This window comes from Vicugna pacos, chromosome 10 (assembly GCF_048564905.1).
Source record: "Vicugna pacos chromosome 10, VicPac4, whole genome shotgun sequence".
Taxonomy (NCBI): Eukaryota; Metazoa; Chordata; class Mammalia; order Artiodactyla; family Camelidae; genus Vicugna; species Vicugna pacos.
Genome location: NC_132996.1, coordinates 64,820,206 through 64,892,294, shown reverse-complemented (window position 1 = coordinate 64,892,294; position 72,089 = coordinate 64,820,206). Strand labels below are relative to the sequence as shown.

General features: G+C 39.2%; 2 protein-coding genes, 1 long non-coding RNA gene and 1 other non-coding gene across 4 annotated transcripts in view; 1 reads left to right on the top strand and 3 right to left on the bottom strand.

Moving 5' to 3' along the window:
• Window positions 1-8,172, bottom strand: part of MS4A3 (membrane spanning 4-domains A3) — a 12,457-nt gene extending 4,285 nt beyond the window's left edge. The window contains exons 1-4 of the mRNA XM_072970729.1: window positions 8,103-8,172; window positions 7,287-7,449; window positions 5,802-5,936; window positions 2,857-2,913 (exon numbers count right to left, since the gene is read on the bottom strand). Of these exons, the coding sequence (XP_072826830.1) occupies window positions 2,857-2,913; window positions 5,802-5,936; window positions 7,287-7,433 (339 nt within the window). The 5' untranslated portion in view covers window positions 7,434-7,449; window positions 8,103-8,172. The remainder of the gene's footprint in view (window positions 1-2,856; window positions 2,914-5,801; window positions 5,937-7,286; window positions 7,450-8,102) is intronic.
• Window positions 821-927, bottom strand: LOC116285542 (U6 spliceosomal RNA). The gene has a single exon (XR_004195252.1). It is a non-coding gene; the product is annotated as a U6 spliceosomal RNA (small nuclear RNA).
• Window positions 8,173-15,853: 7,681 nt separating the features above from the next.
• Window positions 15,854-22,183, bottom strand: OOSP2 (oocyte secreted protein 2). The gene is made up of 4 exons (XM_006214940.3): window positions 22,108-22,183; window positions 19,174-19,352; window positions 17,608-17,711; window positions 15,854-16,061 (listed from the first exon to the last, which is right to left on the bottom strand). Exons 1-4 carry the CDS (start codon window positions 22,181-22,183, stop codon window positions 15,854-15,856), a joined length of 567 nt encoding a protein of 188 aa, XP_006215002.2.
• A 22,677-nt stretch (window positions 22,184-44,860) lies between these two features.
• Window positions 44,861-47,529, top strand: LOC140698787 (uncharacterized). The gene is made up of 4 exons (XR_012076744.1): window positions 44,861-45,099; window positions 45,607-45,661; window positions 45,747-45,844; window positions 47,426-47,529. It is a non-coding gene; the product is annotated as an uncharacterized lncRNA (long non-coding RNA).
• The last annotated feature ends 24,560 nt before the right edge of the window (window positions 47,530-72,089 follow it).

The following is a 72,089-nucleotide window of genomic DNA, read 5'->3' as shown; positions in this document are numbered from 1 at the left end:
TAAGTGCCATGGGATAATAGAGTGAAATAAAGCAGGTCCTGGAAATCCAGAGCGAGGAGTAGAGCTTAGTGAGATTAAATAGGAATGACACCTGGGGAGAGGCATTAAAGAGTAGAGGGAGTCAGCCAGGAGGATGTCTGGAGGAACACCCTTGCAGACAGTTCAAAGGCCTGAGGTCAGAGTGTTCCAGGTGTGTCCCAGGGAAGCAAGGGGGTGACTTGCTGGGGAGGAGTGATCAAAGCACACAATATTAGAAAATGATGATGGAGACTGATCGGAGAGCCAGGCCATGTAGGGCCCTGCAGGTCATGGGAAGGACTTTGGTTCTTACCATGAAGAAAACATAGCACCACTAGAGGATTTACAGCCAAATGGTGACACCATTAGACTTCTATTTTAAAGGAACACGAATATCTCAAGTGAGTCTAGTTTAGAGAGGGCCTAGGATGGACGCAAGGAGCCCAACTAAGAGAGAGGGTGGAGAGGAGATGGTGCAATCAGTAGAAAGATAAGGAAAGGTCAAACTCAGATGTAGCTTGAACATAGGGCCAACAGGATTTGCTGACAAACTGGATTCAAGATTGTCAAAGTGTGAAGTAAAACTCATATTTTTATTGAAGTACAGTCAGTTACAATGTGTCAATTTCTGGTGTACAGCGCAATGTCCCAAATGAATATATATATATATATTATATATTCATTTTCATAGTCTTTTTCATTAAAGGTTATTATGAGATACTGAATACAGTTCCCTGTCCTCTACAGAACAAATGTGTCTTTTATCTATTTTTATATATAATGGTTAACATTTGCAAATCTCAAAAATATGGAACACTCCACGAATTTGCGTGCCATCCTTGTGCGGGGGCCATGCTAATCTTCTCTGTATTGTTCCAGTTTTAGTATATGTGCTGCCGAAGTGAGCATTAAAATTCATATTTTATGGCAAGACAAGAAAACTTGAAACAAACAAAAAGTCTTCTCTGCCCTTTGGGCTCTTCTCTCCTCCAGCTATGCACTGTGTATCTGCTGTGTGCATCTACCAAACCTCCCCATCGGCAGGAATTCCTGCTCAACCATGGAGAGCACCATCCTCCTAGCACCGACAAGATGATTCCTTAAAGACAACCTTTCTTCTTGAACTGATAAGGGATCCCAGGAAACTTAGGTCTGGGTTATATAAACTGTAAATAATACACCATTTGATGTACAGCCCTCTGTCTCAAAAAAAAAAAAAAGCATATAATGGTGCCTTGATTGCTAATGGGTGGAACAGTTCTCAGAGTTTTCTGAGATGCTCTTCCTGGATTATAATTTTCAAATTTGGCTCAAATAAAATTTTCCATTTCTGTTTTAGATCCACTGATTAATTCTTTGTCAACAAAAGAAAGAAGAATCTAAGCTAACTCTAAGGTCTGCAGTCTGGGAATCTGGAAGGATGGGATTCCCTTCAGTTGATGTGAAGAAGACAGTGGATGGAGATGGTTTGAGGAGGAAGGCTAGGGGTTGAGTTTTGAGCCTTTTAGAACTCTGAGCAATCAGGTATGCAAGTCTGTTGCTACAGGAGAGATGCAGGCTGGAAGTGTTTATTTCAGGGTTGTGGGCATGTCGGTGCCATTTGAAGCCATGAGAATGGTGGACATCACCAAAGCAGTGAGAAAAGCAGGTGACAAAGAACTAAGCTCTGGGACACTCCAACATTAAAGTGTTGGGGGGAAGAACTAAGTAGGGGAGTTTTAGAAGGAGGAGCAAAACAAGACAGAAGGAGAAGCAACCAAACAAGGTGTCCTGGAAGCCAAGTGAAGAACGTATTGGAAGGAGGAGTGACCATGTTATTGATGGGTCAAGTTAGATGAACAGTGAGAACTGAGCTCTGTGTTACCAGTGTGGACGTCTTCAGTGATCTTAAAGAGAGCAGTTATGGAGGTGTGATGGAGAAGAAAACCAAGCCTTAGCAGAGTGGGTTTAGTTGAAACTGGGTAGATAGGAATTGGAGACAGAATGTAGATCATTCCTAAAGGAAGTTTAGTGATAGAAGGAAAAACAAATTGTGCCTGTAGCTCACAGGAGAGAATAAGGTCAAGGTAGTTTCTCTCTTGCACCAAGAGCAGTAACTGGATGCTCATAGGCCGATTAAATAGATTAAGTTGAAAGAGAATCGGAGTGAAGCACTTGCATGGGAAATAAGGAATGGAATCAGTATTCAAGAAGGGGTGCTGGCTTTGAAGAAAATCACAGAAGGGTCACCTGTGGTAAGAGGTTAGAATGAAAAAAATATATATATCAGTACAGATCTGGTCCATGAAGTAGGTAGAGTGGCAGTCTGAAGTATCTCTCCTGATGGCTTGAGTTTCTCAGAATAGCAAGCAAGGCAGTCAACAGAGAGAAAAGATGAGGAAAAAAAGGGATTGATATTTGAGGATAGAATATAAAGGCGATGGGCTAGGAAAGTAGTGTAAATGGGTAGATGATCTCGTGGGAACACGTAATAGAGAATTGGTATGTGTTTAATGAACACTAAACGATTAGACTGTTTGGCTTTCAGTTGTGAAACTGATGGTGGGAGAGTGTCTGCTCAAAATAATCAGAATTGGTTACATTTAAGAACACACACACATACAGGAGTCTTTTTCTGTTTCAGATTCATCAAATATTCATAGTAATCATATTCACAATCTGTATGATTTTCTGAGAGTCCACCATCTGAACTTCTTAAGAAAAGAAACTCAATTTTCTTGGGCGTTAAATAAGACTCAGGGTCTTAGCTGGAGCCACCCGCCTCGACTCGCCTACTAGCAATGCATGACTTATTTCTCCTCTTATGATCGTAGAAAAAGAGGAAGAGCTGGCACTTACCCATTCTTTTGTGGGCTTTTTCCCGGCTATGACAGATAAGACTCCTGAAACAATAAACTGTTTGAAAATAGGAAGTGAAAGAGATAAAGGAATATTAAGTTTCAGCCACCTTCTTTTGGCCCTTCCTGGGTTAGCAGATATCTAGCAATAGTTGTACAAAACTTCCTTTTCAAGTTCACGTTCTAAACCACAAAATTATACTTAACGTTGCTCCATCATTTTATTTGAATAAAATTTTAAAGTAGTTTAAACTTTGAGTAAATTTATAAGAAACTCAATTTTGTTTTTTGTCTTGTCTTTCACAGGCTTATGTGGGTGTGTGTATTTTCACAGCATATAGCAAAAATACAATGTATCTTTATGTCTATATTTATATTAAATGTAAATAATATTTATTTACATACACATATATATTTAATATCATTCTCATATTCTTACCCAAGCTTTAGGCATGGGCCTAATTTATTGGACTAGGATGTTTTAAAAGATCTTTTATACATCTCAGTGTCTATATCCACTAATTCTTTAATCATTATTTTGATGTGCTATTGTTTCCAGGACTCTAATTTTGATAAATTGAATTCTCTGCAGTGTTCATGGTTTTCTTAAAACTTTATTCTGTTTTTTACCTTCTAAATCGCACGACCATTTACCAAGTCACTCCTGTAATTTGAGGGGAAAATTGCCAAAATCATGAATTAAATCACAATTCAATTATTGAATTCTGGCTGAACGTGAAGGGGACAAGTTTGAATTCTAATTCAAATAACAAAGAGGTTATCACAGGAAACCCAAGTCACTTAATAGCTTTGTGGTCAAGATCCTATCCTCAGCTCTTAACTCATTTTGTAACCTTAGACAAATTATCAACCCCCTCTTTGCCTCAGTTTCTTTTTCTGTAAAATAGAGATGTGCATATCCCTGTGTTACTATTACTTTCCTTGTAGTCTTGGGAATAAAATGAAAACATACACAGAGAGGGCTTAGATGTGTGCCCAGCGCACAGCAAGCACCCAAATGATTAACAATAGCTAAGGTTTTTATACACATTATTCCATTTAATTTTACACTAACCCAAAGAGAAGGTCCCCCATCATTTCCTCCACTCTAGTGCGGAAACTGAAACCGAAGGACGAGAGTTCAAATATCTTTTCCAAAGTCATACAGTTAAGGAGGATTAGTAAGAGGAAGATTGGGCCGAGAGAGGGACTCACACAGTCAATACACAGCAGGCACGTTCCCAGAGGGAAGCGGAGGGAGAGGAGGGTACAGCCGCAGGTAAGGCCAGCCAGGAAGGGCTTTGGGCCACGTAGTGGACCTTAGGCTTTGTTCTGTAGGTGATACAGAGCCAGAGAAAAGGTTCCAGAAACAGGAATCCAATGGTCAGATTTGAATCTTGCTGTTAAGGACGCTAAAAAAGGGAAACTCTGGTTCCCTGACCATGGCACTTTTTTCAACATTCTGACCTCACTTTTGGAGACAAGAAAACTCTTTCCTGCTTAAATAATCAAAACATTTCATTATTTTATTTTCTGCAATACGGAAATTTTCCATGTAGGTCGAGACTCATTATGCGGAGTAAATGTGCACCCTAGATTTTCTCGAAAAATTCAAATTCTAACTACTCCATCAAAATGATATTAACTGCCTAAAAATTTCAGAAATGTTAAGTCCAAGTTATGGGTTTGGACTGTATCCAGAAACAGAACACAATCTTTGGTCAGAATATGAGATCTGACTTGGGCCAGGAAATTTTGACCAAATTATGAGCAATTTCTTTTTAAAGGCGATCTGAAATTCAGTGATTTGAAAAATAAGAGTAATAAAATTAAAATGAATGAATAAATTAGAGCCCAGGACTTGTTATCAATGTCTTTCTTCTTAATTTCCCAATTATGTGTTCTATTCACTTTTTTCACCTAAACTTTCCCATCTTAGAGTTCATGGAAGCATCTTTGTTCACATGTGCAGTCCAAGACTGAACATGCATAAATTCTCAAAGGTCTAGCACCAGAATAAGCCAAAACAAAAAGTGACTGAATAATAAACAGTTCCTATTAGCCACTTTTTAAAAAATGAAGCATCAGGTGGGTGATGATCAAAAGACAAAGCTGAATAAATAATTTTTATTGAAGTATACTTGATTTACAACATTGTGTTAGTTTCTGGTGACCAATATAGTGATTCAGTCTTATACATAAATAAATATTCTTATGTATCTTCTTTAATTCCTTAAATATATATTCTATATTTATATATATTCTAAATATATAGTCTATATATATTTAATTTTATAAATATATATTCTTTTTCATTATAGGTTATTATAAGATATTGAATATAGTTCCCTGTACTATATAGTAGGAATTTGTTGTTTATCTGTATTATATATAATAATTTGTATCTGCTAGTCCTAAACTTCTAATTAACCCCCCAACCCCTCTTCCCTTTGGTAACTAACTTTAAGTTTGTTTTTTCTATGTTTGTGAGTCTGTTTCTGTTTTGCAAACAAGTTCATTTGTATCGTAAATAATTTTTTTAAAACACCTACACCCAAAGCCTATTTTACTGATTACATTTTGATCCAAAGAGGGGAAATTACTCTTCTGATTTTCAGACCATAATTAACAGGCAAATCTCATTGCCCAAACTGGGATTCTCTCCTGTACCACAAGGCAATTCACCAATCTTCATCTTCCATTTCAAGTATCCATAAATTTAATACACGGATATTAAGTTAATGTTTGGGATTAAATCTGCACTCAGCAAATATGATTTCTTTTCAGCAGAAGGAAAGGCGCTTTATTTTTATAACTTGTTTGTGTCAAGAATTACAAATCCAGCCCACAGCATGCAACCTTCACATAACCTGCCAACAATACTTAAAGACATTTCTAGCAGAGGTGACTAAGAAATGATCTATGGTCAGGCTATTGAATACTCACAGCTATACCGCCCCATAGTGGATAGCCCGTGGAGACGATCAAGAAAAAGTGCCTGGAGACAAGGGGTAAGTTTTGTAAGATGCTCATAAAAACACCCAGAGCCAGAATTATTGCTCCATTCAAGATCTGGATAGTCTGTAAAAAGAAAGAAAAGCATAAATAGTCGTATACTAGTGTACACTGAGAAGAAACCACTTTAATTTTCCTCAGAAAGGAGATATCCGTGCTTGAAATGTTTAAAAAAATCAAGCGGGTAGGAAGGGATAAATTTGGAAGTTTGAAATTTGTAAATATTAACTACTATATATAAAACTAGATTAAAAAACAAATTTCTTGTGTATAGCACAAGGAACTATAGTCAGTATTTTGTAATGACCTTTAGTGAAAAAAATATGAAAATGAATATGTGTGTGTGTGTGTGTGTGTGACTGGGACGTTATGCTGTACACCAGAAATGGAAACGCTGTAACTGACTATACTTCAATAAATAAATAAATAAATAAAATAATTTCTAAAAATAAAGTTTATAGAACCAAAAAAAAAAAAAGAAATCAAGCCTAAATTAACTAGACAAGAGCCTAGTCTGAGAGGTTTTTGTCCCATGTGATTTCCCACCAATTCCAGTGGCAATACCCCATCCCCCTTCCACTTCTGTTCATTCTCACAAAGTCCCTTCACAGAGTGTCAGCAGAGGGAAGGAGAGGCAGCTGATAAGGCAGATTGGGTGGAACTATCTTCTCAGCATGCTCTAGGGCCATGATGAAGGCAGGCAGACTGTACACAGCATCCTACTCAGCCTTTCCCTCAACCTATTTTTTAAATTTAAAATATGGAATAAGAGTTCAAGGGGCCCAGCCTCCTGATGTGGACAGCTGGATTGGAGTCCATTCTCCAACACTGATAGGATGTTTCCTACCATGAGATTATGCCTCTGCATTTCCATGCCTCGGGTCTAAAACATGCCCCAGGAAAAGCATCATTGCTTAAATATGCTTAGAGGAACATCGCTGTCAGCAATGAGTGACTCAGAAGTTCCCCCTTATGGGCAAAAGCAAGGTTTTCCACGTGACAGTTATTTTCTTCCTTCTTAAACCAATTTTTTTTCTTGTATTTGTCATGCTGGATCATGTTTTATTTTATTTTATTTTTTCCCATTTTTAAAATTAAAGTATAGTTGATTTACATTGTTGTATTAGTTTCTGGTGTTCAGGACAGCGATTCGGGTATACATATAAATATATACATATTCTTTTTTATATTCTTTTTCACTACAGGTTACCACAAGCCATTGAATGTAGTTTTCTGTGCTCTGTGGTAGGACCTTGTTGTTTATCTATTCCGTACAGAGTAGTTTATATCTGCTCATCCCAAACTCCCAAGTATCCCTCCCTTGCCTATTTCCCCCTCCCTGGTAACCATAAGTTTGTTTTCTATGTCTGTGAGTCTCTTTCTGTTAAACCAATTATTTAACCAAGGCTGACTTACCCCAAGGGCTTGTAGTTCCTCTTGGTAATTTTGTGACTTATGAGTTCTGTAGACAGAATTATTCACCACCTCCGGTTCCCCCTGGCTTCCTGGGGCACCTGCTGAGGCAGTCCCCAGCTCTGCATTATCCACTTCTTGGGAGGCCATTTGGGGTGAGTGATGGCTGTCACAGAAAAGAAATCCAAAACTTTGATGTTTTCCCTGCTAGCTGATAATACTTTTTAGGTGCAACAGAAGGGTTCAGTTTTGTCCATCCCTCAAAATGACTCTCTACAAATGAAACAGGGGTGAAGAATAATAGAGTTTTTACGTTGTTTAATTCCAATTTGTCTTGGAGTAATAGACATCATCAAGTCATTATAGGAGGCCTGGGTACATCACTTAACTTTGAAACAGTTACAAGCAATTCCTTTCTCATTTTTCCATGCATGGATATGGATTAGGTAGTCCCTGACTCTCTTCAATCCTGGACATCCACACATACGGTTTCACTGAGCAGTGATCTCTTACGTGAGGAAGATAGCTTTCGCCACATTCTAGTAATAATTATAGATATTATTAACTGAATACTTACTGCTGTGTGCCAAGCACTGTCTAGGTTCTGTGACTGTATTAACATATTTAATCCCTCCAACAGTTTATGTTGCAGTGTTATTATTCCCATTTTAAAGATGGGAAAGTGGAGGCACAGACAGGTTGAGCAACTTTCCCAAACTTATACAGCTCATAAATGAGCTCAGATTCTACTTGAGACATCTACTTTAAGGTCCATCACTTCTTAAGCCATTATATTATAGAACACTATAGGGAAAAGACCTTTCTGGAGAGCAGTACAGAACAACGCAGAGGGTCTAAGCGCCCTGGAGGAGCCACGTGCAAATCCAAATCCAAATCCAAATCCACTTGCTAGTTTTATGACCCAGTCGTAGGAATCTCCGTGTTCACATCTGTAAAATGGAAATAATTTTAATTTCATATTAACATCGCAAAGTCTTAAAAATTAGCCACTGGGAAACTGGCATACATTTTAGGTAGAATATCTAATATGCTAAAATGTAGGCAATGTGGGGAGCGTTGCTCCTTCAGAATCAGATGGTTACTTGGTTCTATTTCCAGCTTCCTTCCTCACCCTTCCCGGTCTCATAGCTCATGCCCTGTTTTATTTCCTTTAGTCCTCCCAAGTGTCCAGCTCTCAAAAGTCTTGAACCCTTCTCAGCACTATTCCTTTCTTCCTGAGATACATTCCCCCTCAAGCTCCATCTAAATACTTTCTGCTCTGCGGCTAGACTGGGTCTCAACCCCCCCGTCATACTTTCATTTCATCGTCATACTCACATGTTCAGTCCTGGCCAAGTCTGGATGAAGCATCCCTTTAGTCACTCTCAGAATTTCCTCTGCTTCCCTCCTCAAACACTCATCAGTCTGACTGGCTACCTGTCTGCATCTCTCTGTCTTTTCATCATTGTAACTCCAGTGCCAACCTCGGTGTCTGTCATATGCGGGCACTCGGCTAATACCCGTCTAATAAATAAACAAACTTTTGGTCCAGCCTGATGTAGCCATGCTTTATGGAGAATAATAGAAAAAAAAATATTTGCAAGGATTGGAACCTCTCATGCACAGAAACTCCAGAGCAGTTTTGGAGGGAGGAAATCTTTTCTAAACATTATTTAATTTGACTTTTTAAAATAACATTAAGTATCAGGGAGAATTTTCAGCTTTCTGGTAAAATAAACTGTCTTCTAGAATTTGGTCAATTTATTTTTTTAAATGGGAGAAGTGTAGATTTCCTAAGAATCCCTCAGCCAAGTTCACCCCTCTAGCTTTCAGTGTGTGCCAAGCATTGTTCTAAGCGTTGACCAATCGACCTCTCACAATAGCCAAGTGAAAGGTACTACTGTTATGGTCCTTTCCATTCTACATATAAAGAAGCTGAGCATCAGAGGAGTAAGCACCTTGCCCAAGGCCACATGGCCAGAAATTTGAGGAGCTAGGGGATGAGAACCTAGTCTGGCTCCAGAGTATCATTACTGTCCCTCTGAGCTTATGCAGAAACTCACTCACCAAATCCCGTATCTCAAGTATGTCCAGACCATCCTTCATTACCAGAGCTGGCAGCCACATTTGGGTGCAGCCATTTAATATATCTAAGGAGTGTGTGTCCACATTTTCCCAAAAAAAATAACTACATAATTATGTCTAACATGTTTCGCCATAGCATCAGAGTAACAACCACATTCTAAGAGGAAGCCATCTTTATAGTGAAATGTTCCAGATCTCTATTCAGCAACCAAATAGAAAACTTCACAGATGTCCTCAGTGGCCCACTGCGTGGCAACTCTAACAGACAACAAGGCAAGGGGGCTTTCGGCAGAGAGAGAATCTACGGGGTTTACCTTGGAGGCTTCAAGCCGTAGTAGAATTCTTTCTTCTCAAGTCCATCTCATCGCTAGTAGGAGATACTCAGTAACACTTGCTTTTCCGGAAAACAGCAGCCTCTTTTAACACAGGCTTAATGTAGCTTTGCCTTACACAACACTTGAGAGGAGTCAGTGCAAGTGTTTCGTTGGCGGACTGCAGAGCGTGCTGACGACGTGGGGGTCTGCGGCATCTAGGATTTCACTGTGCTTCCTGAAGGTTTGGTGTTGGTTAGGAAATTGGTGTCAGGAGTAACTGTCTTCTGGCTTTGAGATATTGCTTAATACACTGTTAGAACAAGAATAGAAGCAGAAAATATGGGTAGATGGGTGGGAAAGGACTGAGGAATGGAGGTAGACCAGTTATGTGCAGAGTTAAGATGAGACAATCAGATTGTAAAAGTGGCATCTGGAGGAGGGAGGGTGGTGCATTCTCACATTCAATTTGCACAGGCTGAGAATGGTTCATTAACTTGCTATAAAAATGATGCAAATTGTAGTTTAAATGTGTTATTATGTACCAGACACCGTTTTGAATCTTCTACATGTATTAACTCCTTTCGTCCTCACTATAACCCAAGACCTAGGTGCAACCATTAACCCCATTTTATAGGAGAGAAAACTATGACATAGAAATGTGAACCAACTTTCCTAATATCACATGGCAACCAGCCAAACTGTGTGCAGAACTCAGGTTCTGGGTAGAGTGATGTCGGAGTTGCAGCTGTTCCCCTAGTGTGACATTAGTTACACTTCCTCTCACTTTCAGAAGCGTCCCAGTTTAGAAGATTAATTATACAATCATCCTAAATAAACGAGTAGTCCTGAAATAGGTGATGGAAAGAGCAGAGCAAGGAGACAGGGAGTAAGGAAAGAGGGAACATGAGAAGAATCGAATCATGATGCTGAGGAAGGTCACAGGGCAGGACCTAGAGGGGAAGGAGCGTGGCCTCTGGTCCGCAGGTGGGGAAAGTCTTGTGAGAAAGAGAAGAATGTACACAGCCAACTAGGTGAGGTCCTAGTTCTAGAAACTGGAGCCCAATTGGGGACTTGGTCACAAGAAAGAGAAAGAGGGCCAGATGCCATCACCGAAGAACAGCTTGGGGAGGGGAGACTGAACCTTGGGCTTCCGAATATAAAGTGAGCAGCCAGGAAAACATAATGTATGGATGCCCTGTGACCAGAGCTGGCACCTGTGCCTGGAATAGAGGCTCCGAAGGAACTACCTGGGAGTGAAGGAAGGGACCGATACAGAGATGACTAAATGGAAATCTTGAGGAAATATCAAAAAGGATGGTAGTAAAAGATATGATTCTCCCACTTTGTGTTAGCCAGCGCCGCTGCAAAAAGAATAGTGAAGAAGAAGAAAGGAAAGGAAACAAAGTGCCTTAAGGGAGGGGAAGGAAGAAATATGAGGAAAAAAGTAGTTCCTTTCAATGTACAAAGCTGTACAAAGAAAGAGCTCTAAAAGGAAGTTACTTAAACGTAAGACTTCAGCTATCTCATTTGTAAATTTTGGATCTTAGTACATCCACCTTAAAAAAAAGAAGCAATAAAGATTAAGGACAGAATGCACGTAGAGGTATTAACAAACTAAGATCTTCACATGTGCTCAAAATAAATGAATGAAAATGAGAAGCCTCTTCAATTCTTCAGAGAGAGAATGATGACGAGAAACTGCTTTCAAAAGAAGGTTTGGAGAGGTTTCTTCCACTTGGGTGCAACAGCCCTGAATTACGAGAGAAAATGGTTTCAAGGAGGTTGGCTAGGTTTTGGTGCGAACATATCATAGTAAATAATCAAGTTAGAAATTCAAGTTGCTAATTTCCAAAAGGAGAAAAAAACAAATCTCTGAGTGAAGTCAACATTCTTGCTGTTCATCCACAAAGGAACCATTAGACTATCTGAAAAGTGATGCATTTCTCAAAATTTACTTGTCTTAATCCAGCTACTCAACATCATTGCTTACATCCCTACACACACTCACCCTGATGTGTACACACACTTACTAAAATTATACTCTTCTTGAAGCAATATCTTTATATATCTTAATAAGTGTATAAACTGTCATTAAGAAAAACCATCAATTGTCTATCCATCTAAGGTCTCTGACTTTGGAATATGTTAAATGTGTTTGATCCATTGCCTACTAGTTTATAACTTTGCAAGTTTTTAAGTCTCTGCCTTGAAACCATGCCTGGCCAGAAATGACATTATTTAGTGTAATTGTAAGACAATAAAATGTTATGATAGACAAGGACTGTTGTTTCTAGAGGTCTGAAACAGTGAGTCATCAAATAAAATGAAACCAAAGATCAGAATTTAGCCATGACTCTTTCCTGTTTTGACTTCGCACTGTTTCTAGTTGAAGGGGGAATATACATTTGGTAGAGATCTAGTCTTAGAATCTGAAGGAAGGCATTGCAGTTTCAGAGTTCCTCAGGAAATCAGGAGAATTTATCATGATGTTTATTGGAAAAAGGAGAAAAATTCTAGATAAGAAAATGTTAGTCTAGAGGTCTCAGCTTTCAACTACCCAGTAGAATTTTCTGGGGAGTTGATAAGGCATTGCATCAGTATCACTGGAGTAGAACATCCCACATGGACATATTTTTAAACGGTCCCAAAGTGATTCTAATGTGAAACCAGAGGGGAACCACTGGGTAAATCTGAAAGATCTTTAAAATCAGGTGGTTAAAGGATGAGATGAGAGAGAAAAAAATTAGTTTCTCCAAGAAAGATTGTCCCTTCTACCAAGTGGCCCACATACTTTAATTTGGGGGAGAAAATAGAATCTTGGCTTGGAGTTAAGCAGATTTCATTCATTGGCAGCCATCTTTGTAGGACGTCATGCTAAGTATGCCCTCTGTGAGGCAAGATGGGCATTAAGTGAAGAATTACAGTTCATTCTCATTCTCTCTCTCTCTCTCACTCATCTGTTGCCTTTTGCCTGCATTCTTCTCCCCACGAAAGGCAAACATTCTAATATACTTAATGCATATTCTCTTATTCGTGCTCTTGTGAAATGAGTATTTCTGTTTTACACAGATACATTTTAATATATGTAAGTGCAATTGTGTTTCTCCTTCTTCTGCTCAGCTCTGATACTAATGCCCAATCATGTTATTCTGTGTGTCTATCTGCCGTCTCTGCCTGCTGCACTATCTGTCTTAATGCATAGAGATGACTTCTCACCTAGCCAGCAATCCAGAGATGAACACCCACAGGGGTCCCAACTCTCACCACCCTAAGGATTTAAAAATTCATCTCATTCCCATTTTCCCAAAATCTGTGTGATAATTTCCTTGAGCTATACAATCAAAACTGTGATGGCTAGGCCATAGGAAGGGTGCAGGATTAACTCTGTTGATGACCGTGAGATTGTACACTCTAGGGTGCCTGCAGCACCTGTAAGCACACGTACAGTGGATGCAGTTTCCAACATCCCCACTTCCGGTCATCTGCAGCTCTATCCAGCCCTCTGTTTCACCATCCTAGACAGCACTTGTTGCCTCTTGTCTTACTAAGGATAGCCATTCCGACAGGTGTAGGAGATACCTCATTGTAGTTTTGATTTGCATTTCCCTGATAATTAGTGATGTTGAGCACATTTTATGAACCTGAGGTCTTCTTTTGATAGACGTCTATTCAGGGTTTTTGCTTTTTTAAAAATTTGGTTATTTGATTTTTTTTTGCTAGTGAGGTGCAGGAGTTCCTTAGATCTTTTGGATACTAACCACTTATCCAATGTATGGTTTGCAAACAGATTCTCCCATTCTGCAGGCTGCCTTTTCATTTTGGGGCATCCTTTGCTGTGCAGAAACTTTTCAGTGTGATATAGCTTCAATTTTACTGTTGTTGCTTGTGCATATGGTCTTATAAGCAAAAAATCATCACCAAGACCAATGTCATGGAGGCTTTCCCCATGTTTTCTTCTAGAAATTTATAGTTCCAGGTCTTCTGTTTAAGTCTTTAATCCATTTGGGTTTGATTTTTGTATAGTATAAGAATTCGATTTTTTTTTTGCATGTGGCAATCCAGTTTTCCCAACACCATTTATTGAAGAGATTATTCTTTCCCCATTGTATATTTTGACATCTTTATTGAATATTAATTAACCGTATACGTGTGGGTTTATACCTGGACTCACTTCTCTTCCATTGTTCTGTGTATACATTTTTATTCCAGTATCACATAATGTGTTGATTGCTAGGGCTTTGTAATAAAATTTAAAATCAGGAAGTGTGATGCCTCCAGCTTTGTTTTTCTTTCTCAAGATTAGCTTAGGCAATTTATTCTTTTCTGGTTCCATACAAAGTTTTGGATTGTTTAGGATTGTTTTTCCCTCTCTTTTGTGAAAAATACCATTGGAATTTTGATAAGTATTTCATTCACTCAATAGATCACTTCGAGAGGTATGGACATTTTGACAGAATTAATTCCAATACATAAATGTGAGATATTGTTTCATTCATTTGTGTCTTCAATTTCTTTCATCAACGTCTTATACTTTTCAGTGTACAGAACTTTTTTTCCTCCTTGGTTAAATTTATTCAGGTATTTTATTTATTTTGCTGCTATTGTAAATGCAATATTAATTTCTTTTTCAGATAGTTCCTTTTTAGTGAATAGAAATACAACTAGTTTTGTGTGTTGATTTTGTATCCTGCAACTCTACTGAATCTGTTTATTAGTTCTAACAGGTTTTTGGTGGAATCTTTAGTGTTTTATGTATGTTACATCATGTCATCTGCAAACAGATGATTTCACTTCTTCCTTTCTCATTTGGATGTCTTTTATTTGTTTTTCTCGCCTAATTGCTCTGGCTAGGACTCCCAGTATTGAGTTGAATAGAAGTGATTAGATCTGACAAAAATCAACATCCTTTCATGATTAAAAAAACTCTCAACAATTAGGTATAGAAGGAATGCACCTTAACACAAATGACAAGCCCACAGTGAACATCATACCCAATGGTGGAAAGTTCAAAGCTTTTTCTCTAAGGTTAGGAACAGGCCACCAATTCTGAGACCAGTTCTGCAATTCAGACAAATTGTTTTATCAATTTTTTTCCTGATCTGTAAAACTGGAACAATAGTAATACATTAGTCTTTGGGTTATCAGGATTAAATAAGTTGTTGCAACATGCTTAATAACATTGCCTGACACACATTAAGCCTTACAAAAGGATCACATCTTAACCGTACAAGCATATATATGCCAAAGGTAAATGCCCGTTATGACAATTTAAATTTTTGTTTGACACATAAACAACTGTAAGCAGCATTTTATTGGCAATGGAAAAATAGCAGCACTTTAAATTTTAAAAAAAATTAATGAAAAATATCTTGGCAAAATCTATTTCCAGAAGGATCTAGCATCGAAAATGTACATTCAATAAGCAATGGAATAACAAATGGCAGAGTTCAATTCTCATAAGTGACATAAGAACTCTGCCCAAATCTGAGCGGTCTCCGGTGTATTGCACGGGTAAACTCCCTCCTTGGAGAAAAGATGACGGTGAAATAGCTGGTGATAAATGATCACCTAATGGATTACTCTAAAGTGGCAGGATGATTCCATGCTGACCACCTCAGCCAATTATTTCAGGTGCAGAAGAATCATAGCAGAGATAAAGGAAAACCTGACCTCAAATTTCAGTTAAGGGAGTGGTTACTTAGATTCTAGACTATAAATACAATCTCCTTCTTTAATAATTAATTAAATATGAAGTACATTCAGTTACTTTTAGGACTCAGCTTTACTGATTAATTAGGAACGTCTACACAAATTAAAGTATCTTTACATAAAAGGACTTTGTCTTTCCTGGGAGTTAGAATGTTACATTTTAGTCTCTGGCATAGTTTACATGCCTCTCTCTATTTTTCATTCTTACTAAAAAATATTTAGAACATATTTATTGGAGATTTATATCAATTAGATCAGATTATTGTCACTGAAGACCTACTGGTGAATCCACTCTATAGAACTAAAAAAATTTTAATGGTAATAGAATTATCTGATAATTAACCTTGTATTAATAAGACATAACCCTAGTGAATAAAAGTACCTAAAAATAAACCTTCACTGAATCAGAGTCTTCAATGATTTAGGGATTTTAGGGACCAGATACCTAAGGAAAGATTTATATCAATTATTTTTGTACAGAAACATTGTTTTTCCAACAAAATTCATGACACCAGTTCCAAGTTTCAATTTCTCCTTAAGTATGCAATCAGTTTGACTAGAATTTAATAATCCTAACTCCTCTGGTGTTGTCTCAAAGTCAGCAATAAAAGGACTGGGATCCAATTTGATTTCATTATCTGTAGAAACGGGTGTGAGCCACACTGATTTCCTAAAGAGAAGAGAAACAAAATGCAGGTAGGGTTGGCACACTCAGCACCAGGTATTTCCGAATCTAAATTTGAGGTCAAGTTTTTTTTTTTTTTTAACTGTTAAACACCATCGCCATTATCAATATGGTGATTTAAGGGTGTGGCATAGTGCCTGTAGCACTGTGATGATTTGTAATGCTTATGCTACTAGAGTGCCCGGTAAAACAGACTTAGTCGAATGGATCCTAAGAATGGTAAAAGTTGTCTAAAACCTAATCAAACGTAGTGTAACGGCGGCAAAGGAGTGGTGGGTGTGCGTGTGTGTGTTGTATACAGCAGTTAAAATTCATGCACCAAAAACTTAATTATATCCCTTTGTTGGCCTAGTCTTTATTTTTTTTCTAAGAAAGGTAAGTTGCAAACAACATAATAATTACTATTAAAATAGAAATGCTTTAGTCATCACTATTAATCTGGTAGCCTATGGAGATGCAACAGCTCCAGGGAATTAGGTAAGAATGGTTTATTAATACCCAAGGCATTGGCTAATATATAGGAATGAAAGTATGTGTGCATGCGTGTGTGTGTACACAGAACCATGTTGGTTTCTACTTAGGGGTCAGCTATTTCCCAGAGTATCACAAATCCCTCAGCCTTGGTTTTGTTTTATGAAATTAAGTTAAAGGGAAGGTCAACAGTCTTCAACAATGTGGTTGCAGTTAATACCACTGAACCATACACTTCAAAATGGTAAATTTTATCTTATGTATATTTTACCACAATAAAAAGTACCAATTCTCCTCCACCCCTCCCCAAAGGCTCTGATGTTAAAAGATATTGTACATTTGCTCTGAACCCTAAATTCTTTTTTCATGTCAACTATTTCCATACGTTAAACAGGGATAAAACGTTTCCTTGGGGTTTTCAGGTGGTTTCTAAAATTTGTCGCTCAGAATGATAATGCTCAATGTAAAGATTTCAGTGACAAGGTAAAAGTGTATCAGGATATGCTACTCCACCTGGTCTCAAAGTTCACGTGCAGTCCTCTTGGGATTCAACCTCTCAGTTCCACAAAACTGCAAGCAAAGTGCATTTAGTGATAGGCTGATAAGCCTTTTCTTTCGTGTATCCATATGAGTTAGTATTAAAATGAAAGACTGGTTTTCTCTTGACTTTCTAGTCATTTCCTCTCCTAACATGGAACTGAACCATAAAATGTATCAGAAAAAGAATATGGTGAAAGAAAAATCACTGAAAGGTGATGTCACGTTTGATTTTCCCACTAAGGTGACTGAGTACGCGCTTTATGGTCCAGTTACTGCAAAACAACCTACTTATACTGGATGGTATATGTTGTGATTCTAAAACGAATATTACATTTAAAAATTAAAAATAAAAAATGAAAGCGTACTCAAAATATTTTTACATGCTAATTTGGCGTTTGTTTGGACTTATGCTTATGGGTGAGTCACGTCATAGTCGCTAAAATCTGTGCTTCTGCAGAGACATCTGGTAAGTAAAGGTGACAGTAACATACTCAAAAGGAGGCTGTTATATTGGACTCACCTAGAGGCAGAACACTCCAAAGGGATTTTCTGACAGTCATAATGTGTATTCCTGGGGTTAAAGTACATCTCTGTTTGAAAAAGGAGAGTATCTTCTGAAACCACCTAGGAGAACACAAAGGTTAAGAGGAGAGTTATTTCCAACAGCAGAGGAGGCATGCACACATTTGAACAGGGAGCAGAAAGAATTCACGATCTCAAAAATGGCTGCTGTCAGAAAGAGCGAAAAACACCATATGATATCACTCATATGTGGAATCTAAAAAAAGAAAAAGAAAAAAAGGACACTAATGAACTCATCTACAAAACAGAAACAAGACTCCCAGACGTGGTAAACAATCTTATGGTTACTGGGGGAAAGGGGGTGGGAAGGGATAAATTTGGGATTTTGAGATTTGCAGATGTTAGCCACTATTATATAAAAATGGATTTTAAAAAATTTCTCCTGTATAGCACAGGGAACTATATTCAATATCTTATAATAACTTTTAATGAAAAAGAATATGAAAAGGAATACATGTACGTATATGCATGACTGGGACATTGTGCTGTACACCAGAAATGGACGTGTTGTAACTGACTTTACTTCAATTAAAAAAAAAAACACTAAGATGACTACTGCCACTTTTAGGTACATATAAAGATGTGACAACCACTGGGACAGAAGTGGAGTGTTATCTGTAAGACTGGATTTGAAATGCCTGGGGTAAAAATCTTAATAGACCATAAGAGGAAACTTAAACTGTTACTTAGAGCCATCTGTATGATTTGTTAACAAACAGGTTCTCAATGGTTCTTTTGAGAAAGATGATTTGGAGGTTAAATACCAAAGTGGTTTAAAGCAAAGGCTTTGGAGGGTAATCATCCTGGTTTGGTATGTGAACCACCACCAGCACGGTGGGCATCCTTGGGTAAACTGATCAAACACATTTTGAAGCTCTAGTGCCCTCATTTCTACAATAAAGACAACCTCTAATTCACAGGTGACCATTTTAATTAGATAAGGCTTCAAATATTTTTGTAGTATGAATATAAATTGTTTAAATTGGGGAATCTATGAAAAGACAAAACCCCAAGTAACAACACAGTTTATGATTTGTGCCGAGCAAAATAATGAGCAGAGATTTCATTCCAATGGAAATCTGTTCCCCATATTGACACACGTCCTCACAGAACATGGATAAATTCAAATGATCTAATGTTGAATACGAAATACCTTCCCAGAACTGGCGACCTCCCACATTTGGAGCCTTGAATGGAATTTACAACCATCTGCTTGCTAAGCTTTAGTGAAATACAATATTAGCCTGAAGACAACTTAAAATCAGTTCACTAACCAGTCTGGAAATCTGTGCTTTAAGGTCTTGTGCACACAAAGGTCCCAATACTCAGTGAATAAGTAAGGAAGTGCATTGCCACCTACCCCTAAATTTCTATAGCTAGAAGCAAAATTTGTTCTAAAGCAAACAAACAAAACAGGACAATAATTTTAGCATCAGGCATAAAGTTCTGAAAAATATCTAAAAGTTATTATTATTATTTTTTAACAAATAATCACTATTCTCACCTTTGTCCTGATCCCACAGTCATGGACAGGATATATAAAATCATACACATATGTTTGTATCCGAGTCACAGAGCAACCTGATCCCAGAAACAACTCATCAGCAAATATATACAGATTGCTGCTGTATGCACACGGGCTAACAGAGACCATCACCCAGTCCATAGAACAACTTATTTCCACTGTAGAAAGAAGCATATGAGAAAGTGTCAGATGTGCATTTATCTTAAGGAAGAGGTCAAAGAATATTTCAGCTATGCCCTTTGTGATTAATAAAAGGTATTTCTTTCTCTGGCAAAGGTAATCACAGCTTGCAGAATAGCATATGAAGGGTTTTCATATTACCACTATTTTCCAAAATATCTGCATAATTATATCCCCAAATAACTAGATTTCAAGTTATTTCACAGGGAAAAAAGAATCAGCACATAAGAAAATCATTATCTTTTAGCCCCCTGCCTCCTCTTGAAAGAAAGTAGATTCCAAAGAGAATGATACATGCAGGACTGAGGGACCCAAGTATATTACAACGTGTCAGAAGAGGAGTGATGTATTCCCCTGTAACACTTGTTAATGAGGGGAAAGGAGAAAGGTTGGTTTAATAGAATTCATGTCTGGAGCAGCCAGAACCAGAAGCCATCATAGCCATATGAGGAAGTAGTCTGAAGGAAGAACCTCCCAGTCTGGGATGGAAGTTTTATGAACGTTTTGATGTAAAACCCATTCTCTTCCATGTTGAGATCTTCAGTAAGTCAATAATAATCACCATTTCTAACTGAGTCATTTCTCCTTTGGATGAAATAAAAGTCTGTTGGATTCTGACTTAGTGTGCTAGACAGTCATTAACCAGAGGTTCTCAGCAGGTGATCACAGTTAAATTTCATAGGTCTTTCTACGGTTCAGAAGGGAAGTAAAGATTTATTAGCGTTAGTATTTAAAGATGCATGATAAATAGCAGGGGGGAAAACCTTAATAAATTAGGCATATTGCAGAACTTCCAAACTGGAGAACAAAATAGAATAAAGGACAAAAATAAATGTCAAACAACCTAGAAGAAGGAAAAAAAGGAAAAGAGGGAAGAAACAAAACGCCAAAAACAAATCAAAAAAGGACTAGATGATTGCACTAAATGAATTGCAAGTATGTTAGCAATAATAAAGTAAATAAACAAATGTTGAAATGTAAATGAACTTTAATGTTAAAAAATGAAGAAAATCCTCCAGGCCAAATGACCAACAGCAGAATGAAGAAATAAATTGCAACGTATTTATATAAGCAACTTCTACACAACACGGATAAATAAATTACAGTCATTCAACCCTTGACTAGGAAAGTTCCTAAACCAGTTAATACAGACGAGCAGGCCTTGGAAGACATTCAGGGTATTCTTAAACACTTTGGAAAACCTGAATCTTCCCAGCATAAAGAGTATTTCTATGATTAATGAGCGAGATACCTCCAGCACCAGGTGAGCTTGGATATTCCTAGTTTTTAAGGATAAATCATCAAGTGAAAAAATGCAGGGAGATGTTTTAGGAAAAGAGTAGGATTTGGAAAAGGCGGATGTTTACATCAGCAATTGGAACCTTCAATAATGATTCTAACGTCAGTTATGTAAGAGTGTCAGGAAAATCCTTCCTAAATGAAAAAAGGTTCCAACAATTGGATGATGATAGATTCAGAAGGAAAAGTGGGCATGGACGTGCAGAAATGTTTCTCGCTTCACTACTTATTTTCATATTAATTTTAGAGTCAAGTTTCAGACTGACATTCTGAGGTTGAGTCTCAAATAGCTGAGAAATTGTTTGAAAGGCTGAGAACTCATAGCTTGTGTACATTAAGTGAAGTAACATCTTCCTTGCACCCAAGCATCATGTACCACAGCCAGGTACATGAACACCCTGCTCACCCCATCCCAGGTGACCAGAATTCTTCCCTGACTCGCAGGTCATGGCCCCTTCTCCACAGCATGCTGAACTGAAATGACTGAAATTACTGAAATGTCAACAGTTAACTGTTAAAATGGTGAGTTGCCCTAACCTAGGCATTCTGCAGGATTCATCTGAGGTAAAATAGAAGGATCAGAAGCTAAATGTGGTCCTTGCTCATCAAGTGTTTATAGGTCAAATGGATAAGAAATTCACATATCAGTTCCAAAAAAAAACAAAACTCACTCTAAACAGAGGGAAACAGTCACATCTAGGTGACTTAAAAAGAAAAAAATGAACAGGAGGAGGGTATAGCCCAGTGGTTCAATCCCCAGTACTTCCATTAAAATAACTAAATAAATATAAGTAAACCTAATTACCTCCCCCCAAACAAAAACAAAAACAAAAGACAATAAATAAAATACTAAAAAAAAAAAATAAAGAAGACAAAAAGTAATATTGAAATGCTGCCTTAGAATAGTTAACGTTTACTCAGGCCTTGAAGTGGGAAGTATTCAGATAACACAAAAAAATGGAGACTACTCCAGGTTAAAGGAAAAGATGTCTGAATCAGTTTATAGACAGACACTGATTTAGAACCATCGATAAATTTGATACAAGTGAAGGTCGGAGAGTATCTTAAAAAGAACGAAATAGTCGTATCATCATCAAGGAGAAATATGAAGCATCTGGAAGCAGGAAGGTCAGTTAAGCTACAGTCAAGCATCTGACAAGCCAACCACTGCGACTGGCCAAGGACTTTTTCCGAAGAATCTCTGCAAATGAGGATTAAGATAGATGACCACAACAAAGAAGAAAGGAATATCTCAGACATCTAACCAGAAAGATACATGTGTCCTCAGGATGAAGACTCAAGTCCAGCTGGCCTGAAGCTACTTCTCCTCTAGCAAGTTGTAGGAGCAGGTCGCTGGAGGGAGGAGAGAGCCTGCAGGGAAAGAGACCACCGAGGAACCCTCCAAGGAAGCATCCTCTAAACTCCCTCATTTACCATAGATGTTCTCAGCGCAAGGCCAAATCAAGGCAGCAAGGAGAAACGAGATCTCTGAAGCCACGGAGACCCTCATCTGAGCAGACCCCCGGCACAGGACTTCTCAGGAAGCAGGAAGTGGTGAGGGCGTAGGTGATTTTATGCCGCGTCCCTTGCTCAGCTGCCTTCATTTTCCCACCTCTTTAGCTAGCCACAGTGTCAACACCTGACGGCTGAGACTCTCCTGATTACCCCAAAACTGGCCCTCAAAGAGGCTTATCGGGGAAAAATTACTAATTGATAACTGCAGGAAGCCTGTGAAAATCATCCGGGAGGCTGACAAAGCACCCGATACTTGCAATAAATGCTAAATTATGGGAAACTGTTTTTGCAAGGTAGTTTTCAGGTGTCATCTAATATGCTTAACAGTCTAAATCAGCTTTTTGAATCAATCCATCTTTTTGAAATCAAAAGACTATTACTTCTTAATTTCTGTGGATTTGACTGTGGAAGAATTGGCAGCAGAATGATAAAGTGACTTAAATCCCTAGGAGGAGACAGGGACCTAGCGAAAGTATTTTTCTTGACATCAGAAAAATCCACAAATTCACCTGTTGGTTCTTCCGTAAATAAATGTTTTAGTGACACTCGTTAGGTCAAGCCTTAAAATTATTTGCTTATAACATAAGAAAACATATACATACAGTCTCATAAGGATAAATATGTATATTGTCCTCTTGTGTTTTATATATATATATACATATTCACATGTATGTATCATTTTATATATAATAAATATATATATATATTCGTTCTAATATTTAGTTGGAATAAAAGTTCCAGCTAAAGATTTTTCTTGTGTTTTCTCAAAACGTCAATTGTGACATAAATGTGATCGTGTAGGTTTAAAGTGAATTTGGAAATCAAAGCTCAAGTAAATACAATTCAAAGAATTTGAATTGCAGATCTATCATTGTTTTTAGCGACATCTGAATGATATTCTCAATGTTTCAGTCTGCTCTCAAATAAGCACGTGCACAGGGCTTCCCCACGTGTTATGAAAAGGACTTTCATTTCCAATGTCACATTCCCTAACAGATGATGCAACCCCAGAGCTGGGACAGTATTCTGCCTCTGGAAGTCCTGGAGAACCCAGTCACCAACGACAAAGACAAAAGAGAACTGAAGAAAGACAAAGTGTTTTGGGGTTGTTTGTTTTTTTTTTTTTTTTGTCTTTCATTTTCTTTTAACTTTCTCTTGATGTTATATCTAAAATTTCTATCATCTAAAATTCATAAATTTCACATTCATCTTTTAAATCATTCCAATATAAGCATCTGATATTTTTCCAAAAGGCATCAGTGTCTGCTGGTTAAGAGCTTAACTTTTCAAATCATATTGACATCATGTTTACAAATCTCAGTTGATGTAAACTTGGGAAAGTTCAAGTTAAAAATCATGTTCATACTCTGTAAAAAGGAGATAGTAATACTATCCCCACTTTTCAGTTTGTTTTTAATATTAAAAGAGATGACAAATGCAAGCAGTTTGGCCAAAATTAATGGTGTACAAACAATATGTGTACACATGACTATTTTTCTGAAATTTGAGTACGGTTATTCCCAGGGTTTTATGCAGTGTTCCAAGGATTACTCAAAGCCAGAGAATGAACAAAGTCCATTTTCCTAAAATTCCAATTTTAATACAAAATTTTGCTGTGAAAGGCAGATGGAATATAAATCTAACTAATGTAAAAGGGAGAGAGGTGAAGCAGCAATGATACATAAATCTTATTTTTAAGTAATTTCTAACTTAGAGAAATGTTGCAAATATAGTTAAAGACCTTTTTTCCCCTGAACCTTTTGGGAGTAAGTTGCTGTTATGAGCTCCTCACTCCTAAATAGTTTAGAGTGTATTTCAATATATAATGTCCTTGCAAATAAGGACACTCTACTACTGCAGTGGTTCTCAGTATGTGGTCCTTGGATGTTGTGGGCCCACAGGACTATTTTCATAATAAAACTAGGACACGATATGCCCTTTTCAGCATGTTGATGCTTGCACATGTGTGTAAAAACAGTGGGGGTCAACACTGCTGCCTGAGCATCCAAGGTGGTGCCACCAAACAGTGTCTGTCATCACTGTGTTCTTCACCACCATATACCCACTGAAGAGGGGAAAAGTCTGTTTCACTTAAGAATCAAAGTAGTAACATTATCCATTTTATTAAATACCAATGCTTGAGTGCGTGTCTTTTTAATATTCTGCATGATAAATTGGAAAGTGTGAACGAAGCACTTGGGCTACATACCAAAGCATAAAAATGATGCAATTGTCTGACTTGTGAGCTGAACGAGCCACTTTTTTCATAGAATACCATTATTTACCTGCAAGAATGATTGTCAGGTGAACAGTGGTTATGTACACTTGGGTATTTGATGGATAGAAAGGGAATGAAATATGCCTGGCACGTCAAAGAAAACAATGGACAGTTTTTGTACCCAGTGATGAAATTCAAGTTTACAAGCAATATTTAGAATTTTAGAAAACTTCATTGCCTACATTCGTAGTACAAGTGTGATGAAACATGTTGACCTACAACTGAGATTTTTTTGTATTGCATAATGAAACGTGTTGACATTTGGGAGATCTGCATAACTGAGTGAATCAGTATTTTTCAAATAATCAATGCATAATGTAATACAAGCAGCATGTATAAAAGTTTTATTCAAAACGCAAGAGAGACCAATGGATAATAATGTAGTTGAGTATGTAAAGCTCATTGATATATTTTCTGATTCCACACTCCAACTAGCCTTGAAGAAACTACCTTTCATAGAGATTTAGTGTGTTATCAAGGAGGAGTTGCCACAATTATCTGAAAAGTCTGTTCAAATACTCTTCCCTTTTCCAACTACATATTTGTATAAGGCAAAGTTTTCTTCATGTACTTTAACCAAAGCAAGCTATCACAAAGACAAAATGCAGACAGACACATGAGAATCTAGTTGTCATCTATTAAACTGGGTAGAAGACATGCAAAAATCTAAAACAATGCTACTCTCACATCAGGAGAAAATGGCTATTTTTTATAAAATTTTGTGTTACTCATGTTAACACATTCTAGGCTCATTGCAGTTATTTTAGTTATTTAATAAATAATATTTAAAATTTACATCTTTATTTCTAATATTATAAATTTGCATAGCTTAAACCCACGTAAACAAAAGTTCTTTGAGAAAATGAAAACGAATATATGTATATATACACACATATGTGTAATACACTAGAAATTGACACAACATTGTAAACTGACTTTACTTTAATAAAATATATATGTATATAATATATAAAGTTCTTTGGAATTCTCAGTATTTTTGAGTGTAAAAGAAATCCTGACACCAAAAATTTAAAATTATCATCAGAACCAAAAACTTAATATATTACTGGCTCTCAGCCTCACGCTGCTTTCAAATTTCACCAATTGTCTCATTAATGGCCTTTACGGCAAAAAATAATACTAAAATAAAACCCAGTTCAGAATCATATGTTGCATTTAGCTGTCATCTCTCTTTAGACTCCAACATTTCCTCAGTGTTTCTTTGACTTTTCATGACCTCGACACTTGCGTGCTGTAGAATGCACTCAGTTTGTGTTTGTCTGATACTTCTTCATCATTCAATTTGGCAGGATTATCATAGGAGTGGTGCCGTGTTCTTTCTGCATCCTCTCAGGTGCTGCTCAGTTTCAATTTTGCCCATTACTGATGATGCACATTTCATCACTTGATTAAGGATCTGCCTTCCACGGTTCTTCACGGTAAAGGTACTCGTTCTCACTTTGTAATTGATTGGTATTTTACAGGGAGATACTCTGAAACTGTAAACATCCTTTTCCTCATTAGTCTTCCAGTTTACTTCCTTATGTTAGTATACACTCGTGGCTTCCTGTTTTCTTCTATGGATTATAACTCATTACCTTCACTATTTATATTTATACTCAAATTGTTTCCAAGTTGATCAGTGGGAGCCCCTTTAAATAGTTCTTGTATACTTTTGACAATTCTCCAGCATTCTTTTTTTTTTTAATTGAAGTCTAGTTGATTTACAATGCTGTGTTAACTTCTGGTAGACAGCATAGTCCATCATTCTTTGAGCACTTTTCCAATTTTTGGCCCCAAAAGGTATGCCAGGTTTGACTTCTCCTGCCCCAGTCGTGGTTTTGGCTGTTACTCCAAGAAGCCCTGGTTCCTCTAAGCAGAACAAGGTATTTAGGAACTGAGGTGTGGGTGCTAAATGCGATCCTTGTTACTACGGGAGGAGGCGAGCCGAAGGTCCTTCTATTCCGCCATCTTGATTAGCGCCTCCTGTATGCGCTTTCATTCATACCTGGAACAGACCCGGTGGAGACCAAATCAAAGAAATAAGGAGGAACCTTTGTTAACAGCACACAGGGTTTCATCTCCTCTGATGCAGAGTAAGGCCCGTTAAGGAAACAGGAAAATGTGATAGACGTGCCACACTCAGCTGTCCTCAATGACTCATCACTTAATGCAGCTTCAACACTCCCCTTAAAGCCTCCAGCATGCTATTTTTATCTTTAATCATTGAATTGCTGGAAATCACAAGTTCTGATGAAATAAAAAGTACAGGGAAATGATGTCCCCAAAACAAAGTCTTCCATATGCCTATGGAGGCATATTCTGTTAACACTTTCCCCACCTTTTTTTTTTTTTTACAATTTTCAAACCTGCAGGAGAGTTGAAAGTATATACAATGAATACCCTTAAACCATTTACTTAGATTCACCAATTGTTAATATTTCGCTATATTTGCTTTTCCATACTGTATGTGTGTATGATTTTGTATATTTACATATGTAATTCTTCTGAACTTTTGAAAGTATATTACAGATAACATGATGTTCATTCTTAAGTATCTGAACCTGTATGTCCTAAGAACAAGGATATTCAGCTATATAATTCAATATGATTACAGTCAAGAAATTAAATACTGATACAACACTGTTGTCTATGAGGCATTCCCTACTCACTCTTCCCCAACTTTCCAGTGTCCTTTATAGCATTTTTTTCTATCCAAGATCCAATCAAGCATCAAACAGTGCATTTTGTTGCAGTTTCTCTAGTTCCTTTAATCTGTTTCCTTGCTATTTTACATAATATAATCTATTTTGCATAATATATTCAGTTTGGATCTGGCTGATTGTTTCTTTATAATTTCATACAAGTTAAACACTTTTTTGCAAGAAAACTATGTTAGTTCTCCTTCTTAATACAGCTTATATAACAGAAGGTCCATATCAAGTTTGTCCCTCTATACTAATGGATGTTAAGTTTGATTCTTTGTCTAGGTAGTGGCTACCCAATTTCTGCATTGTGAAGATATCTTTAACTTTTAGTAACTAATAAATGATTCAGGGGTGACTCTCTGAAGTTGTATGTATAATTGTTTCCCCCAAACTTGCGTCCAGTACTTTTAGAATCCATTGATGATCTTTGCCTGAATCAATTCTCACAATGGTGGCTGGAAAACAGCAATTTTTCACATGTATATGAAAATTATCAATATTTATCAGCCTTCTGCTGTAAGGAAGAGTTGTTCCTTACCCACAGCCACCATATCATTTTGTTTTGCTTGTATCATTGCGGTTCTGGATTATTTTTAATTCAGTGCAGTATAATCTATTACCATTATTTTTCTTTATCCCAAATTTGGCGGAGACATTGCACCAATGGACCTTGACTTAAAGTGAAATAACATTTAAAAACAAGATCTAGGCCCTAGACATATCACTTCTAATGAGGTGGTGTCATTGTTTCTAGGAAATTTCCTGTGGAAATATACATCTTTATCCGTTCATCTGTAGACCAATATTTAGATTGCTTCTTTATCTTGGCTATTGTATATAATGCTGCTGTAAACACTAGGGTGCATATATCTTTTTAAATGAGCGTTTTCATTTTCTTCAGATACATGCCCAGAAGTAGAATTGCTGGGTCACAAAGAAAATGCAAATCAAAGCTACAATGAGCAAATACAAATCAAAGCTCACACCTGCCAGAATGGCTATCATCAAAAAGACCACAAATAACAAATAACGGCAAGAATGTGGAGAAAAGGGAACCCTGTTGATGGGAATGTCAATCAGTGACGCCACTGTGGGAAACAGTATGGAGTATAATTTTTTAAGAGCAAAAGTTCTACAAACTAATGGTTATCAGTGGGGAGGGGGGAGGGACAATATATGGCTGGTGGAGTGGGAGGTACAAACTACTGGGTGTAAGACAGGCTCAAGGATATATTGTACAACACAGGGACTACCACCAATATTTTGTAATGACTGTAAATTGAGTATAGCATTAAAAATTGTATAAAAAATTAAAATTAAAGTGGTCAGAAAAAAAGAGCAAAAGGTTCTACACCTGTGTTTTTTATGATCTTGGGCATGTTATCTGGCCTCTATTTGCCTCAGTTATTAGCTCTTAGGGAAGAAAAAGAATAAATGCATTTTAGAACATTACTGTGCTATGACATTAAAACGTTAACACATGCAATTAAAAATGAGTTTATCATTTACAGCAATCCTTCCAATAAACAAATTCTTTCCGTTGCTTTGTGTTTTTTTTTTTTGAAGAATATCTTTTTTTTTTTTAATTTACTTTCGTTTTTTGTAGGGAGGGAGGAAATTAGATTTACTTATTCGTTTTTGAAGAAGGTACTGGGGATTGAACCCAGGACTTCATGCATGCTTAGCGTGCACTCTACCACCTGAGCTATACCCTTCCCTCCTCACTTTGTTAGTATAATGAAATACATTAATAGAATGTCTATGAACATCACTCTGTTTGAATTCTTATCCTGAACTATGACTTTTAAAGATGCTGGATTTAGTTTTCCAGCGCTATTTATTTCTGGATCTGTTTTCTATAAATTTTTTTAAATATATATATTCATACATGGGACCAGAGTTTGGGAATTTGTGTTATTCTTGCCAGTTACCATAAATTGGAAAGATATCTGCCCCCTAATCATTTTTTTTAAGACTTTAAGATTGCTTCTGAATTGTGGGAATTTTCATTTATTTACATTTAGTAAAACTTACTTGTAATATATGCCATCCCAATGTCATTTCATTTGTAAATACATGATGATTTCTAAGTTGGTCTCAGATTAATTGTCTCCTCAGACTTCCTGTATTGTGACGCTATCTGCTAACATTTTACTAAGGAATTGCTCATTTAATCTTCATTTTCAAATACATCGCCCTAAAATCAAATAGCACTTATTTATAAACAATGTGATTGTGAAACTTTAAATAGGGAGTACTGATTTCAGGAGAGTTCCCGCCAACCTCACTGATCAGAGTGGCTTGCTGCACCTAAACCATTAATGCAAAATATTTTAAGCTTAGAGATAAAGTAATATAGCAGGAATATAAAATTATGTTCTTATGTACCATGGTTTCTTTTTAAAAAACATTAGTTTTATTTAATTGATTTGTTTCTTTGTTTCTATGTAGTTAATTCAGTTCAGAAATTTCTAAATATTTAATTCTTTGGGAGTTTTAAGTTTTATTTTTACCATTTTGTTAAAAATAGGTGACCTCTGTGTTAGAGTTTTCAAGACCATCCCCAGTTTCAGTCATTTGATAGGAGGGCTCAGTATATGGTCCTATGACACTAAGATTTATTACAGCAAAAAGATTGAGAACAAAGGGAAAAGGTACATGGGCAAAGTCCAACGGAACCCAAGCTTGCAAGCTTCCGAGTGTCCTCTCCCAGGGATGCACAAAGGATGACTTAATTTCTCCCACACTGAGCTGTGACGATGTGTGAGATGTTGTCTAACAAGGAAGGTCATCACAAACTCGGTGTTTAGAGTTCTTATTAGGGGCTGATCACTTAAGCACCCTCTGTGTAGCACATGCCAAAATTCCAGATTTCCAGAAGGAGAACAAGCATTCAACATGAACCATGTTGCCTGCACAGACAGTTTAGGTACAGTGAGGCACTCTTACCAGGATGGAGGGAACGCTTCTGAAATGCAAGTTCCCAGGGGCTAGCCAATGACCAGCATTGCAAGCAGACCTTTCTTAGTACAGCCTCAAGTCTGCTATCTTTAAATCTATCCTGTACATCTCTGAATTTTCAAAATGGAGAGTCCTATGTTTTTTCTATCATCTGGAGATAATTAGCATCTGTAGTGGGCAGAATTTTAAAGATGTTTGCTGCGATTTTTTTTCAATCAAATATTAATTTAGCTACTGCTGTGAAAAGACTTTACAGACATAAGTAAGGTTAAGGACTTTTAAGTAGGGAGATTATCTGAGTGACCCAATCTAATTACCTTAATCCTTAAAATCAGAAACCTTTCTCCAGCTGGAAGCAAAAGAGAGGATGCCTCAAAAGGGGGTATCAGTAAGATCACAAAACCGCAAGAGACAGGACCATTGCTGCCTTTGAAAATGTCTACACGGTGAGGAATGTGGGTGGCCTCCAGAAGCTGAGAATGACCTGTAGCTGAAAGCTAGCAAAGGAAACAGAAATGACTTCAATCCTTAAAATTATGTGAAATTAAATTCTCCCAAAAACCTGAATTAGCCTGCTAAAACAGCCTCCCCAAGGGCCTCCAGACGAAAGACAGCCAACTTAAGTTCAGCTTTGTGAGATTCCAGGCAGGGAACCCGGATGAGCACATAGGATCTGGACTCCAATCACAGAAACTATGATAAAGGAGTGTTATTTCAAGGTGTTAAGCTTGTGGCAATTTGTCACCATAGCCACAGAAAACGGATACACAATCTGTGTTGTCCTACAGGGACTATACCACATCTTTCCACTATTTTATGAAAATTTGGCGTTTTACTTCCAGATTGTATGTTCCAAAATGAAATTTAAGCCAAAGAATAAAGTTTGCTGAGATATCGGCCCGCTAATGTTTGTCTGCATTTACATTTTTTTGTTTGTTTTTTGGAGCACATAATCTAATAATTCTTTGAGAGGATCTGTGTATGTTATATATTGTAATCCCTTTTTTTGTTTTATTGTTGGTTTTCCTCACACATTTGGAGGGTATCTAAGATTAATAATGCTTTACAATGATGATTTTTTAAATCTCCTTTTCTTCCTTCACAAATGAATTCTAGTTATTCTGAATATAGGGGAGAAAAATTAAAATCATTTTTATCAGAATTTTAACACTATTATTCCGTACATCTGTAGTATACAAGTTTGCAGATGGTTCTTATGTAATTTAATAATCTTTTATAATGTGTGTTTGATGTATGATTTGAGAGTATTCAGATTGGCTATAAATGCAAGAAAATAAGAAAAGTGTTCAAAACTCATAAGATGTGAGTAAGCAAGAAGTTTGTGAAACATGGTCAGAATTAATAAAAGATGTTAAATATAAGTGGGTTAATAACCAGAGGCGTGCCAAGGTTAGACAGAATTAATAGAAAATATGACGGAAAAAACAAGAGTGCTACACAGAGGAAAAGATGGAAAGAAACTTTTTGCATCATGCCACCAATGACCCAACAATTCTATAAACCCAGATTGTTCATCCATGAGTAACATCTAGTATGGATGGTCCCATTCTGGCCCCATGTGTGCTCTACTCTGCTCCCCTCCAAACACACACACACACACACACACACACACGTTATATCATATCTGTGACCAATAATACCACTACAACTCTTTGATAGAATAAACGTGTCATTGGCTGTGAGCACCTTCCATTTGTGACCCTCTTCTCAATCCTCATCTCTAGTCCTTGTCACCTCATAATCATAATCAGTGGAAAAAGCCAATGCAGCAGAGAGCGATACAAGATAAATGAACAGAGCACACCCCAGGATTCTGGTGGATGGTTCTTCCATCCAACTTGCCCCCTATCCTAAACACTTGGGCTCTCTCTCATCCTTGTTTCTTTTTCCTTGCTTCTTGTTGTAAGTTCTAAATGGATCTTTTACACTGTGACTTCAGCATCATCCTTTGGTCTATAAACCATTCTGTCCTGTGGCCACCAGAAGAGCTGACCTAATGTGCCGCAAGATAACTTCCAACATCACATTTTCTATTTTTTTCTAAATTTTATGAAAATATTTTGTAAATTCTATCCATCCTTGGTTTCTGGAATGTCAGCAAACTGGATCTAATTCAGAAATACTTAGGTTTAAAGACTTGAGTAGTAGATAATATGTTCTTTTTTAATACAGGATATTCATTATGAAAGGAATTATAGCATCAAACAGCTAAAACAAATTGTATTCAAATCGAGTAGAAACAGGTGACTCATGATGTTCTAATGGTTTACTCTCCAAAGAAGAAAAATAATTTATTATGAATTGAAAGAAAAAAATATATTCTTCTACTCAGGTTTCTAGACATTCCATATTTTGTCAATAAGGCCACTAATCAATATTTTTTTAGAAAAGGAAACAGGGTAGAGTAGAAAATAAACAGGAGACTGGAATCAGGGTGGTAGAGGAGCTTGGTATTGGAGGAACATGTATACTCACTCCACCATCCAAGAAGGAATAGTAATTGAGATGTATTTCTGTACCTTCTCTTTAACTTTCATCCAGTTTCTCACGAGAAAATTCAATCCTCCTTCCATTGGCGAGAAAGAAGAGCGTTACTCTCCACACTTACCTGGATTTTTGCTGATTGCTCATTGAATCTGCCTGGCCTCCAAGTCTCTTACAGTATGTAATGGTCCCATCCTGGGGTTGGTTGGTCAAGTCCCAAGAAGGGGAAATTCTCCAGAGAAGCCTCATTTTGTCCTGGAAGCTAATCTCTGTCCTCAACAGCATTACAAGGAATAAAGAATATACTATTGTGATTATTACCCCTGTGTTATTTTTGTCAACTGACTCAGAATCCAGAGAGAAGTGAGTATATAGATTCAAGAGGACTCCTAAAAGCACGTGATTTTTACAAGATTTTGAAATGCTGCCATTTAATCCATTGCTTGAAAAATTAAGATAGTTGAACAAGAGATTAGACAAGCTTCTAATTCAAGATTGTGGTTTAAAACTATCCGAAATTGTGATATCAAATAAAATTTTTCCCCCCAAATACTAGCCACTTCATAAGAGCAAGATGGATGAACCTAAATTTTCAAACTGACTTAAAGTTACTACCATACAGAAAAGGAAAGTGATGCAAAGAGGGGAAAAACTAGAGAAAAGCTAGGGTAAGGAATAGAATATGAGAATATTTGTATCATGATATTTATAATAAAATAATCCACTGTTCTGAGAGAGAACATCTCATCACAGAGAGAACTCTGATTTTATCTTATTTTACGTATATTATTAGAAGAAAGTGAAAGAGAGATGAATTGGAGAACTGCATCCCAGTGTCATAGTTACTCAGCTGCCACCAGGGCATCAGGTGATGAGTAAGCCTATCTCCTTCACAAAGTACAGTTGCCTAGAACTCTCCAGTGCCCTGCAAGTTGGGATTTCAGTTTTCTTCAAAGAAGAGTATTCATGTAGGTAAAACTTTATTTTTAAAAAATTGCTTCCATTATAAATTTGAAAGTCTGGAAAGTTCCTTTTCCCCCACCCAAAGAGCTCATAAACGTGCCCAGGAGAGCAAATTCATTTTAAAAAGAACATGATGAAAAAGGCAAAAGATGATCTCCATAGGCATTTGTTCAACTTCGAAGAGGCAGAGCCATCCTCAGGCAGCCGGAGTACCAAGATCGAGTAGGATGCCTTCGGGGGAGAGGGTATAGCTCGGTGTCAGAGTGTGTACTTAGCATGCATGAGGTGCTGGGTTCAATCCCCAGCACTGCCATTAGAAATAAATAAATAAACCTAATTACCTCCCCCACCGCCGGAAAAAAATTACCTAAAAATAAAATAAATAATTTTTTTAAGGTAAGATGCCTTACCCACTAGAACTTACAGCTTTATTCCTTCACTTAAGACCAACGGATTTTAAAAATTATATAGTCTTACAAGGGAAGAAATGGTGCTGTAAGGAGAGAAAAGAAACAGTCAGGCAGTAGTACTAATAGGAAATTATTACATCAAAATTCTTGAGATATTTCACTGTGGCTCAAGTAGGAAGGAATACAGGAGTTGGGAAACAGGGTTTCAGTTTTACACCATAGAACCTGTTACAAGCACACCTTGTTTTATTGCACTTTGCAGATTACTGCCTTTTTTCTTTTTTCTTAACAAATTGAAGGTTTGTGGCAACCTTGAGTCAAGCAAGTCTGTCGGTGCCATTTTTCCAACAGCATTTGCTCACTTCATTTCTCTGCATCACATTTTAGTCATTCTCACAGTATTGCTAAATTTTTCATTGTTATTATATTTGTGATGGTGATCTGTGGTCAATGATCTTTGATGTTACTACTATGCCTCGCTGAAGGCGCAGATGCTGGTTAGCATTTTTCAATAATAAAGTATTTTTTAATTAAGGGATGTACTTTTTTTTAGACACAGTGCTATTATTGCACACTCAACAGACTACAGTATAGTGTAAACGTAACTTTTATATGCACTGGGAAACTAAAAATTCATGTGACTCATTTTATTGGAATATTCAAATTCACTTTACTGCAATGGTTTGGAACCAAAACTTCAATATCTCCGAGATGTGCCTATTATAATGACTCAATGTAGTCAGTCAATGCATTGCATACAGCCATTCCTGGTTAATAAATGTTTATAAATATTACATAGCAACATTATCTCAAATTTCAGTGGTTAAGATGGTTAATAGAGCCATGAAATAGAAATTCACAATGTCTGTGCCCTCTGCTAAATAAAATCCAAGGGCTATAAGCCATTTGCATAATTCTCATGTCTCTCCTTCTCATTTGAGAGGGGTTTTCCCTTACAGACACTTAGTCCTTCCAGGATAAAATGCAGATGTTAAGAGTTAACCACACATCAGTTATCATCTTCACAGCAATTCTTAGAAGTTCTCAATCCTGTTCTATATATGTTATATGTTATAATTGAAGATTTTTCCCCTCTCTGGGTGGATTGGTGTTGACAACATAAATAGCTCCTGAAAGAATAATGAGAAACACTATGGCAAATTATAATGCTAATCACCATAAATTCATGGTTACAACAATCATGATTGAATCTATCTGGGCACCTGGTGCACAATGTGCAGTGTATAGGCACCAGTTTACTGAACCTTTGTTTTTTTGTAAGTGTCTTGGAAAACATTTACAGTACTAAGTCAAAAAACTCACCCAAGTGATACTCCTGGATGGGTCCCCAAGTACTCTTCTTGAGAAGATGTTGAGTTTCCCGGTCCTACTGGCCCTTGGGACATTTCCCTAGATGCATTACTACATCTTTTATGTCTTTTTAAGAATCCTTTCTTTAAAAAAAAAAGGAAAAAAAGGCCTGAGATTGGTGTATATTGTATATTTGTTTTTATAAAGATCAGAAATGTGAGGATAGAAACTAAACTAGACAGATCTCTTGGAGTTGTAAGGGATAGAATACTAAATCAAGTCTCTTACACAAAAATTGAAATTTGTGATTTCACAGAAATACAAGGAAAAGTTTCCAACAGAATGTTAATTAGGACTTCCCATTATCCCAGGGTTAGCTACTATGACCTGGAGCTGAAACCAAAGAAGTATCAATGCCACAAACTCTTAAAAAGCTGCTGGCCCAGCTATGTTATCTCCAATCATCTCACCCCATAGTCTACAGAAAATGATTAGAGAGATACAGTTTTGAGTGCCTGGAATATGGTGGACAAGTGAGGAAGACACTGAAGTACTTCTTTATGAAGCCAAGTTGGGATGTTTTAAATGAAGTCCGTAAACACTACAAGTATCTACACTACAGACTGACACCTCACTCCCAATGTGACTAGACTACTTACACTGATGTATCTTCCAGACGTGCCTATGGAGAAAAAGAAAATTTGAGAGAGAAGAACTTTTTAAGAAAAAGCAGAGTCAAAGAGTATATTTCCCCGTCATTGGGTAGGTGATTTCCTATAAGCTGTGGGTTTGAGCTAGCTCTGTAGCATGACAATGAACAATATTTATCACCAGTAGGTTACTGATCATCTATAGAGGGGTTTGGAAGATAGGCAACTGGGGAAGGGGGTTCAAAAGTAACATTTGGGTGGAATTGCTGAAGCTTTATTTAAGCTGCACCATCAAAAATATGCAGTGGATCTCTCTTCCCCTAGTAGCCCCGCCAAGGATCCAAATGTTCATAATTGGAGCTACAGTTAGAGCCCATGGTGCACAGCTATTCTCCAGTGTTACTAGAAACGAACTATAATTGTGCCAGGTTGAGAGACACCCGTCCCTCTCCCCTCTTTCATCCTTTTTCCTGCTTTGGGATGTCCCGGTGGTAAGAGAAGCAGGAGGGAGGGTATTCATACATTGTGGTGGGCTCTCTCCCTCTCCAATTATATGTGCCTACAGCAGGAGGAGTGAAAGACAGCAACATCGAATTTGATATGAAATTGAAATTTTCATTAGACTTAATTTTCATAGGTGAAAAGGGCCACAGATGTTGTGAAGGGCAGGGAAGGAGACCTTACAAAATCAGTTGAGGTCATTTGATTCTTGTGTCTCCACAGAGCTCAGACTTCAAAAATCAATTAGATTGATAATACTAACAGCAGAGGGAACAGATACATCACTGGGCTACATGCTGCACACACACATATGTGTGCACACACACACACACACACAAGTATTCTAGAGTATGAATACACATTCCTTGGTAATAGCCATGGTGATGATTTTGTGTAAAAGTTTTTCCAAAGAGTGTGTGTATATGCATATGTATATGTATATCTGTGTGTTTATACAATACACTATGTATATAATTCTATAACTGTAGATACTTATATAAATGTATATACTCTAGAAAACTTTATACACTATATTTATGTGTGTATAGATATATATCATTTTCTAGAATGTTTCTAACCTGTGTATATTACACATGCACACACCTGCACATACATACTCTAGGAAACTGGAAAAAATGTATCACAACGGCCATCACCAAGGAATACATTAGATGAGACTTCAGCTTTGTGTTGTTAACATTTTGTACTGTTTGCATTTTAAACTAATTCCATGGGTTTTCTTAAACCACCTAGTTAATAGGGACCTCCCACCCCCGCTGACTGAATACACTTAAAATTTAGTTACTAGACTTACTGTACCTGGTATAACTTTTCAGTCATTTTTTTAATTAATGACACTTTCAGACCTGCCTGTCTGATGCTGCTCATACTACCTCTGAAATGGGTGGGGGGGAATAAGTAACAACATGGTGTGTAGGGTTATGTTATGGCTGGAAACTGCATACTTGAAATAGAGTTTTATTCTAACTATTGATAGGAGTTGTCCTTGCCTTTCTAGGATAACATCCTCTTTATTTGCATTTTAAATAACATTTTACATGGTTTTCCAGCTGAGTCATTAAGTACCTCTTAGAACAGATCCTCCAGGAAGTTCTGCCCCAGATCCCTGCCTTCTCTTCGACTATATCGTGGCACTGGATAGCATGTCCTCACGCTTGGATAAATCCCAGTTTGGAAAGAGCAACACTGCTAGAGAAATTAGTCAATATTTTCATAAGAACCAGCTGGAAGAAAACCTAAGTTTTTCACAGATCATAGGGATTTTGAAAATCTTCCAATTAAACAGACTCTCCGGGAGATATGCATGGCTCACCCAGGAGCGTCCCTCAGTGCTAGTAGACCACTGTGTCTCTCCGGGGAGTGCGGAAAGCCTGATTAGAAAATAAAAAGGGACCAAAGGGTTAAACTATCTGACCTCTGAGGAGGACATTAAGTAATTTACTTAAGAGAAAGGGACTCTGTCAAGTTGATTTTTTTACTAAATGTAGGAGCAGTCAAGGTTGGACCTCCTGGTCCTGTTGGCTTCTCTTTCCAGAGTGATAATATTGGGCAAGACTTGTGTCCACTGATGTAGGTCCTCCCAGCATCCCGAGGAAATTTGTTAAAACACACACACACGCGCGTGCACACACACACACACCCCTCATAAACTGGGGGAAAATGGTTCCAACTGTGAGTGATGAAGCAGCAACCCTAAATCAGTATCAAAAATTGGCCTGTGAACGACGTCTATTTGAGCACCTCCAAGGTCTTAGAAAAGACAGTTTTGGGGCATCCTAAAACACTTCTCTGTGTTCCTGCTGTACGACACCATTGTTCTCCATGCCCCAGTGATCAACAAAGGATCAGACTTCAAGAGCTGGAGCCAACAAGATATTTAAAGTCTCTCTCTCTCATCTCTAAACTGTGTTAATTGAATACATCTGAGTGTAGCACTGGGTATAAAAAGACTTCAGCTTTCCCAGCTGCTCTCAACTTCCTGCTGCCTAAGGAGCTCCAAGCCCAGGATCCAGCATCATGAGGTCCTCCGTGGCGTTAAGAAGGCTGCTTCTACTTGTTTCCTTGATTTGGATGTGTTCTGGGCAAGAGCCAGGCATGGGTGAACCCCGACTGATGGTGCTTTGAGTTATGAGCTTCTGGCTGCTCGGAGTTAACCGCCCCCTCCGAAAAGTGAGGAGCCCAGAGCTCTCGTAGCCCCAGGCTCTACTCAGCGGACACCGCTGAAGGAGTGAAGAGATATTGCGTGCAAGTTATTGCCTCTGAAGTTTCTTGGAATTAGTCTCTCCTTTTCTCCTCCCTCTTCTTCCTGCTTGTCAGCTGCCGGAACTTCCCACCAAGTCATCCTTGGACCAAATGACCTTCCACAAGACGTTCTCTTCCCGTGGCTGGCACCTCATCTGTTCTTTCAACCCTTCACACCTGAACTGCTTAATCACACATTCTTAACTGGCCTCCCTCATCTAATCTCCCCTCTTCCCCTCCAGAACAATGCTGCGTGAGTTTTTTTAAGATACAACTCTGACCAAACCCTTTCTTAAAAACTCCAGCGCTTCCCTGCAGCCACCTGGGTGAGGCATAGACTGGTCTTCAATGTGCCTTAAAGGCTGACTTCAGATCCCATGTGTCTCATTGCTCCCTAAAGGGAGACTTTCAAGTGGCTGTTCCCCCGCGGGCACTGCACCATCTTACTCTGGCATCTGGAGAGAGAGTCTGGTGAAAACCCTTCATAACACATTCAGGCCATGTAGACCACGGAGACTTGCTCATCTCGAGGGAGGCAAATGTTCATTTTAAAACCTTGCAGATATATAAACCATTCTAAACGCTCAGAAGGAAAAGTAAGATGGATTATGAATGCATGTAACAAGTAGAAATGATGATGTCTGGGACATATTTGAGGCAGGACCTTAGGGATGACATTGTCTTTACTTAGGGGAAGGTTTGGGTGTTGGGGAGCAGACACACTCTACTTTTTGTCTGAAGTTTAAAAAAAAAATTGTGAACATACCTTTATTTCAAAGGTGGTGATGGGTGTCCGGGCTGCTGAAATACGACAGATGTGAATGGAATACAGAGGGGTTGAAAAAAAGTGATTTGAGAAACCAAAGCGGTAGAAAGGACAGTGGAGGATTCTGAGATGATGCAGGGATGGGGGTGGGCAAGACGACCATGCCCTTGGCCCGGCCAGCCTCCAAAGGCAAGCCATTCTGATCCTCGGAGTAATATGCTCTCACAGTGGTTATTAGGGGGCTGAGAAAACATGCAGAAGTTGTGTGAAAGCTAGGAGTGGAATGTTTGGTTTGTGATTGAAACATCGGGCCTCAGAAGTGAGGCAGGCAGCAAAGGCAGTCAGAGGGACACCCACTCTGCGCTGGCTTCCCCCAGCCAGCAGGACAGATTCCGCCCCCTCCTCCCCATGCCATCGGGCCCTGCCCTCGGGCTCCGCATCCCAGACACCAAGGCCTGGCTTGCTTCGAGGCAGGCACCAGATTGGGCAGGACCTTGCAGCTCACAGCGAGGACTCTGGTCTTTTCCCTACTCACACTGGAAACCCTCAGCAGGATGATCAGGATTAATGGACGTGAGAGCAGGATGCTGAGTGCTGCATTTGGGTTGACCCTAAATGTCCTTTTCAAAGCCTTGCCGGATGCCTTCCCCCAAACTGCCATCATCATTCACAGAACCACTTCAGACGGATGAAGGGTTATCAAGGTAGAACTCATTCTAAGCAAGTCACCCCTTGTAAGCAAGTTGTCTGATGTGGCCTGACTACCCTAGACTGCCACGGTGACCCCCGACCAGATTCTGAGCTTGGCCACCCGAAGTCCTTGAGTCCCTGTTTTCCTTGTCTGTCAAGTGCAGAGAATGCATTATTCGATTTCCCAGGGATGTTAAAGGAGTCCAAATTTAAGATAATAATAGAAATGTGACAGATCAAAGAGAGAATGAATTGCAGGTGCTGGTAAATGTAAATCATTATCACAGGTTCAGACAATGGAGTTGGAAAAGTCAGGCGTTTTCCCTGTTTAGGGGAAAACGGTGGTAAAAGAGGCCTGTGAGGCTGTTAGGGCTTGTTGCCACGTGTCCTGAAGGGCACGTTAGAGCTGACAGTGAGAACCTTTGGTGCAATTCCGTATCCTGTCTCCACCCTCAATGCTGGATCTTGCCCTGGTGAACTCAGGCTCAAGCTGCTTTATTGGGGCTGCTTCGGTTGCTGTAGTAACATCATGGTATTTCAGGTCCTTCACAAAGGTCCAGAATCTGAGCAAGATCTTTCCTCCTTTTCCAGAAACAAGGTCCCTATTATACTTTTTCTTCTTTGTCCATCCAACATTTACAACAGGTGGTAACAGAATGTTCGATGTTAATTTCCATTGAACATTTTCTTTCCCTCTTCTCTTTACCCACCTACCAAGACGTAACCGTAAACAGCTTCTGTCTTTATGGCTTCCACATTGTAGTTGGGAAGAAAGACACTATACCTAAGTAGATAACGTGATCATTCTGGATTATGGTAAGAGTGATAACAGAAATAAATAGGATGCTGTGAGATTAGAATAACTATGGAAAAGAAAGAACAGCCACTCAGTGTAAGGTCTTCTGAGAAGCTGACATTGAACTAGAACGTGGAAAAGGAGTCATCAAGGCAAAAATCCAGGGGAAAAGCAGTCAGTCCACATAGAAGGAATTGGGAAGAAAGGGCTTGAGCCATAGGGAGGTTGGTGTGGCTAGAGACCGGCTACTAAAACAAGGAGGTATTGCTCCCTGGGGCCTTTTGGAAATATCTGCTTCTTTGTTCTGAGCAAGATTGAAGGGAAAGAAAATATGCAACACAGCCTGCAACCCAAAGGACAATCCCGTGCGGCAAAGAGTTGTCCCACGTCCCGTGTCAGTGTCAGATATCTCCCCACTCTTCCATGTCCGTGCAGACCCGCTTGTAATTCCCTGGACCTAGCACTCACCCTTTATTTACATATGAACAGTCACTTGATAAGGTTGTACATACAAACCAAGGGGAAACTGCACATCGTTTTGCTTGGAACTTTACTGAGTTGTTCACCATTCTGGAAAAATCTCACCCCAGAATGGAAGGCTGCCCGGGTACTTGACCTCTCTGTCTCTCTGTGTCACCCGTGGTCTCACACACGACGACGCTTGATGTGGACGTCAGGGCGCTTCTACAGGGCTGCCCTGAGTATCTACACACGATATACACACAACTTTATTACACATTGCTTTCGTCTTATTTCTTTTCTATTACAATTAATGGATTTTTTAATGAAAACTATAGATAATCTATGAATTTTATTTAGGGATAATTAAAATGTCATTAAAATTGATTATTGTAGAATTAGAGCATTTGAGGTGATAGGTGGAGATCCACTAGGCTAGGGTTTCATGAATCAATGAAGGTTGAGTGGAGAGAGACTCAGGGACCAGAGCAGTGAGGATGGTAAAGGCCATTAGGACTTCAGATTTATACTGATTGCAACAGGAAGCGATTAGAGAGTTATATGCAAGATGGTGAAATAATTTTTATCTGATTACATGTCTGTAACTAATCTAGAAGGAGAAAAAATAAACTGGAGGCAGGGTGCTCCTTTACAAGGCTATGGAGGTGGTCCAGGAGAGACACAGGGATAGTTTGGGCCAGGGAATTGTTCATGGAAAAGTAAGGAGATGTGAGATCAATTTTGAAGGTAAAAGTGAAAAGATGCAGTGGTAGAGTGGATGCAGGAACAGAAGGAATTGGCAATAAATCCCAGGGTCTCTTTGCTTGGCAATCAGATGGATGGTGGTGCTACTGGCTCCTATGGAGAGAAAACAAATAGGGAGGGCGGTAAAAATCTGGATTTCTGTATCCAACATATACCCTTTGAGAGGACTGTTTCAATTATCCACTGGGGTATCTAGTAGCTAATTGAAAAGATGAGTCTCAAACTCAGGAGAGAAGTCTAGGTTGGCTGTAACAATCAGATCTCCAAAGATAATGGAAAACAGTCCAAAAAGCAATGAAACAAGCATGATTTCCAGGCCCAGCTCTTTACTAGTTCTATGACCCTGAAAGAATCACTCATTCTCTCCGTATATATTGTACATCTCCTGTAGGGCACAGAGCCACAAGCAAAAAGTTAAAAGGTGGGTTCTATTTTCAAAGAGTTCATGTTTTCCAGGGACATCAGGCATTGGGGAACCCGGCACCTGGCATGAGGGCCCTACTGAGGACGCGGGCCTCTCTCTGCCCCTCCATCAAATGAAGAGGGTTAAGGAGCTGTCACTGCGGTTCTTTCTTGGGGAATAAATCCGAGTGCTGTGCAGGTTGACTCTGGCCATTTTGGCCACACCAGGGAAGAAGGGTGACTGAGAGAGGGAGAAAGAGGGGTGCTGTGCTGTGAAAACGATCATTTTTTACACAAAGCTCTAAGCTTCATTTCTTTTAGCTGAAGATGGTCTTCATGTTGCCTAATCCTGCTCAAACTTCTTTGAGCTGTTCATCAAAACAGAATTACTGACCGATTCTTTTGTGTGCCTCTGTTAACAGTGTTGATGGAATGTAGCCATTTTCATTTTCGCCCTATCGCTAAAAGAGAACTGTTTTACAAAGATGAATGGTTGGCCCCGATGAATTATTTCTGGGGACTGGCTGTCAAGCAATTCATGTGCAATCAGAAGAACTTGAATTTGATTATCCTGTTAACTTGGGTGGAATTGAAATAAAGGTTAGAGAATTGTCGTACCTTTTGTAAAAATTGAGAAGCGTTGCTTTATGTTTTTCTTATTAAAATATGCCACTGGTATTGCTCATTGGTACGACAGTCTGAGCAGAAGCCCAGAAAGAACGTGAAAAACCTTGTCTCGTTTTCACTGTGAAAATCCTTGTCTTATTTTCATTCATTCACAAGAGACCTACTATGTGTAGAGCATAGAGAGTGAGTAGGAAACCCAAAGAACTTTCTCTTCTGAAGCTTACAGTCTATTAGGGTAGAACACCCACTATGTGTATATATAATATGTTATCCAGCATTTTCACACATTTTCTTGTTTGTTTTGTTTGATTTTTACTTTTTTGGGGGGTGTATAGTCAGTTTACAATGTTGTGTCAATTTCTGGTGTACAACACAATGCTTCAGTCATACATGAATATACATATATTCATTTTCATATTCTTTTTCACCATGAGCTACTACAAGATACTGCAATATATTTCCCTGTGCTATGCAGTATAAACTTGTTTATCTATTTTACATATACCAGTCAGTATCTGCAAATCTCGAACTCCCAGTTTATCCCTTCCCACCCGCCTCACACATTTTCTAATCCTCATAATCCTGTGATGTTAATGCCATTCATGTAGATTAAGGAATTGAGACACAAGTGCCAGCGGTGTGACCAAACTCAAGAAGTTAATACATAGCAGAGCTGGGTTTGCCTCTGCCTGTTCTAATAAGCTCTTTGTCTTGTTTTGTTCTCCATTATAGCTCTGGGATTACCAACTCTAATTATAGAATATATAACAATGGTTTAAAAAAAAATTACCAGAGAAGTTTGGAGGAGAGATCCAGGAGGGTCTTGAACCAGAAATAGACGTTACTTTTTCTTCTTCAGCTCACGAAAGATTATTAAAAATGTATTCATATTATATCAATACCAGGGTGTGGGAAGCTCTGGGAAGACTTTGATGTAGGAGGTTTCAATCACACCAAAGGGAGGTATAATACTATATCCAGTTTATCTCAGTTTGCACTGCTTTAAACAAGAGGCTAAGTATTTTCTGCCAGGAACCTGGTCTGCAAGTCAGTAGAAGGGATAATCTGCACACGTTGGTGTGAAGCTCTTTCAGCGGCACCTCTTCACTGACCGTGAATCGTGGTGGAAGAGCGCGTTTATGCTCATCCGCAGGTACCACCGCACCAGCCCTCACTCCCTCCAGTGAGACCTCGTGACTCAGGTGTGCTCCGCTGCACCCGTCATGGAGAGATCCAGAGGCATTTGGGCCACTTTGAGTGCTTAAAGGCAGCTTTCACTCCTACGGTCCTTGGCAACAGCCTAAACCAGTAGTTCTCAAGCAGGGATGATTTTGCCTCCCGCTGGACATTTGGCAATGCCTGCAGACAATTTTAGTTGTGAAATTAGGCAAGGTGCAGGCAGTGCTACTGACATCTAGCGAGTAGAGGCCAGAGATGCTGCTGAATCCCCTACAGGGCACAGGACAGCACCTCACAACCGAGAATCACTCCGCCTAAAATTCCAACAGTGTCAAGGCTGAGAAACCCTGGATTCAGTCCTCACAATGGGTGCCTTCTCTCCCACCTCGGTGTTCTAAGCCACCTTACACTAAGGAACTTAGAACCATGACAACTGAAACAGCCTAAACTCTGGCTTTACTGCTGTACAATCCGATGAGAGCACTTCATGTTTTTCAATTGCCTTTTTTCCATCTTACCCCTTGATTTGAATTGCTGGGATCATTTAGACCCCAGGAAATATATGATTCATCCACCTTATAAGATACTATGCAGCTAATTAATTTATACAATAACTTGAAAACATGAGAACCTCTTTACTAAAGTGGGAAAAAATGAGATATACGTACAAAGTATATGGTATGATCTCAATAGTATAAACAATGGAGGGCTAATAAAGTCAGGTGGAAATACATGCAAATCATTATAGAATTGAACCCAGGATGATGTTATTATGGGAATTATCCCTCTTTGGTTAAACACCAAAAATATTTTAAATGGCTCCTGTGAGGAGGAAACTCAGCTGAGTAGTACACATGCAGGATTTTTAGTTAGCTGTCTTCCTTTTGGGCTAATGTTTCCAAGGGTTTGGAGGGCAGATCAAAGAGAAAATATCCTGTTTTAATTTAGAGACTATATAAAGTATTCCAAAACCCCATAATAATCATCTTTTTTAAAATCCTTTCCTTGGGGAACAATTTTTCTTCTAAGCTGCTGTGAAATTTTTTTCTTTTCCTTAAAATGTTGATTTGAGGGCTCGAACACAAACCTTTCAGGATCAACTGACCCTGTTAATAATCCTCTTCAAAATCATATTCCATGTGTTTTTGTTCTGTTTTCTCATGGTGCTGATGACTCTGCTTTAAGAAGAGACGCTTAATCACCTTAATTGGAGTAAATATCATGATCTCCAGAGACACTGGTATGGCCAGCTTTAAATTTGAATACTCTAAACTACTTTGGGACAAATGATCACAAATTTCAGAGGCCTTTTTTTTTCCCACCAGGTTTTCTATGATGGAGCTGTCATACATTCCTGGCTTACCTCTAAACCGAAGAATCAATTAATTTCTGCTGAATTTCATTTGGAGTGTCCGGTTCCCAGGTTAGTTCAAAACATCATGTGGCTCCTTCCTTAAATACCAATAGCTTTTTGATGAAATTGATCACCATTTGCCCAAAGGCTTTGATAATCATGATTGTTTTTATCTAGCTTCTCAGCTCTACAGTGTATCTGCTAATGTTATTTAATTCGTGCAACAGCTCACGGTTCAGAGGTCAAAACTCATGACAAGTGAGTTACGGACAAAATTACACAAAATTACAAAGCCAGGAGTGAAGCTTGCTTCTTCATTCTAGATCTTCGGATTCTATCTACTCTCCTGTACATGATGAGGACATACAACCCAGTGTAACACTTGACACTTGATTTGTCACACACAAGACATGGGAAGGTTTCTCAGGCATCCAGATAGATTAGCTTTGTCTCTTCTGCAAATCAGGAGGCTCTGAGCAGTGCAGAAGAGTTGGGTTTTGAGAAGTCAGACAAAAAAAAAAAATCTATTTCCCCTCCTGAATGTGAAATCAATTAACTAATTAGTCATAGGGTATAGAAGATACAGCTCAGAATGTAGCTTTATGTCTAATAAAGCCAATGGGCAAATGAGGCTTTAGATCTGCACTAGAAAACCTCCCCCAAGTCCCAGCCTGAAGTGAGTTTGCCGACTCAGCAGAAAGAACCGGAAACCTGTAGATTTCTGCCTTGCCCACAAAGAGCCTTTCCGGTAAGCTGGCCTCCGGGCTGCAGAGCAAACCAGAGTGTGGCCCTCTGAAGACAGGCTGGCTCCACAGAGCAACCGCAGTGGAGCTGGCTAAGCACGATCTCTTCTTTCTCCCAAACTTGCCGTCGGATAATACATTTCTGTTCCCCTGAGGAAAATTAACAGGGTGGCCCAGTGAAGGCCAAACTGTTCCTCCCACAGTCTTCTCTCCCAGACAGCAAACCAAGATACACCATTCTTCTCCGGAAACTTTAAAACTTGAAAGAGAAACAACACCAAAGAGCCCATTTTTAAAAAGAAAAAATCCTATAGTTTGAGCAGTGAGAATACAATTTCTTATAAGCCAATTGGAATTAAATGGGGAGGAGTAGGAAGTTTGCTAAGCACAGATCCTGGCAGGCAACAGCTTTTGAGACAAAAATGCTGGTTGGCCCCTGCTGATAACAATAACCTCACTTATTGAACATTTACTATGTGTCAACCACAAGTTGACAAGAACTTAGGGCATTTTAATCTTCATTAACAACCCTGTGTGTGAGTCCCTAATATTGTCCCTATTTAATGTCGGAGAAACTTGGTCACAGACACATCAAATGATTTGCCAATGTCACACAGCTGGGAAGCCCTAGATTGAATTCTAGGTAGAATGACCCCCCCCCAAAAAAAAAACCGTTTTCCATCACAATGTGCAGCTACTCTGTGCTGGTTAGTAAGTGCTTGTCTCTCAGCTTCTAACCTGACTGATGTAGTCTTTTGAGTAAAAGGAGTAAGACTTTATTAGCTCTCTGGTCACCTATTAATAAACTTCAAGAGATGCTTAGAAAATCTTGCCTTAGATCTCTTACTGTTTTCAAGCAAACATTCCTGTTTGTATCTTCTTGAAATGATTTTTCTTAATTCAACAGAGAACAGTTCCTGGGTCCCTAACTTCCTAACCCACAATGAAGGATTTGGTGAGGGGCTGAGGATGTTAACAGAACAATTGTGTTATGCTTACAACAAAATAAAAAGTTATAGCTCTTCAAGCAAGGCCTGGCCATACCCGGGCCCCAAGTTCAAGCCCAGGAGTGGTATCTTAAGCCTTTGTATTATTTTTTAATTCTCTTCTTTTTTTTCGCCTCTGAAAGTCCCTGTGTCTCACCTGGTGGGTCCACTAACAACACTGCAATGGCTAGGAACTTAGGCGTACCCCCACCTGCTCCACACTGATTCTTGATACAGTACAGATGTGTGAGATGTGGCTATGCCGACTTCAGAGAACACTGGGTGAGGATGTCTACAGAAGCTAGCATTTAATGTGCCCAATTGGGGATTTTATGACCCCCAAAATATATATATTCTGGGCAAGTAACAACAGGTAAGATCTAAATCCCCACTGGGGTTGACTGGCAAACAATCCAGTAGTAGAGTTATGCAGAAGTAGGGTTCTGTTGAATTCTCTGTCTTCACCTGTATCACACTGCACTTGGTATCATCATGAGAAAGACCCAATAGCTCCCACTCTCATAAATCTCTACTCACCCTACAATTTCTTTCTTTGGCAGTAGGGGTTTCACTCTACTAAGTTCAGAACTGAGTATTTGAGTCCCAAACCAATGACTGTAATAGAAGGGAGGAGGTGATCATTTCAGAGGTTGCCAGTTTCAAATATTTTTCTTACTTTTCATGAAGAGACCAACTGTCTTAAGATTGAAGACTTAGCTCATATGGGAACATATGAGCTAAGCCACTGGGTTTTCCCACTGGGTCCAGTTCAAACAAAATTTCAAGTCTGTATAAGACTCCCTTGAATTTTGTCTCCCTTTTTTTTCTATAATCTTTAAGAGACAGGACCTATGTTGCTCCCATTCTTAAAATCTGAATTATCCCAGACCCTCTAGGATAAACAAAATTCATATCTGGGAGTTATAAGAAAATCCTAAAGCCAACCTTATGTAGTTTCACTGGTTCCCATTGGTGTGAGCTCAGAGAGTCCTCCCGCTTGTGTGAACATTACCCCTGCAATTCTCATAAATACCACATATACTGCTTTTAAACTTTGTTTTTCCACAGTCAACACCTTTTTATGGACCACACAGTTACTCCTTTCCAAGGAATTTCACAAACTTTAGAAGCTTGTGCTCATGGACATCCAGCAGCAACACAGAAGGAACCTAGTTTAGCGGTGTCATATGGCCTTTTATTTTTATATATTTACATATTTTAAATTCATTTTGGTCTATTGTAATCCCCTCCAAGATGCCTTTGAGAAAGGCCATTTGTGTTTCTCACTTTCAACGTGGCCACAAATCCATGAACAAAACTGGTAAGAATGAAGAAATAGCCCTCAGTCCAGGAGAAAAGAGGGACCCCTAACCACCTACACACAGTTCACACTCTTCACACTCTTACTCCTTTTCATCCATTAGACACTCCCCCTTCCACCAAGAAACTGTGCCCTGGAAGGAAGATTCCTTGCCCTCTTGCTGTACATGGCTGAAAGGTCCATACGGTGGATGCTCAATAGATTTTTGTTGACGTGATGAAGTGATACCCAAGATAGCACAGCCCAGCAAGATAACTGGGGTACCTAGCATCAACACCAGGACTGTTGGCTTGGTTCCACCTGAGCCCTCATTTGGCTCCATCTCTGACTTGTCCTGAGGTCTAGGCTTATGTATCTATTCACTTACCTGACATGGCCATTTGTCCAAAATTCATCTTACTCTGCAATGCATTCCTCAGTCAGTAGCACCGTAATCCACCTGACTACCCAGGTCCCAAATCCTAGACGTTATCTTTGATCCTTCTGTTTCCTTTACCCCCTCGCCCCTCATATCTAGTCCATCACTCCTGGTCATTGTGCTTTTCAAAAGGATTTTAAGTCTGTCCACCTGTGTGACCCCACTGACTTCCTCTCTGTTCCTTGGATGGTGCCAAGCTCTCTTCCACAGCAGGGCTTTTGCATTCTGTGTTCCCTGAGCCTGCAATGCCCTTTCCCTGAAGCACCTGTGACTAACAGGCTCTCGTCCTCTGAGTCTGTGCTTGAACAGCCCTCCCTGTGAGAGGCCATTCCAGAGCATCCTACTTCCCCACCCAGCTTTGCCTTTCACACACTGCTATCACTTCAAAGCGCTTGCTGCAATACAAATGATCAATGAATTATTTATGTGTTTATTGTCTAACTTCTATGCCAGAGAGTCAGCTCCATGCATTCAGTGGCCTTGTGTTCTCTGCTAACTGCATGCCTCCTGGGGCCTGCAGCAGGGTTTGGCACTGGGCAGGTTCACAAACATTGTTCATTAATGTGTGGGAAAGGGGAGAATTTGGCAAGAAAGGAAAAATCACTAGTGAGTTTTCCCATGTTCAGAAAAGAGAAATAAAAGACATACAATGATCAATTTCAAAAAAGAGGGGAAAAAAAAGATTTTCTTGGTTAGTGAGTTGATTCTTGAAGATGAAGCCCTCTCCTGGAAGACATGACAGCCTCTCATACGAGGCTGAAAATGCCTCAAAGCTCAGGCCGTTTCTTTATACTCTGGGTCTTCATTGTCCCTCCTCAACACAGACTAGGCCCCTCACCTGCCCCCTCCCCAAATACACAGGCACACACACCTGCGGAAGGAAAGCAAGTACTGACTTACCTGGGGATTTGGTAACCAACCCAGACGTCATGAGCCGCATGCCCTGCAGGTGGCACTGTTGATAGGTTTAGAAGGAGCCATAAGGGCCTTTTGGATAAACTTTCATTCACTTAATTTAACAAATACTTTTGAGCATCTGCCTCCAGTTTTTTCAATGAATCTAAGATTGCACCAACTTTAGATACACCATTATTTTACGGACCATGAAGATTAAAGAAGCTACTGATTAATCTGACACATTTAATCACTTCATCTTAGAATCATCTTATGCAAATTAAAAGCCCTTGCTTGTGGACTTTTTAATCACATCACTCTTACACGGCATTCAAAAGAAAATGTTAACAAAATGAATTGGTTGAAGTAATTCTAAACTCTTTTCGTAGAGAGTCTGACTCTTCTAAGTTACTTCTTGATTCAGAGTCATCTATGTCCCCGTTTTTCACATATTTATCATCCTTTGAGCCATCACAAGCATTGATAATGCAGTATTTCTTAAAAGACGCCCCACTCTTAACTCTAGAATTGCCTGCCAGTTGGTGACCCCTATTTCCCAAGTTTTCATGCTGACCTTCTCTGATCTTACCAGGAGGTGTCAACAGAATGTTTCTGACCAAGTTCTTCATGTGCAGGTGATCACAGCTACGGCACACTTGTCCACTGGCCAACTGTAATGTCCTTGACTCTAAAATTTGGATGAGTCTTACCATTCATATTATTATGAAAAAAAATGTGCTTGTTAGAATGAATGAAATATGTTCTATGCTAGGTTCTTTTCTAGACACTGAAGATACAGAAGTGGTGGGGGCAGGGGGTGGGTGGAATCTCATGGAGCTGATACTGTGATGAAGGGATACAGACAACAAAAAATAAGCAAAATATATATCATATCAGATGATGATAAATACTATGAAAGGTTAAGAGCTTTACATGGGATAGAATTTTAAATAATTTTCTCAGTCAAGGGAGGCGTCAGTCAGAAAATAACATTTAAGCAGAGACCGGAAGTTGTCGAGTGAGCCAGTCATGGACGAGTAGGGGGCAGTGTGAGAATTCCAGGCAGAAGGAATAATCGAGGTGCAAAGGCCCTGAGGCAGGAGCAGGCCTGGCCTACTCGATGAAAGGCAAGGAGGTCAAGTGGCTAAAGCAGAGTGAGGGGGCGGGGTAGCCTGGGAGGAGCTGAGCAGGGCATTCCCCAGCCCTCTTCCCTGAGAAATAATAAAGCCATGCTGTGCAGGACCTCCTGGGCCCTAGTAAGATTAGAGCTTTCACCATGAGTTAGAGGGATGGACAGGGTGAGCACAGAGGATTTTTAGGGCAGTGAAACTTCTGTGTTTGATACTTTAGTGGCTGATATGTCATTATGTGTTTGTCCAGACCCATAAAATACACAGGAGTGAAGGTCAGAGACCCACCTGTGCTGTTGGTGGGAATGTAGATCGGTGCTGTCACCATGGAGGACATTATGGAGGTTTCTTTAAAAAACTAAGAATAGACTTACCTATAACCCAGCAACCTCATTCCTGGGCACATATCCGGAGAAAACGATCATTTGAAAAGACACATGCACCCTGATGTTCACAGCAGCACAATTTACAACAGCCAAGACACGGAAGCAACTTAAATGTCCATCGACAGCTGAATGGATGAAGATGTGGTATATGTGCACAATGAAATATTACTTGGCCATAAAAAAGAATAGAAGAATGCTGTTTGCAGCAAAATGGATGGACCTAGAGATTATCATATTAAGTGAAGTCAATGACAAATATCACATGATGTTGCTTATATGTGGAATTTTTTAAAAAATACATATTTTATTTACAAACCAGAAATAGACCCACGGACATAGAAAACAACTGTGGTTACCAGAGGGGAAAGTGCGGGGAGGGACAGATTAGGAGTTTGGGATTAACATATATACATTACTATGTATAAAACAGATAAACAACCAGGACCTACTGTATAGCACAGGGAACTATAGTCAATTTCTTATAATGAGCTGTAAGGGAAAAGAATCTGAAAATATATATATGTGTGTGTATGTATACATATAACTAAATCGCTTTGCTATACACATGAAATTAACATTGTAAATCGGCTACACTTCAATAAAAAATAAGAATTAAAAAAAGAGTGAACATTAAGGTAAACTACAGAATTTGGGTGATAAGATGAATCTACATGGACACATCACCTACAACAGATGTGCCTCTCTGCTGGGGATGCTGATAATGGGGAGGCTGTGCCTGTGTGGGGCAGGGGTACATGGGAAATTCCTGTAGTTTCCTCTCAGTTTTGCTGTGAACCTAAAGCTACTTCTAAAAAGTTTTTTTAATTTTTAAAAAATACAAGAGTACATATTGTATCCCTTTATTAGTAATATTTTTAAAATAGTTTTACATATATTTTTTCTCTCATTCTCTTATTTTGTGTGTGTGATAAAAAAATAATCCTGTTAAAACCACCAGACTGGAAGACCCGTCCCGGGCAATCACTCAATCAAACTACCCAATATTTCTCACCTATTTGACAACAGCCCAGAACTAATAAAAATCAAGAGACTGGGTGGGGGCAGAGGGTGTAGCTCAGTGGCAGAATGTGTGCTAGCATGCACAAGGTCCTCGGCTCAGTCCCCAAGACCTCCATTTAAAAAAAACAAAAAAGGGACGAAGGAGAAGCCGCCTTCCGAAGCACACAGAGGCCTTCATCTCAGTAACACAGCAAGGGCTCTTCATGCGGCAGAAGGCGAAGGTTTGCGGAAGCCTGCGCCTGCGCTCAGCTGCAGACAGCTCCCCGCCGCTGCGGCACACCAGAAGAAAATCTTACAACACTATCACTCAGCCTCCTGAAAGGAACATTTTTATGACAGCTCTGGTACTGAAAAGTGTATGTCCCATACAATTAAACAGCTGTTTTCAGGGTTCATGGACCTGATTTTTCTCAGAGATCTTTGAAATTCCTGAGAGGTTGTCATACACAGATCAACTGCCTTACAGGGGCCTCTGTGGGATCAATTTAGGGATATCACAAAGCTGTGTCTTAACTGGCGGGGTTCTTTGCACACTTGAAGTCATTATTTCAAATGTATGGTAAGTCCTCCAGAAAGATTCGGTTAGCACGCATTTATCTCCCTCTGGGGCACTGGGAGGAGCAGCTACGACAGACTTGAAGGCTTTTATCCATCCAGGTCAAGTCCAAGAGGATTCAGAGTTAGAGGGCCATCCTAGCCCGCAATGGAAGTAACTTTAGTGGAATCCCACCCTCCAAAGTGAATTCTTAGTTAATTTCAGAGATGAAATTGAGAGAAAGTATTATCAAATGAGTAATCCAAAACTTACTGGGAAAAAAAAGCCTTAGCAATTTATCTTGTTCCAAGAGTGGCAAAACAAAGATTAACCGCATCCTACTTATCTTGGGGAAAGGTGAAGAAACGTTCTCCTGCATCTGTTCCCAAAAGCCGTGCCCCCGCAGTGTGGTCAAGCTTCGTGCTCCGTCTCCTGTTGACCCAGCGGTGTTCACTTCCACCACGGCTACTAAATCTTTCTTAAAGGAATTAAGCTAAAACAATAAGGGATTATTATGTTTCTTCTGAACTGAAAATAAGACTTGTCCACAATTCAGAAAACTGCTAAACAATAGAAGAGTGCCACCTGCATCTGCCAATATTAATGACATCCGTGGGAGGCTGGTGGATAAAAGACACCATTCAGTGCTGGCTTTGCTTCTCCACAGCAAAGCGAACGGGCCAATTTGACATCTTTGGCTTTGTTCTCTTATTTGGACAATGAACTTGGTAAAGAACCCTTAGTAAAAGCATAGACCTGTACAAGTCAATGTTATTTAGGCTCTATATCTAAGCTGCAATTTATAAGAAAAAGAATATTTCAAACAACCAGAAGATTAAACAATGTAACAGTCAATATGGCCACCACTCAGCTTTAACATATTTTAACATTTTATGTGTTTGTTTCAGGTGTACTTTAGAAATAAAATGGTGGAGCTCCCCTCCGACATGTGCCCCTACTTAAGGCAATATCTTTTTCCTCTCCTGAGATAGTAACCATCACTCCCATGCCTGGTGTTACACCTTCCCTAAAAATATATATATATATAGTTAGCATTAGTTTTACAAAAATGGCACATTTCTATATTTTTTAAACTTTACAGGTGATGTCACACTAGAAATATTTGGTAACTTATCTCTAATATTAGTAAATTGACAGACCTGTGGCTTACTCATTGTATCTGCTAGATAGAAGTTAAAGTTTAAAGATATGTTGTTCTAAAAGTTTTCCCATTTTAGTCATTAAAACAGTCCTAGGAGGCAGATACTATTTTACTCCCATTTTACAGACGGTCAAGTGATGCATAGAGGCATTAAATAATCTGCCCTGAGCCCCACAGCTAGTAAGTGGCATGTAATCTGAATGGAATCAGACTCCCAGGAAAGGGTTCAAGGCTCAAGATTAGTTCCAAAGGAGCACATTAATACAGCAGCTAATATTGAGAAGGGTTCCTAGTGTGAAGGTGTGCTTAATGAAGTGGCAGGTGTAACCACTCACTCATGTTTCTGAAAATCCTTTTTATCAACTCTTTTTTTTTTTCCAACTTCATCTTCACTCGCCATAAGAAGGTAAGCTAAAAGAATCTGAATGCATTACTGAGTGCAAAGCAGCAGTACGTCTGTAAGTGGTTTACTGAACAGCTGCTAACAGCTGTGTGGGTGACAACGACCCTTCCACACCAGCCTCCCAGCTTAGGTCCTATTTTGAGGTGGTCGCCCAGACACCCAGAAGTACAGCCACCAAGACAGAGCATGTTTTATTTTATTTGTAAAATCACCTCCAAATAAAAGTTAAGCATACAGACATCTTCTTATCATAAGAGAATAGGCAAGGGTTACATTGCCACTTGTTTAAGAGGAACCCTTTTTAAAAATGCATAAAACATTAGGCACTAGCTGAACCCTAACTTCTGGATGACCTCTCAGGAGGCGGCACAGAAAAGTTCCAAAATCTGTAATGATTGGTTTTATAGCTAAATTTCAGAATGCTACAGCCACAGAATAATCAAGATTTCCACAGAATAATCTAGAACACAGGCACTAAAGAATGAGGCGCTTGAAGTAGAAGTGGCTGTTGGGATGGCTTTACCTGCAGAAGAAAGAGACAGGGAGTTAATAAACAGCTGCAATGTAGCTGCAGACACATGTGGTACAGAAAACACAGTGACTACTGGACATTGAGCATCTAGCCAATCAGAGGGATCAGAGGGAGCAGGTGAGGAGACTGAGACACTTGACAACTGTTATCCCTGTCACCAAGCACTATTTAAAGTGAATGGTTGCACTATTCACAATAGCTAAGACATGGAAACAACCCAAATGTCCATCGACACATGACTGGATAAAGAAGCTGTGGAATACTACTCAGCCATAAAAAAGAATAAAATAATGTCATTTGCAGCAACATGCATGGACCTGGAGAATATCATTCTAAGAGAAGTAAGCCAGAAAGAGAAAGAAAAATACCATATGATATCACTTATATGTGGAATCTAAAAGATGATCTTACTTACAAAACAGAAACAGATTCACAGACATAGAAAACAAACTTATGGTTACCAGAGAGGAAAGGGGTGGGAAGGGATAAATTGGGAGTTCGAGATTTGCAGATACTGACTGGTATATATAAAATAGATAAACAACAAGTTTATACTGTATAGACAGGGAACTATATTCAATATCTTGTAGTAACTTATGGTGAAAAAGAATATGAAAACAAATATTTGTATGTTCCTATATGACTGAAGCATTGTGCTATACCCCAGAAATTGACACAACATTGTAAACTGACTATACTTCAATAAAAATATATTAAAAAAATAATAAAGTGAATGGTTTGATTATCAGTTTATGTTTAAACCGGACTGGAGATTTAGTTAATCCAGCATGATAATTGGGGTAAGGAAAGATTTATCACTTAAGACTAGAACATATATAAACATATGGAAATAGCATTTTTCCCCAAACATGATTGTAATTAATGTAAGATATCACATAGACACTATTTAAAAGAAAAACAATAAACAAAAAGAAAAACACTCATCAACAAAGCTTTGAGCTTTTTCTTTCCTCATTTCAACCCCAGCATGTGCTGCCTCACTGAGGACCCTCACCGAGGGGCCTGGGAAGTATGGAATCCAAGGCAATCCAAACAGGCAAGAGTTGGCTGAGTTCTAGGAAGAACAAGAGTTGGCAGAGGCAGTATCATTTTTGAGTTTTGTAAGATTGTTGCTGGTAGTGCTTGGAGTGGTATCCAAAAACGATGATTTCTCTTCAAAGAAGACAAAATCGGCATGTCAGATTAAATTTAAAAATGAACCATTGAGTCTCATTTTGGCTCAACTCATTCCTATCCAGCCTACTTCAACAGAGCAGAAGAGGAAGATGAATATAACAGAAGTGCTATTTCAGTCAGAGTCCTAGCCCCATGAAAACCTGCAAGAGAGAGTTCAAGACAAACCCTGCCTCAGTTTGTCAATCAATCAAGAGACCACCTCTAAGCGAGGGGATAAGAGAAAGGGGAGACAAAAACCAGCACTTTTCTTCCCTTGGATCAGCCTGCCTCCTGCTCTTAAGGGTGTACTTTTCCTTTCTTTTTAAATAAATCTTTTAAAATCTTTCGCTACACAACACACTGTCTCCTGACTGTAAACTTATCTTTCGAGTCCATCAAGAATTGGGGTGTTTTACCTTTTGGGGTAACAAAAGTAAGTGCATTGCAAAGAAAACAGCAGATCTTAAAAGATAACTTTGTGTCTTAGTTAAAATAGATGGAGAGAAAAATGAAGATCTTTGTTTCTACAACTCGAATTAGAAGTAACACGCAGACAGAAGGAGACAGGGAATGACGGAGGCAGGTGGCTGGTGAGTGAGGAGACATCCCGGTGGGACGTGGACGAGCAGGCTGGAACTTGAAGCAGGGATTTCTTTCTCCCCAGGTGGGGTGAATCGGGTGAGGTGTTACACAGTGGGAAATACTTCCATCCAAAATTTAAAAATAAAAAGAATGTGACAATGAATACATGTCTGTTCATGTATGACTGAAAAATTGTGCTCTACACTGGAAATTGACACACTGTAAACTGACTATAACTCAATAAAAAAAGTTTTAAAAAATTAAATTAAAATTAAAATAAAAAATAAATAGAAACACTGACCAAAAAAAAATTTTTTTTAATAGCTCTTTCCCAGCATGAGAATAAACGAGATAAATCACTTGCTTTGGGAGAGTGGAGAGGTAGAGGGCAAAAGAGAGAAAGCCCACTACAGAAGTCACAAAAAGAAGATGCCAAGTCCCTTCTACCCAAAACAGCACAGAATAAAAAGCCCAGCCGCCTCTCAGAAACCACACCTTCAAACAACAAAACACGAGGTTTGCTCCTGAACCTGACTCTTGCTCAGAAAAAGCCAAAATCACGCACAAAAATAAAGGCGATCGTTACCCCACAAAAGCGTTCATGATGTCAGCTCCCAGCCGAAGCCCCTTGAAAACCACAGGAAATCGGTAGCGCCTGGCCAGCTTTGGGTAATTTTATAGCCAATGCCACACCCAGCTGACTGCATTTACAAATCACTTTGCGCTGATTGCTTTTCTTTTCTAGGAATGTGTATTGTGTTTTTGCTAATCCAAGTTGCTTAATATCTGGAAAATATGGAAAGTACAAAGACCAAAATTAAAACTCTTTATGTAAGCCACCACTTTTTATATTCAGAGAAAGATTTCTTTCTACGTCCTGAAGTTGGACATTCTCCTGATCACTCCAGTACCAAAATCAGGGATACGAACGAAGTGCCACCAACAAATCTCTGAGAACTGTGACTTCTCCAAGCCCTCTGAAGTTCCTGGGAGAACGAGATGTTCAGAGGGTGTCAAGCTGTGTTTCTTGAATTGGTACAGAATGACATTTAGGGAGATATTTTAAGCCAGTGGTTTGCAAACCTCAGCAGCATCAGAGTCACCTGCAGGGCGTGTTAAAACAGATCTGCTAGGCTGTGCCCCAGACTCTGATTCAGGGCTGCCGTGGAGCCAGAGAATGTGCATTTCTGAAAGTTCCAGGTGATGCTGACACTACTGGTCCCAGGACCACACTTTAAGAACCACTGACTCAGATAATATCACTTTAGAGTAACTAGTTCAGTGGCTCCCAAACTTTGAGGTTAATTACCAAAATTATCTGGAGTGCTATTTAAACATACAGATGTCTTCATCCCACTTGTCCAATGGGATCTCTTGTAGCTGAAAGCTTTAGAGTACAGATGAATCCCTGAAAGTTCTTGTCAGAAAGTGTACATTTCCAGAGTCTAACCCAGTGGGACCTGGCCCAGGAACCTGCATTTTTAACAATGGCCCCAGGTGATTCGTGGAGGCTCACACGTTGAGTAACCTTGAGCAGAGGTCCTCAGGCTACCGATGAGAGGGAGGGAGGGAGGCAGGCCTCAATTCTCCTTCAGTTATTTCCATTTCATTTTCATCTGTTTTACATGAGAGCCTTTTTTTTAAACCACAAACATTAAAAATCCTCTGTGTCCTTTGATTTGAAGTGTAAGATCATAATTTTAAATGAAAAATGTCAGATGTGTGTAGGGGTTACTCCACAAATGTCATCTTTCATGAATCAATGAGGAATTTTTTTAAAAGATGCATCTGGTGGGGACGGCATAACTCAGTGGTGGAGTGTGTGCCTCTATTAAAAATAAATAAACAAACAAACCAACCTAATTACCTCCCCCCAAAGTAAAATAATAATAATAATAATAATAATAATAATAATAATAATAATAATATTTTAAAACATTAAAAAAATCTATTTTAATATATGCATCCAAATCCTACTTCTCTTCCTGTATCCTCCTGGTATTTCCAACACCTACAATATATAACGACTGCAAAACATTGATGTTATTTGTGCTGGTAGATGTGGTCCTTTGAAAACTGGGAATGAAAACAGAGAAACCAGCCCAACTATTATGATGTTGGGCCAATCTCCAGAATCAGCCATCTGAACAAAGTTATCACAAGAGGGGAAAAAAAAAATTCACCCAATTCAGCACTTCCCTCCTCCCTCCCAGATGTAGCTTCTTCTAGACATCCCCATATTATAACAGGAAGAAAGGGGTGGGGGAAATCAGTGTGCCACCTCGCCACTTTGAATCACCCCTGTCAGGGGACACAAGGGGGCTGGTGTCACGGGTGGTGAAAGAATTTACCAGAGATCAAGGATGAGAATAGAAAAAGAGTTTACTAGGGTATGCTGCCACAGACAACAGCAGCCACACAGACAAGAGGTGCCTGTGTGAGCCCTGAGGGTCGGCTGTGGGGTCTTTTATAAGGTCGGGTCACAAGGTGCCTGATCAGCTGTGCACGAGGCTCTGATTGGTTGTAGGTCAGGTAAGAGGTTTAGGGTCTGTGAAGGGCGGTGGGGTTATGACTCTGACAAGGTGGGCTGAAACAGGCCAGCCAGAGCTACTGTGAGATTAGGCGTTACCTAGGGCCATTAGCTTGTTGGGGCAAACACACCCAGTAAAGAAAGTACTTTATCTGTTGAGCGATCACAGGCAGACGTCTGAGAGCCCAGAAATGGGGGTCATCGGACTTTGAAAGGTGTCACTTGGCCCCACAACCCCCAGATCTGGAAAGGAAGCCCTCTGCTCGGAGACTCAGGCTTTAGGGGGCCTCACTCTGGCCTTCTCCACTGTGCCCTTCGCCTGGGGGAGAAGATGTGTTGGACCAAGAGGACAAGCCATCAAGAGCTCAAGCCCCCAGAATTCCTGGCCGAAATGGCCCTGAGTCCCAGCCCAGGGCCTGCATGAGCCTCTTCCCTGGGTCCGTCCTCCCTGGGGTGTGTACGCTGGGCCCAGTGGGTGGCCAACGAGCCGTTGCCTACGAGAAATAGGACCAGAGCTTGGACTGTCATCTGTAGGGTCTACACCCAGGCACTCCATGTGTGGGAGGCCCCTTACAATGCAGATAAGAGTGGGGTTGGAAAGAGAGGAGAAATGGGGCCAGGGGCCAGGGATGGGGGAGGAGAGGGGAGGGGAGGGGAGGTAGATGGTGGCTCTCTCCACATGGCCAGGTTCCAGCATGGAACTCTGAGGACTCGGAATTCTAAATTAAAATCTCTCTTTCTATCTCATTAAGAAAGTTGGCTTGTCAAAATAGGAGGGCAGAACATTTCCTGTTTAACAGTTTCTTCAACTGACTTATAACTTTGACAAGGTATCTGGTATACATGCCTTCACTTGCACCCTTGCTCCAGTTCCCATACATGTTAGGTAGAAGCAGACCTGGGGCCACTTGGGCTCAGATGAGGGTAGCTTGTCCTGGGCCATATTTCCTGAACACATGCTATTAATTTACCATGTGGCTTAAGCGTCTGGGGAGGTTCCTTTCAGCAAATATTTGACAACCCCTTATGTAGCAGGCATTTTGCATGGTGCAGTAGGAGGCACGATGGTGAACAAGAAAGATTCACCCTGGCCTTTGAGGAACTCAGTCTGGCAGGGAGAAACACATTAAACAAACACAATTAAGAAATAATTCTGCAGATAACTAACTGCAAATCTCCTAAGTGCTACAAAAGCAAAATACAGAGAGCCAAGAGAGTAGATAACACGGGAACATAAGCAAGTCTAGGGGTGCAGAGAGCGTGTCCCTGAGAAAGTATAGTTGTTCTCCCTTAACCACGAGGGATGTGTTCCAAGACCCCTAGTGGATGCCGGAAACCACAGATAGTACCAAACCCTATTTATACTGTTTTTTCCCATACATATATTCATAGCTTAATTTCTAAATTAGGCACAGTAAGAGATTAAGAACAATAACTAATAATAAAATAGAACAATTCTAACAACATACTATATAATAAAAGTATGTCAATGTGGTCTCTCTCTCTCCCAAATTATTTTGTCGTACAAATACAGTGCCCTTTCCATTTTGACTAAGCACTTTGCATGCACCGTGGCCTTAACTTTTGCAGTTTGAGGTGCAACGGCAAAACTAGTGAAGAAGGATAAAGCAAACTAACAAAATTCCCTGGTGCTCAACTGTTTGCTGATTCATTCTTTACTGAGAATAACTTTAACCCAGAGGCTGTGCTCCAGGCTGACAATCTCAGAAGAATGGACAGACCCTCCAGGATTCTCCCTGAAGACTCGCTGAAGTTAAGAGGAATGTAGCACCTTGTAAAATACCCCGATTGTTATCACCTTTTCTTTTCCATCCAGTTTTTCTAGAAAACCTCAAGATCCCAATCCCAAGAGGGGCTCACAGTCTTTTAGGCACCAGCCTGCTGTGACTCCCTTTCCCGGGCAGAGCAATAAAGCTGCTCTTTTCTTGGCCCCCAAAACTCTGCCTCTGAGTTTGAATTCACTTTTGGGGGTACAGAGGCCGATTTTTTGGTAACACTAGCATGAATTTCTTTTTCCTTCTAAACAATTTCATAGATAGAAGATTCATTCTTACCGTAGATCTTAGCAACCTCAGCATACAATTTTTCTCTTTCCCTTATTAAGTCGAGAACATTCATCTTTTCACTGAAAGGAAGCACTCACAGCTTCTCTTTGGTGTTTCCAAATTGCCAGCATCACTACTCTGGGGCTTTGAGGCCATCATTATGTCAAATAAGGGTGACTTGAACACGAGCATCATGATACCTTGATATTTGGTCCGATAACCTTGACAGCTGCCCAGTGACTGCTGGGCAGGATACACCAGACAAAGGGATGATCCACGTCCCAGGCAAGACGGAGTGGTTGGCATGAGATTTCATCATGCTGCTAAGAATGGCGTGTGACTTGAAACTTATGAATGGTCTATTACTGAAACTTTCCATTTAATACTTTCAAACCACGGTTGACCACAGGGAACCGAAACTGCGGAAAGTGAAACCGTGGACAAGGGGGATCTCCTGTAGTATTTCAGCTGAAGGATGAGCAGGTCATTTGAGGGAATAGGAAACAGCATCACCTGCAAGCAGGCAACCAAGGAGGAAATCCACACGTGCAAATACGCCCTGAGGCAGGAGGCACCTGGCACAATAAATGAACTGAGAAGACTGAGGCAGGAGCCTGAAGCACCAGACCGTGAGGTCACGCTGAAGAGGCAGGCAAGAGTCAGAAGGCACAGGTCTTTAGAGATCATATTTAAAACATGGAGTCTTATCCAAAGATCAATGGAAGCCTTCAAGGTTTTAATCAGGAAGCAAATAATCAGAAGTATTGTTGCCGAGTCCAAATTTGTTCTGCTCACCGCACGACAGGCCAGTAAGTTGGCAAGGAATAACGACTTTATTCAGGAAGCCGGCAGACCGAGAGGCTGGCAGACTAATGTCTTGGAGAACCATCCTGCTCTAGTCAGAATACAGGGTCCTTTTATACAAAAAACAAGGGAGGGGGTGTGGTTGACTGTTGCAAACTTCTTGCTGCAGGCGCTCTTTGTTCTTGCAGCCATCCCCGTGGGCCAGGTCACTGTGTCCCTGTAAACCTCCAGCAAAACAAAGGCTATTCTCTACTACAGTATGGTTTTGAGAAATAATGGTTTTAGGTGTGAAACTGAATACTCAGAGCCCAGAGAGTCACAGACATGTTTCCAATTCTATAGGGGATTTAAATAACTTTTTTAAAACATTACCAGCACAATGATAAGATATTTCTTCAGCCAGGAACATTTATAAGTGACATTTTCACAAATTAAAAGTCTTAGGGTAGTGAATGTCTGACACTGTTCCTTGAGAATTCCTTTCCTTTCAGTGGGGTCTCTGTATTAATCAAGTCTGAGAAATGGTGCTCTAGGAGCTAGATGAAGAATGACCTGGGGAAAGATGGGTACATGGGGCTAGAACAAAAATTTGGAAGTTACTATGAGGGTGTGAAAAATGATGGTGACTTAGACCAGAGCAGTGGCAGTAAAGGCAGAAAGAAGCAGGTTCCAGGAGGTGGAACGTTTGAACTGGTGATTGACTAGATCAGTGGTTGAGGGAGACTGAGGTTAGCAGGGTTGGCAGCCTCAGGTGTACACAGCTGAGTTGATAGTTGTTAGTGAGATAATGAGTTAATAATTATTTACTGCCTATTACGTACCAGGCGGTATTCTAATCACGCTTACAGTGAATTTTCAAATTCTTACAAAACCTTAGGGGATAAGAACTATTATTATCTACATTTTCCTGAGAAGGAAACTGAGACCCAGAGAATTTAAGGCACTTCCCGTTAAGTGCCTTATTAAGGCCACACATCTAGTAAATAGCAAGGAGGGCACTGCTAATGAAGGAGCAAGTTAGCAACAGGAGAAAAAGATTTCAATTTTGGAGAGGCTTTGGAATTTGAGATTCCTATGAGACAGCCAAGTAGAAATGTGGAGAAAGCATTTGGCTATAAGTTGGGACTCAGAAGGGAATCTAAGATAGAAATAAAAATGTGGGAAATATTAGAATATTTGAAGGCTTCAACCTGGATGTGAGAACATCTAATATGTAGCATGAGAAAAAAAATATTTAATATAAAGCCCTGAGGATATATAACATTTCGAACTTAAAATATACATAGATTGGTAATGAACACAAAGAACAGTCTGAAAAAATAGAAGGACAAACAGGAAGTGGGGGCCGATGCTACTACCACAGACGTGAAGGGAAAACTGGGTCTCAAATTGGAGAATCAACTCTATTTAAGGCTTTTAAGAGTTCAGATTGAAAAGATAACCCACAGAATGGGAGAAGTTACTTGCAAATCATAAATCGGATAAGGGACTTGTATCTAGAACATATAGGGAACCCTACATTTCAATAATAAAAAGACAAATAATCCAATTTAAAAGTGGGGAAAGCAGCTTTTTGGAGTGATGAAAATGTTCTCTAATTGATCGTGGTGATGGTTGTACCTATCTGTGAATACACACAAGACCATTGAGCCAAAAACCATTGAAACCACTTTGCATGGCTGAATTGTGTAGCATGTGAATTATATACATACTTTTTAAAAAGCTGTTGTTTTAGAAAGTGGTCAAGTTAGGTGAAACTGAAAGCTGTCCATTATTTTTGGAAACCATTTGTTGGTGACATCAGCCAAGGACTTTGATATAATGGTGGAGGCGAAAGACAGCTATAGAAGTTGAAGAGTGTCTGCCAGCCATTTGACCATTGTAGGAGCTTCTAATTCTGCTTAGCTCTGAATTAGAAGACTGGTCCCTGCAAACTTTTTTCCCCAGGCCTCTCTACTAACTGGCTTCCAGATCAGCATCATCAGTGGGAAGTTGAATGGTAGGGATTTACAGCTGGTTCTATGACCTGCCATTCAGCTTTAAGGATGCTTGGGAATTTGAGCCTTGGTTAATACTCCTCATATTAACTCAAGAAATTGTTATGAATTTACCTACACCAGGTGCAAGATAAATGACAATAAAGACTATGGATTGCTTTGCGGTTGCTGCCCCGGAGAGTTAGGGCTAGCCACACATACCTGAGGAGGTGTGTAACTAGGTGGGTAGAAAAGGTGAAGAGACCCCAGCACTGACGGTTTCCTTGAGCTAAGGCTGTCCATCTACACGCAAGCCTCATCTCTCATAGCCACGCCCATTTCAAGCGTAGAGTGACTGGAACATCCGAAGCTGCGCCTGGGTGTTGAGACATCTCCTCTATGGTGATATGGTGCTTGCTGAGTAGTTTCATATCCTGCATCCTTTCTTATGGCTAGGTAGACCTGCTCCTGGGTGAAACCTACTATGCCTCAATGGGTTTGATTATGAATCTGCCTCCAACCTCACTGCTGCTGGTAGAGCAGAGAGGAGCCTGCTGGCAGATTGGAGGTTGGGAGAAGAGGAGGATCTAGGGTATTTCTCCCCCTTAATCTCTTCTTCTGAGACATCTCCAGTGAGTCTACATCCTGCCAGGCCGCCCTACCTTCCATGGTTCCATTCAGTTCCATTATAGACCCTTCCAGGTCTATGGGAGTGACAATCTTCAGTTGCTAAACTCTGGGTTGCCTCATCTTCTCCTAATTACCCTTTCAGCTCTTCTAAAATTCCTCACTATTAGTAGAAAATGAGATATTAATCATCTGTGACACGTGGTGGCATCACACTACTTAATTCATCACCCGTTGTTTCTTGCCATAAGGAGCCAGTTGAAGGCAAGCTTTCTAAAGATTAGTTAGCTTCTGCACTTGGCTGTGATACCAATGATAATGATTAAGGAGACTATGGGGTGAGATGGATGCTTCTGACATCACGGATCAGCTTACAGGAATAAAATTTTAAATTCAAGATCTTAACTTCTCCGTTCATCTTACGTTCAGAAAACCAGAGAGCTGCTATACAAGCCTGACAGGATGGAATTATTTCTTACAGCCACAGGCCAGAGGAAGCTGAGAATTAAAGCCAAAATCAAAGTGCGCAGCTTGCAGAGTTACGATGCAATTTTAGCATACAGCCCACCAAGGTCTCTGTTGCAAGGATTTGATTGTTGATTAGGAAAGGGTGGGGTCCCAAGAATCAAGATGAGTATTTTGAATATACTTGAAAGAACCTGAGAATCTTAATCATCGAATCACTTTGAAGCTGTCTTGTTAAAAGAATTAGCTTCTCCAGTTCTGACTGAATGGCCTAGCCTTCCTTTGCCTCAGGACCCTGAAGTAATCTGAGACCGTTTTCTTGCAAAGAGATGCCTGTTCTCCTTGCAGCCTAGAACTACAATCACTTATTGTCTCTGGAACCATCACGAGGGTTTGATCCCAGTGTGCCCCAAGAAGACAAGTGCAAAGTTTGATCCAACAAGAGCTAGCTTAAACACGAAAATAACTAAGAGACCTTTCTAATTCACATTTTCAAAAGCCTAGGACATATATTTTGAATTGGATTCTTGGTATATTAGATCAAAGAAAACAGACTATACTGTTGGATCGTGCCAAACTTATTAACGTAGATGCAGTTATCAGAGACTATGAAATGTGCTAACTTGAGCAACAGAAAGTGATCCCAACATTTTCTTTGGTTGAAAGCTGGACTTAATAGTGACCTACATTAGCAAGAATGATAGGCCAGAAATGCACTGTCTAATGCTTAAGGAGACGCTGAAGATGTTGAAGAGGATTTATTATGTGTCACCCACTCACCCAGCCTCTTTCCTCCTTGGGAAGATCCAGAGAATACTCTCTTAACTATGACATTAGGAAATGAACTACTGTGGGGAGATGGTTGGGAATGGCAGTGACAGACTTGGCCGTTGGAATTATCTCAGAAAATATTTGCAAACAATGCAACAGACAGGCTCAATTTCCAGAACATACAAACAGCTGATACAACTCAATAAAATAAATAAATAAACAAACAACCCAATCCAAAAACGGGCAGAAGACCTAAACAAACATTTCTCCAGTGAAGACATACAAATGGCCAATAGGCACATGAAAAAATGCTCAATAGCGCTAATTATCAGAGAAATGCAAATCAAAATTATAATGAGTTATCACTTCACACCAGTCAGAATGGCCATCATTAAACAGCCCACAAATGCTGGAGGAGGTGTGGAGAAACGGGAACCCTCCTACACTGTTGGTGGGAACGCAGTTTGGTGCAGCCACTACGGAAAAGAATATGGAAGTTCCCTAAAAAACTAAAAATAGACTTACCCTATGATCCAGCAATCCTACTCCTGGGCATATATCCAGAGAAAATGCTAATTCAAAAAGCTACAAGCACCACAATGTTCATAAAAGCACTACTGGAAGCAACCTAAATGTCCATTGACAGATGACTGGATAAAGAAGTTGTGAGACAGATACAGAGAGAGATATAGAGAGATATGTCTATATATATACACACACACCATTAAATACTACTCAGCCATAAAAAAAGAATAAAATAGTGCCATTTCCAGCAACATGGATGGACCTGGAGATTGTCATACTAAGTGAAGTAAGCCAGAGAGAAGGAAAAATACCGTATTGTATCACCTATATGTGAAATCTAAAAAAATGACACAGATGAACTTATTTACAAGATGGAAACAGACTCACAGACATAGAAAACAAACTTATGGTTATTGGGGGGGCAGGGAGGGAGGGATAAATTAGGATTTTGGGATTTGCAGATACAAACTACTATATATAAAGTAAATAACAAGATCCTACTGTATAGTACAGGGAACTATATTCAATACCTTATAATAGCCTATAATAAAAAATAATATGAAAAAAGAATATATATATATATAGCTGAATCACTCTACTGTACATCAAAAATTAACATAACATTGTAGACCAACTATACTTCAACAAATTAATAAGAAAAAAAATTATCTCAGTCAGTCTAATGGGATCCTAGATGAGCCAAGATTAGCTGACAATATTTAATCATCAAAGACAAGGTTGGAGCAATTACTTTAACTGGTAACAGAACCAGAGTGACAATAAGAGTGTTTTGACTGATAGAGGTCTGTGACATCAGCTAATAAGTCATCATGTATCTAGGAATGAAATAGATGTTCCGCTTGCGACTGCTTAAACTATGTTAGTAGAAGAAATTCTAAGGATGGTATATCAGTTATCTACTGATGCATTACTAATCACTCCAAAACTTAATGGATTAAAACAATCATTTTCTCACAAATCAGCAATTTGGGCTGGGTTTAGCTACGTAGTTATTCTCTTAATCTTGCCTGGAGTTATTTTATTCATCTGGTAGCTCAACTCATGTGTAATGATCTAAAACTACCTCACTCAGTGTTGGGGGTTGGCAGGCTGACAGCTAGACTGTCTCAGTTCTGCACTGTATGGCTTTTCCAGCAGGCTAGCTCATGTTCGTACACATGGTGAGTCTCCGGATTCAAACCACAGAGCTTTTTCAACCTTCTACTTACATCGTATTTGCTAACTTCCTATGGATCCAAGAAAGTCACAATGCCAAGCCCAAGTTCAAGTCTAGAATTAAGATCTCCCGTATGGAGATACAAATTTTAGGAATATCTAGGGGTCACTTAAAGGAGATTTAATGAGATCACAAAAATTCAAGGAGAGTTCCAGGAACTGAACCTTAGAATATTACGATTTTCAAAAGATTCAGGCACATTAGGACGAACCAGCAAGAGGAAACCAAAAAGGATCAGTCGGAAAGGTAGAGAGAAAAAACTCCATAAATACAGTGCTCCAGCCAAGTAAAGTAAGTATTCAAGGAGAAAAGAGTAATCAATTGTCAGTTGAGATAAAGGAGAATTTTAAATCAACACTGAGAGCAGCAACATGGACACGACTTGGGATCTTGATAAGACCAGTTTCAGTGGAGCCGTGGAGGATATTCAAGTCTAAACGAAATAGTTTTAGGACAAATGAGAAAGTAGTTTGTAGCTGCAGGACGTTGCTTCTGATGCAAATAACTAGGAAAAATGACAAAATTTTTAAATCATATTTTGAAGAGGCTGGAGAACTGTGGAAGTGATGAAGACCAAATGAATTAGACGTAATAAAATGTGACCAATAAATGGATCTGTCCACTATAATAGACAACAGAGACAAACCCATAGGTGATCAACATATTATCATGACCAGAAGAAGAAAATGCAGGAAAAGACGTCATAATTAAGTCCAGAGCTAAGCTGATATATTCTCTTTCCCCAACTTTATTGAGATATAATTAACAAACAAAAACTGTATATGTATTTGTATATATATATACACACATACACAAAGGTGAACAACAAGGTGATTTAATATATGTACATACTGTGAAATGATTACGACAATCAAGCTAATTAACACATCCATCAAATCACATAATTACCATTTTTATATGTGAGGAGGAGAACACTTATGATCTACTCTTAGCAAATTGCAAGCTTACAATACACTATTATTAATTACAGGCACTATGCTATACCTTAAATCCCCAGAATATATTCATCTTATAGCTGAAAATTTGTACCCTTTGTCCAGCATTTCCCGCTTCCCCACCAAGTCCCAGCCCTGGCAACCACCATTCTACCATCTGCTTCTATGGGTTTGACTTTTTTCAGATGCCACGTGTGAGGGATATCATACAGTATCTGTCTTTCCCTAATTTATTTCATTGAGCATAATGCCTTCAAGGTCATCCATTTTTTTGTCGCAGATGGCGGGATTTCCTTCTTTCTCGTGGCTGAGTAATATCACATTATATATCACATTTTCTTTATCGATTCATCAGTTGACAGTTAGGTTGACAACATAATCCTGGCTATTGTCAACAATGCTGCAAAGATCATGAGAGGACAGTGTCTCTGAGAAATTGTAACCTTGCTTGTTTTACAGTCGAAGGCTTATTAATAGTCAAAGCGATAGTCAAAATAGTCTGCGATTTGATGGAGTGGTTCCTGTTTCACGTTGGCCATTTTGCTCTGTTTCCCTTTGTTCTTGTTTTTCCAGAAATGCATAACCACTGAGCCCTAGAACAGATGTGCTGATCTGGACAGTGTAATGACCACACTCAAGCTCTAATGTCAGCAAAGCACCTCGTGGTGAATGTACACATTCTCTGAAAATAGGAGAGCCGCCCACCCCCAGCCCTTAGCCTGCAGCTGTTTCCTCGTTCACTTTTTTATGTAAATCCTGGCTAAAATGTGGGGAGCTGGGAGTTGCTTCTTAAGGACAGTAGTCCATCTTCTCCCCAGGTTGACGGCTTCCTTAAAAGAAAGCTACTTTTCCTTTACTGTGCGCTTGTCTCTCAGTATTGTTTTCTTGAGTTCGGCAACAATGCTGATTTCATTTCCTTTGGATATATACCCAGAATTGAGGTTGCTGAATCAAATGATAGTTCTGCTTTTAATTTCTTGAGAAAACGCCATACTGTTTTTCATAATGACGATACCAATTTACATTCTCACCAACAGAGCACAAGGGTTCCCTTTTCTTCATATCCTCTCCAACACTCGTTATCTCTTTTCATTTAACCATCCTAACAGGTGTAAAGTGATAGTTTACTGTGATTTTGATTTTCATTTCCCTGATGACAGTGACGCTGAGCACCTTTTTGTGTACCCATTGGCCATTTGTGTGTCTTCTTTGGTAAAATGTCTATTCAGGTCCTTTGCCAATTAATGGAATTATTTGGGTTTTTTGCTATTGACTTGTAAGGAGTTCCTTATATATTTTAATTGTTAATATCTTATCAGATATATGGTTACTGACAAATATGTTTTTCTCCCATTCCCTAGGTTGCCTCTTTTTTCTACTGATGGTTTCCTTTGCTATGCAGAAGCTTTTCACTTTTATATAGTCCCAATTGTTTATTTTTGCTTTTGTTATTTATGCTCTTGATGCCATATCAAAAAAAAAAAAATCACTGCCTGATGGCCAATAAGCAAATGAAAAGATGCTCAACATCACTAATTATTAGAGAAATGTAAGTCAAAACTACAATGAGGTAACACCTCACACCAGTCAGAATGGCCATCATTAAAAAGTTCACAAACAATAAATGCTGGAGAGGGAGTGGAGAAAAGGGAACCCTCTACACTGTTGGTGGGAATGTAGTTTGGTGCAGCCATTATGGAAAACAGTATGGAGACTCCTTTAAAAACTAAAAATAGAGTTACCATATGATCCAGCAATCCCACTCCTGGGCATATAGCTGGAGGAAACTCTTAATTCGAAAAGATACATGCACTACAATGTTTACAGCAGCAGTATTTACAATAGCCAAGACATGGAAATAACCTAAATGTCCACCAACAGATGAATAAATTAAGAAAATGTGGTGTGTCCATATATGCAACAGAATACTACCCAGCCATAAAAAAGGATAAAGTAATGTCATTTGCAGCAACACAGATGGACCTGGAGATCATCATACTAAGTGAAGTAAGTCAGTCAGAGAAAGGCAGTTATCATAGGATATCACTTATATGTGGAATCTAAAAAAAAAAAAACAGAATGATACAAATGAACTTATTTACAAAACAGAAATAGACTCACAGACATAGAAAACAAACTTAAGGTCACCAAAGGGGAAAGAGGGGAGGAATAAATTTGGAATTTGGGATTAATAGATACACACTACTATATATAAAGTAAATGACAATGACCTACTATATAGCACATGGAACTATATTTAATATCTTATAATAACTTGTAATAGGAAAGAATCTGAAAAAAAAGATATATGTATATATACAAAACTGAATCACTTTGCTGTACACCTGAAACATTGTAAATCAGCTACACTTCAATTTAAAAAATACATATAGCTTATATATAGGGAATATAGTCAATATTTTATAATAAATATAAATATAATATATAATATAATATATAATAATAATAAATATAATAAATATAAAGAGTATAATATTTAAAAATTGTGAATCACTATGTTGTACACATGTAACTTATATAATATTGTACATCAACTATACTTCAATAAAAAGATAAATTTAAAAAATCATTGTCAAGGCCAATGTCAAGGAGCTTCTTCCCTATGTTTTTTGTACGTGTCTGTTCGGTCTATTGTTTAGTAAGTTTCCTTCGGTGGTGTCGTGTTTGCCTGCTTCTTTGGGATCTCTGTGGCCTGACATTGGTGTCTGTACATTTGAAGGAGCAAACACATCCTCGTCTTTACATATTGTTTCTGATATGTAATGATTTTCTCTTGTCGGGCCCCTGAGCTGATGCGATTACCTCTGGGGTCAGTCAAACAAGGTTAGAACTAGTCACCTGGCTGCTGCTGGGTTCTCAGTTGAGTCTGCAGACAGCAGGCTTGTTACCAGGCACACAAATACTCATGGCTCCTGCTGGGTCACTGGGCAGGTCTCTGCGTGGACAGAACTGGCCCTGAACCACAGCTGAGAAGGGCTGGAGCCAAGTCTCAGGGTCCCTTCAGGATCCATAGCTGAATCAAAGTCAGGGAGCCTGCCTCCCAGCGTC

Excerpts from the sequence above, each read along its gene's own strand:
- OOSP2 (XM_006214940.3), bottom strand. The coding sequence starts at position 22,183 with ATGAGGGTCTCCGTGGCTTCAGAGATCTCGTTTCTCCTTGCTGCCTTG. Across the intron at positions 19,353-22,107 it reads TTGCGCTGAGAACATCTATG|TGGAAATAAGTTGTTCTATG; the intron begins GTAAATGAGGGA and ends TTCTTTCTACAG. Across the intron at positions 17,712-19,173 it reads ACTGTGGGATCAGGACAAAG|GTGGTTTCAGAAGATACTCT; the intron begins GTGAGAATAGTG and ends GTGTTCTCCTAG.